Source organism: Phaseolus vulgaris, chromosome 9 (assembly GCF_000499845.2).
Source record: "Phaseolus vulgaris cultivar G19833 chromosome 9, P. vulgaris v2.0, whole genome shotgun sequence".
NCBI lineage: Eukaryota > Viridiplantae > Streptophyta > Magnoliopsida > Fabales > Fabaceae > Phaseolus > Phaseolus vulgaris.
This window is the reverse complement of record NC_023751.2, coordinates 11506678-11560508: the sequence shown is the minus strand read 5'-3', so window position 1 is coordinate 11560508 and position 53831 is coordinate 11506678. Positions and strand designations below refer to the sequence as shown.

The following is a 53831-nucleotide window of genomic DNA, read 5'->3' as shown; positions in this document are numbered from 1 at the left end:
TTCGTTAACAAATCCAGCACATGAAGCAGGTTCCATCAGAGCCTGATCCATCTCGAAAAGCGCACCACTTTAAATGAGAGAGAGCTTAGGTCTTTTAGGCTACGGCTGCGGAACATGAGGGATAATAGACCACACTCAATCATTATCATCAAATGAACGGTGCACTAGAATTTCCCATCGATGGCAATCACGTGTTGAATTCATTTTCATCCAACGGCAGGAAAGCGATCCCCACCTGAAACCGGGAAGTTATCTAGTAACATTTCTGACCCCTGGCACGTGCGTGGGGCTTAAGGGTTCTTTAAAGAAAGTAATTTTAGGGCAAAGCTAGCACTTTGATACTTCCACTCAATGTATTCTAACCTAAAAAAGTTGGAATGGAGAATTATTCATGCATCAGAGAAAGGCATTTAAAGCATCTTTATTCCTATAATTGAAGAGTTAATATGTAAGGTATGTGAATAATTATATCATTGCAAAGGATATCAAGTTACTGAAAAATAATTATATTTTTACTTCCAATATTTTAATCTAGTTATATTAGATGAATTACTTTTTACCGCTATTAAATTAAAAGAAATTAAATAATTAGATTGATGAATGGCTCTTTTAATATTAATATTTAATAATTTTATACATCCTCCTTCTCACAATAGTCTTTGAATTACAATCGAAAAAAAATGTAGCCAAAATTAAAATATACCCTTTTAAATAAGTCAAGTGGACCACAAAAACAACATGGTAGTGAGATAAGAATTAGAATACAAATATGATGATGATAATATCGAGAATGAAGAGGGTAGCGAAACTAAAACCCCAAAACCAACACCCACAACATTCACAAAACTAGAAGGAAGAATCTTCCATACCCACAAAACTAGAAAACAAAACAACAGAAGCACAGCGGAAAATTAGCGAGAGACGATAGAGGCAAACATGCAACAGCATAGGAATAGGAAGTTGAAGATATTGAGATAGGGTGCAGTTAATTGCGTAGATTTTGTCTAATTTTAAATATAACTTGCTCCATTCAATTTCATTGGAGTTGGGCTGAATTCCAGTTTTTGTAACAGACTAACCATGGATTATTATAACTGGAATTATAATACTTACACCTTATACATAAAAAGTAATTGAAAAAATACTGAAAAATGCAAAATATTAATAACAAATTAAATTAATTTCGTAAAGGAAGTCAAACACTTGTACTTAAATATTTACATTTACTTCTAATAGTACGTTGGATATGAAATATTTATTCATAGTATCTATAAAAAAAAATTCGTATGATAAAAGTTAAGACTATTTTTTACAATTAAAAAAATCAGTATAAATGTGTGAAAACATATTGGAATTAAGATTGGATTGAATCCTAGAAAAAAATAGATAAACATAAAATTATAGAAAAAAAGGATGAACATAAAATTATAGAAAAAAAAATAGATAAACAGAAAATTGAATATGGTTGACACAAAATTATTTATGGTTGACCTCCCACGAGCACTCAGAATGTATATTTAGCAAGTCTAAATTGGAATGAAGATTTTGAAACAATGAAGGTGATAAAGCTTCGCTAAAAATGGTAAAAATGTTTACGACCTCGTGAGAAGAAGTTACTAGAAGAAGTTTAAGTAAACCAAAATTAACATTCTCACAAAACAGAAAGTGCGACTCAAACGACCTACGGAACTCAAAGTGAAATCCCTATTTTTCAAGAAACTTTAATTATTAATTATTACAAGTCAAGTTTTTATGATTATTATATAATTATTAGTATGATTATCAATATTAATATAATTAATAATATAAATATTATATATATATATATTTAATATAATTTATATTATTAATTTTATTAATATTATATTTCAAATTAATATTATTATTAATTATTATAATAATGTTATTAATATTATTATTATTATTATTATTTATAAATATTAGTTATGATTTTATAATTATTTATATTATAATAATATTTTAATATTATGTATATAATTACTATGATAATAGTTGGTAGGTAATAGAGATATGTGGATAATAATTAGTTTGTAATAAAGATTTGTGAGTAATAGTTAGTAGGTAATAGATAGTAGATAATAGTTACTGGTGAGTAATTGTTGGTAGGTAATAGAGATATGTAGATAATAGTTGGTAAATAATAGAGATTTGTGAGTAATAGTTGGTAGGTAATAGAGATTTGTGAATAATAGTTGATAGGTATTAGAGATTTGTGGATAATAATTAGTAGGTAATGTTGAATTTACCTACGAATGTAAATCTGTGAATAATATCCATAAGTAATATTTGTAGGTAATATTGAATTTACTTACAGATTTAGATTTATGGGTAAAAATCCGTAGATAATATTTTTTTTTAATAGTATACTTTATCTATTGTCTTTAAATTATATAATTTTTAGAATACTTTAATTTTATTTATATATATTTTCAAAGTTTAAAGTATATTAACTATTCTTGTATTTACTATACTTGTTATTTTTTTCTTAACATTTAGATAATTTACGCGCGCGCGCACATATATAATCAATGATATTATTGCTTGATAACTGTTATATTGTTATATAACTTTATAGTGCTAAAATAAGAACTATTTTTTTATAAACATGTGTAAGGTACAATGAACAAGTTTACTTAAATTAGTCCAAAGAATAGCTGAGTCCAACAACATTTAATGTATATAAAATGGCAATCAAAGATGACAATAATTATTTTGGACACTTATCCATGAAAGATACATGGCCTTCAAATTCAATGGCACTTAGTTGACGTAGCATCTTTGATTTATCATTTGCTACAATAATCCTCCCTTCTTAATTATTAGGTCACTGACTTTAACTGTTTAATATCTCCCAAAACCATAAATTTAAATTTAAATATATGCACCAGATTTATAATATCCACACTATCTGAAAGTAAAATGTTACTATCATCTACTTAAACGTCACACAACTACATTCGAGTGTTAGATTCATTGTACATTTGGCTTTACCAAAATTAGACTTAGGACGGGTTGCTTTATCTTTACAAAACTTAAAACTTGTAGGATTAATAGTTCTTACTTTGGAGGTGGGATATTGTACAATAATGTGTCAGAAACTTACCTCTAGTTATGACTTAAAGACTATCAGAACACTACTTTACTTCATTTTTTTTTAATTTATTAACATGTGTTGAAAGAAACCTTTTATGTAAAATATTTGTAAAAATTATATTTGATTATTTTTATTATCTTTATTTTCATATGATTTGGATTGAAGTTTTTTTTTTATATAAATTAGAATATTTCTAATACTTTTATTTATATTATTTTTATTATTAATAAAAAAATAGTTCTTACTCAATTTATATGAATGACCCTTGTAGGTCAACTTTCAAATAATACTAAAAAAAAAGTATTATCTACAAATTTTTAACCACGAACTTTAGTTCATAAGTAAATTTAGCATTACCTACGAATAACATTATCTACAAATATTATTTACAGATCTGAATCCGTAGGTAAATTCAGCATTACCTACCAACTATTATCCACATATTTTATTACCTACGAACTTTTACCCACAAATCTCTATTACCTACCAACTATTACTCACAAATCTATATTATCTACCAACTATTATCGTATAATTATATACATAATATTAAAAATATTATTATAATATAATTAATTATGAAATCATAAATAATATTCATATATAATAATAATAAAAAATAATAATCATAACTAATAAATATAACATGTTATTAATATTATAAAATTAATAATATTAATATAATAATATAATTAGTATTATATTATTAATAATAATAATATAATTAGTATTATATTATTACTATGAATAATATTAATAATAATAATAAAATTAGTAATATTAATAGTATTAATGATATTAATAATATAATAAAATTAATAATACTAGTAATAATAACATTAATAATATAAATACTATTAATAAAAAATTAATAAAATTAATATTATTTATAATATTAACATTATTTATAATATTTAATAATAATCATAAAGTGACGACAAAATTTAACTAGTATAATTGTTAAAGTTTCTTTCGACATTCATATGAGTTAAGTCTCATTTGTGTTGCAGTTTAGTTCTAACTTTAAATACTTGTATAATTTAAAAATACTAATTATAAGTTATATATTTTTAATAGGAAAGAAGGTTAAAAAACGTTTAATATTCTCTTTGTATATATTTTAAGCTTTATTTATATAGGTAAGAACACTTCAAAATACTTCATTTATTTATATATTTGTATTTATTGATAAAAATAATTATATATATATTTATTTAAATAGGAGTGTTTGTATTAATTATAACAAAAATGGTGTATGAATATCAGCTTCTTTTAAATGATTAAATGACATTTGATTTTTAATAAACATGTGTTCAATTTCCCTGTTTCTTGATTACTTAACTTACTTATTCCTCTATAATTAGGCCAGTGATAAATTGTTCCCTCATACTAATAAAATTTACAAACATTTTTAGTATTTTTATGTTATTTCCTTTTGCTTAAGTAGGGCATTAACAACATGCTCTTAAATATGCTCATTTTCATATATTTTTATCATTTCTTAAAATTTAAATAATCTGAGTTGTTCTGGCAAAGTTCGCAAAACATTTTTTTCGTAATTATTTGTCTTTTAACAATTCACATATAGCTTGAACAGTATATTCAGTAAAAGTTTATAACAACAATAATATTATAACATGCTAATTCTGAAATAGTTGGGAATTGAATTTTTTTTAAGAAAATATTATTTGACAACTGAATGGTAAAAAGACTTTCTTTTTGCCATTTTTGATACGATAGTAAAAGATTTCCGTTTACATTTTGATATGACACAATATAATTTTCAAATTAATTAATTGTAACGTATCTTAAATTCTTTATTTTATTTATTATTTATCTATAAAAAAAAACATGCTAATTATATATATATATGTGGGGAGGCATAAACATGTAGAGAGTCACCGCTTCCCAGGTGTTGATGATTTGCTGTAGTCTGTTCCCAATATCACTATTTTATTGTTTTTTTATTTTCACTATTGCCCCTCCTTTCTCACCACTCTAACAAACCCTTCTCATACTGCAAATTCTGAGAGAAACTCAACTCCCAATTCCACTGCTAAATATATATTCTTCTTTTTCTTCCCCATCCCTCTCTGTACCCGTCTGCTAATTTTCTCAGTTTTTTCAGTTACCCTTTACATACTTGTTCATCCTTTTTCCTTTTCCCCCTCACTCTCACCATTTTCACTTCACTACTCCACCTCCCCTTTTTCCTTCAGCAAGCTGAAACAACCCATTAATGGACACTGTGGAGCAGTTAAAGCCGGAGGAGAAGCAGCACCAGCAGATGGACATCATGACCATGATGATGCAACACATACCTCAATTCTCTGAACCCTATGGTGACACCAACACCATGGAAGATTTTCACCCCCCCGAGGACTTCTACGGTAACAACAACAATATATGCAGTGGTAGCACTGTGCCTCTAGCAGATTTAGTTGATAATAACCCTCCTAGCCCTATACCTTGGTCCTCTTACTCCTTCACGCACTTATTACCATCGTCCACATCTCCCACCACAATCTCTTTCTCCGACAACAACAACAACAACCCTTCCCCAATAATGCTTCAACAAACCCCAACCGAGGGTGCAACTGTAAACCCTTACGGTGAGAAGCGGAACTCCATGGCGGCGATGAGGGATATGATATTCAGGATGGCGGCGATGCAGCCGATACACATAGACCCGGAGTCGGTGAAGCCGCCGAAGCGGAGGAACGTGAAGATTTCGAAGGACCCTCAGAGTGTGGCAGCGCGGCACCGCAGAGAGAGGATCAGCGAGAGGATAAGGATACTGCAGAGACTGGTCCCTGGAGGGACCAAGATGGACACTGCGTCCATGTTGGATGAGGCCATTCACTACGTTAAGTTTCTGAAAACGCAGGTTCAGTCGCTGGAACGCGCTTCCTCTAACAATATTAGGCCACTTGTCGGTGTTAACGCACCAGGGATAGGGTTCCCTGTTGCTATGTCTGGTTCTATTAGGACTGCTACCACCTCCACTTCCAATTCCACCCCTTATTTTCCTCTGCCTAATTCATATCATTAAGGATTCGTTTAGTGCGTAAAACCTAGTTAGTCAATTCATAAATACTCTTATATATATAATTAAGGCTTAGCCTCTCTCGATTATATATAATATATATTGGTGCAAATTATATGTATGCACCTGCCCCGCCCAATTCGGGCATGTCTTTCGAAATCCAGTTGTCTTAAATTGTTATCAACAATAAGAAAAAACTTATGCCAAAAAAATTCAATTCTTCGCCAAAACCAATTCTCATATCTCCCCTTTCCTCTGTATGCAAACTGTATTGTATTTCCTCTATGTATACTCAGAAGCGCACCTTAAGTTTTGCAGCAACAAAAATTTTAAATAATTTTTTTTTGGGACACTCGAACATAGTAAACACTCTATATTAACAATTTTTCTTCTTTTCCCATACTTTTTTTACCAATCCTATCAATAACTCATTCTTCATCTCTTCTCCTATCTCGTTTTGGGTGTCCACATTAAAGGAGTATTCAAAACTATTTCCATGTTTTTAAATGGACAGCAAAAAATAATTAATGATTCATGATTCAATCAATTAACTTGTGTTAATTTGGAACGTTTGCTAGTAGAAATATGTGAGTAAATTAATGGTGTTTTTGTTTTTAAAAAAGTATTGTTTACATTGATGGATATAAGAAGCCAAAATAAATAAATATAAAACGAAATGAAAAACATAAAAAATGACATAACTTTTAGGTTAGAAACTTCCTACAATAAAATAAGAAATTTGCGAAGATATTATGTGTATATATATATATGTAAATATTTAATTTGAATTTATGTTTATAAAATTACATAAATCATAAATGTTAATAATTTAAAAAATAATTGTATTATTAATATAGCAGAGAGAGTGAGGGAGATGTTTAAGATTTGGAAGAAAATTGAATGAGAAAAAGAAGTTGAATTAGGTTGGGAGCAATATGAAAGATGAATGTAGGGAGGGGCATGATGGGAGGGTTTCCGAGGCCTAAAAAAGTTGAAGACGACAAAGGGTGGACACGGTGTAAAAGAGGATGATGCGAGCTGTAAGGTGTAGTGTTAGCTCATGGTATCTATCTATCTATCATGAATAACATATATTTTTTGCATTATTTATATTAAATAGTTTTGAGAGATGAAATTGAGCATGTATGAAGTTTAAATGGGTGGAAAGGAAATTGGGAGAGTAAAGTGCATAGAGTTGTGTGTGAGGGTAGCATAAGCATTAGCATTTAGCAACCAAGTAGGAAGAAAAGAAAAAGAAAAGAAAAGAGCACGGGGATAGAGGAGAAGATGCATGAGAAATCCACGTGATTATCTGACACCAATGCGGTGGTTGCGTTTACTATCAGGCACGGTCATGACGTCCTTCCACCTCATCCCCTCACACGTGATTGCCATCTGCTTCGTCAACCCTTTCATCTTACGTGCTTCTCCACCTCACTATTTCATTATTTCATTACACTCTACTTACATATTCACTATTTTTACTCTATATCTCAAATATAAATTCTCCCACTTTGCTAAGAAATTCATTTAAATTTAAATGAAAAAGTAAAATTTGTTCTCATTTTTATACGTAGAATTTTTAACACATTTTATTTATCAAATATATAAAACTATATATTTATGAACAATTTAATAAAATCAAATTTTTACTGAAATAAGTTTTAAACTATTATGAAGTCATATTAAAAATATAACTTTAAATCTAATTCAACCTTATAAAATTGATTTTAAATTTAATTCAACTTTATAAAATTAACTTAAAATAAAATTATATATTATAATATATTTTTTTTTTTGCTGGATACGATGTAATTATATTAAGTACTAAATTGTTGTTGGGTTGATGCAAGAATCCTGTTATTTGTTGGATGGTGAGAAGTTTTCTTAATAGTTCTGTATAAAGATTTGAATTTCCTTTAAATATTTTTATTATTATTTAATTATTTATAGATAAAAATATTTGTTTTTATGAAATCTCTAACACAAATATTTTTAAAGAAATTAAAATATAAGATCTCCGTCATTATATGGCATCTTGGATAAGTCTTAAATTTATGCATATTTATATACAGATTTTGTATAACTTTTAGAGAATGTCAGATTTTTATATAATTTTTATTCAAAAAAATTAATTTTATTTTTCTAATTTCTTTTATATAGATTAGAATATCATCAAATGTTTTAATATTTTTTATCAATAAAAAAATAAAAGAATGCCTGCTCCGCGTGTTGTAAAAAATAACCGTCTCTAAGCTTTGGATCCAATGTTTCTATAAAAGTTAGTAGAATCTATGGTAAAAAAAAATTATCGTTATTTTGACTCTCAAATTTTTATATTTTTTCAAAAAAATGTGGTATTTATATATTTTGGGTTTGCGGTACCTTAAATTGTTATTATATCTAGACTTATAATAATTCTGAAATATCAATCACTTAATTTAAAGCAACGTAACTCCCCCATATTTGTCAATATATAAATATTCAACCAAATTTTAAGTACATTAATTATCCTACCCTTTCAAATTATAATATATGAGATCATATCTACAAACTAAAAAATTATCCTTTTACCAGTATAAATAACAACTATTTATTTAATGTATTTTTAGAATATAAATAGCAACTATTTATTTAATGTATTTTTAGAGTTAGTCATTGTCATTAAAACGCGGTAGCATTTTTAAATTAACTTTATTTAAAAATGCGGTTATTACAAATAGTCGAATTTGTAAATCAAAGCACATGATTTAATAATACAATTATTATTAATAGTCGCATTCTTAAATTATTTTTTACCTTAATTCTCAAGCGCGTCACTTACGCTTTCATACTTTCTTTCTTCTTGACACTTCATGTTTTGTCTGTTTCTGCTCTGGTGCTAATCTCTTTCTTTTTGACATTTCGATCTGCTTTCTTTCTTTTCACTAATGGTTTATAAATTTTTTTCGTTTCACTTATTTGTTTGTTTTCTTGCATTGGCGAAGGGTTCTCTTGCGCTTCGTTTTCTCTTTTTGTTTTTTCTCTCGTGCTTCCTCTCATCTTCTGCGAGCCTTCATTGTCTTCTTTGTGTCATTGTAAGTTCGTTTCGATTTCGCTTTTCTTCTTCACCATTGGTTTATATATTTTTTTTGTTCTCTTATCTGTTTGTTTTTTTTTTTTTTGTACTGGAGAAGGTCATCACTGCTTCATTGTTTGCTGTTTGATTTTTGATATTCTGTATTTACTTTGTTGTTGTTGCCACCGTCGTTGCTGCCTTAGGATTTAGGGTTTTAATATTGTTATTTTCAAAAGTTTAAATAAGAATGCGGTTATTTACCATAACCACATTTATAAATCGCATTTACGAATGCGACTAAATAGCCATATTCTTATCTCTTCGATATAAAACTAAGTTTACAATAAATACGAATATATAACTGCCGTTATAAACTCTTTCTATACCAGTGGTTAAAGAGAAACACAACAACTATAATTTAGTTTTGAGTTTAATTATTATGTAAACGATACAAAATATAATACCACTCTCATCTAATCACAATTCAGGTTGATATGACTTTTTCGACAATCAATAAGTAAAAAGTTAACATACACATTAATTTATGACTGTATTTTTTGGATAACCATACTATTTATATATAAAAAATACTTATTAACTTTTATGAATGCCCTAATTTTCATCAATAAATCTAAATTTTTTAGGGGAACTTCTTTTTATAATTGTAATCATTTTGTATTCACTAAATTGAAACGTTGTTTAGAGGATTGAGAATTGTCCAGCAACAGTAATTATATGTTTCACACATTACTTGTTAGACACAATATTTCTCGTGATTTTATTATCAATGCATATTTATGTTTTAGGGCAACATCCATTGCCCTTATTTGTCTTCCCTATTTTAATAGTCCTGCTTTAATTGTGTGGTATGTATGTTTTTTTTATTGAACACTGTCTTTTGTAACATTGATTCTTTATTTTGTTCAATGAGTTGTCGGCATGATAAGCATTTTTGAGTTGGAACTATTAATTGTGCTTGCATTTCATAGCTTAAATTAGAGTTACGTGATTAAAATATATGCACTTTGCACATTACATGTAATATTTTTGTTAGTTTTTCTTCTTCTGTCAAAAATTTATACATCGAGTCAAAAAATTAATACATTGAGTCTTTGTTTAATTTTTTTTTTTATAAAAATTTTCATGTTAGACATCACTATACAATTTGACATCTCAACTAGGCTGATCTCAAATAACAACAATCATCTGCCATCACATAAAAACAACAAAAGTTTATACATTAAGTCTTTGTTTAACTTATTTTACATATGAAATAAGTTTTTTAGTTTAAGTTATATATAAAAAAAATAAGTCTTAAATTTAATTCAATCTTATAATATTATTTTATAAAATAATTCATATCTATTTATATATTATTACATATATTATGAAATATTATCTTGGGATATGTAATAATTTGACTTAAAGTAAATTTATATCGGTAAGATGTTCACAGTTTTAAAAAAATATTGTGCATGAATATTTATAGTAGCTAAAAAGTGTGGTATAGAGTATCCCACAGAGCTTGAAGAAATAATGAGAAAGATATTAGAAATGGCTATTTGTTTGTCTTGTCCTGACGCTAACATCTCTCATCTCTAAACTTTAATTGGTTCACTTCGTGGGAGGCCAAGTTGTCTGTAATTCAAGGGTAGTGCTAACCAGTATATATATATATATATATATATATATATTTATATAAATTAAATATCCAAAATATCACGTGAATACATAAAAATATCTCTATATAGTGGTTGCATTGAATTATTATTCCTCAGTTAAAAAAGTTATGTAAACTTTTCCAATATGTATAACATATATGTATTCATTGAACATGTGTTTTGTGTATCTGCGGTTGTTTCTTCAGTCAGTTAAATCTTATAAAAACAGTGAGGATAAAAAAAGTGTATATGGTCTTAAAGAGTAGAGAGGATATGGCCAAACCGAAAGAAAATAATATAGGAACAAAAACAATGTATAAAATAATGTTATTCGTGGATTGAATTGGATTGTGTAGGATATTGGGGGAGAAGAACTTGACATGGTGTAATGTTTTTGGTTCAATGTTCTTTCTTGCTGTGAGATGCGTGTCCCAGAGCCAAAAACATTTATCCAAAGTCTTTCTCTAGATTGACGCAAAAGATGAAGAATTCAATGTTCAGCAGCAACTTTAAGCTCTGAAAGAAAACACCATGTGTAGTGAAAAGAAACAGCACATAACATGTTCAACTCCTTATGTAAGGTCTTGACAAGAGTCCATCAGTCAAACAAAAAGCAGTGTGTGATCAAATAATAATAATAATAAATCTATGAAGTATTTTTCTTCTATTTCTCCACCTTTCTTATTAATAACTTAGATTAAAATTAAAAAAAAAACACCTTTAATTAAGAAGAAATGGAACAAATAAATATATATATATATATAAATAAATAAGTGAACGAAAAATAGAAAATAAAAGAACATATTATCTCGAATGAAGGAAATATAAAAAATATCTTCCGCAATAAGTGAAAGAACAGGCGAAAATAAATAAATAATGTTAAGAAAGTATATATACCACTTAAAAAATAAAGTTTACATGAAATAATTAAAAAATTTACTATATTATTTTTTATTAACAAAAATTATTTATCATTTTCATGTTATCAAATTGAATTTACTGTAAAAAAAAACTCAATAAAAGAAGATTAAACCCACCAAATATTTGTCTCCTATCATGGTACTTAAAAGAAAATGATTTAACAAATTAGACCCGCAAAAGAGATATTTTTATTACTCTTCTCAAATACTAAATTTGATATTTGCGCAAATATACTTAATTTGTATTACAGTGTTTTTAATTTGTTAGTATGACATTATCATCATTTCTTTTACTTATGGTAAGCCTGAGAACTATTTTAATTAGATAAAATAAATAAGGATATGATAAGAAAATAAAATTCATATTATATTAAAATTAACAAAAATGTAAAACAATTTTTAAACAAAGATATGTCAATTCAACATTTGTGAAATTTGTTAAACTAAGTTAATGACTTACTATGAAAGCTGTCATGTTCAATAGAATAAGAATATAATAGGATAAAAATAAAATAAAAATTACTAGTATTAATTGTTTGATGTGACTGTATTAATAATGGTAAATAATATTAATAAAAACAATAATAATATTAATGATAGAGTGTGATTTATCAGATGGAATGTGAATAAAATATTAACATCGGTATAAAACGTCCAATCACCAAAACTTTAATTTATTCAAATGAATTGAATCATGTTTCTTTAAAAATTTATAAGTCATTTTCAAAATTTTAATAAAATACACATTTAGGAAAAAATCGATATACAATTTAATTAAATATTGATTCAATATATTAAACAATTATATGTTTAATAAAAATCAAACTAGTAATACAGCCAATATAAACTGCCATTAGTTCTCTGAAAATTCTTTTAGAATATTACAATTTAAGGCCCACTACCTAACTTCGTGTTCAATCTATTTATGGAAGAGAAATTAAAGTACATATTTTTATCAGTGGAAATTTATATAAAATAAAATAAAAAATTAGTCTCATGTTGTATTTAATTATTTTATTTGTGTTTTTATAATTTTAATAAAGTTTAAGTAATGAAAATTGTGTTAAAAATTTAAACACTTTAAAACAGAAATCCTGAAGTTGGAGGAATCAGCATGGTCTCAGTCCATACAAATAAATGGTTGATCAACAATAAAGGCTGTAGTATTACATTCTGCACCCCATAATTTTCAAGTTGCACCCTATAGAATACATTTATCCTCCTAAATCATAAATTGACTGTAGATATTTGTTCTTGCAGTTTTAATTTTGGATTGTTGAATGTGATGATCTATTAGATTCTATATTTTAGATAAATAAAAGTAATATTTTTGTAATTCAGATTTTATATTATGAATATAAATTTTATATTTCAAAATATACAATAAAAAATACAAATGTATAATTTAGAATATATTTTATATTTTATAACATAATTTATATTTTGGATGTAATTCTAAAATATATATTTTTTATTTTTTATTTATTTTATACGTTTTTAGAAGATATTTTCAAATATGGAAAATACATTTTGGATTAAAGACATTTCTAGATCTGAAAAATATATTGCAGAAGTGCAATCCATGATGATTTTTTTTGAACAATTTTGTCATTTTACCACCATATAGGGCTGCAGCTTGAAAACTATTGGGGTACAAAATACAATACCCTAAAGGTCGTCGGGACCAACGTTGATTTCAAATGGACCTTTTCTTTCTGCACCCAAACAAATTTTCTAAAACAGGATTTATGGAACAAACTTTTCAAAACCTACATTATACTTTATAGAAAGTACTTTTTGAAACACATTTTCAAAATAAGCTTTTTTTAGCTCTTCTTCTTCTCTTTCTTCTTTGGTGGGGTGCGTTCAGGAAACAAACAGATGCAAAGCAATTCCGTCATTTCACCTACCTATGAGATACATGTTTAAAAAATAGAAGGTGCAGAAAGCAAAATCCTTCCAAAGGGTAGGCCATGAAAACATAAAACAGAGACTTCTTAATCCAAATTGTGCGCTTTTCTCTTATTTTTTCATGGAAATAAGTACATATTAATTATATATAGAGAGAATATACAATGTGTTTTCTAACAATCAGTAAATTATTAGTAAAAATTATTTTGTGTAAAGTATTGTGTACAAGACAAAAAAACATGTTAGTTTGATAGCAAATTATTTCTCAATTAAACTTTTTATTATATAATTTTATATTAAAATAATGTATTTTGATTTAATCAAATTATCATTTTTATTTTTTTTACGAAATTAACAAAAATAGTGGAATACGACTTTTACATACAATATTTTTTTACTTCAAAATTATATAGTCCACTTCTACTTTTATTTGGTATGTTACCATTCTATCTCAAGTTTTATAATAAAAGTAAATATAAATTTTCAGGTTTTGGTATTGAATGAGTAGTTGAAGATGTTTAGATGGAGGTGTATCAGCATTGGAAATAGAATTGGGTAGGAGGATAGATTCATCCTTTTAAATCCATATCTGCATAAATTTGTTTTAAGAAAAAGCTGGATAATATAGTTTGCTTTTTCAACTGACTTTAATTTAGAGAACAATTTATGTAATCTATTAAACAATACGGCCATGGAATCTCTTATTCCAGTAATGGTGGGTGGGTGCATGACTCAGGGGAGGAGATCAATCAGATGCGGGTCAGAGGCGAAATCGCAAAGCTTCTTTCTCGATCTACGGCAGCATGTAGTTATGTTAAACATGTAAATTTAACTTCTCAAATTTTAAAATGACATAGATAAATCATTATAGAATATCTATAATTTATATAAATAATAGCATTTAGACTCCATGTAACATAATGATAAATCAATTTAATTACGTAAAATCAAACATGGAAAATAAATCAATCTGCAAATACATATGAAAAGCTTTTCTTTAATCATTTAAATGTTTCAAACAAATATAATAAATCTAAACCCGAGGAGCAATGAACAATGAACACTGATTAAGCAGCAAGGATTGCAGTTTGATTGTATTCCGTCGTAGCCGTCCGCAATTAAGTGGAGGAAGGAAGTAATTGGAGAGAAAGACAAACAGTTGTCTCTGACATTGTCTTGAAAGCGGTAGAAAAAAGGGGTTTAGGTCAAGGTTGTGACAGAGAAGAGAGGAGAATCAATGGAAGACGGTGAGATAGAAGAGGGGTCGATAGGTGGTGTAGAGGAAGAGGAGCGTTCCTCAGAGCCTCACAAGTCGGAGGAATCGCCCTACGAAATGTTGCGCAATAGCAAGGCTTCCGTAGAGAACATTATCGCCGACGTACTCGCCATTAAAAAGGACGGAAAACCTAAACAACATCTTCGGGATCTCGTTACTCAGATGTTCCTACACTTCATCACTCTCCGCCAGGTACTCTACTCTACACTTCTCTTCCATTCTCATTCTCTGATTTAGGGTTTATAACTCTCTTTCTTTTGTTCTTAGGCAAATCGCTCTATCTTGCTCGAGGAAGACCGCGTGAAAACCGAAACGGAGCGTGCCAAGGCACCGGTGGATTTCACAACGCTGCAGCTTCACAACCTCATGTACGAGAAAAACCACTATGTTAAGGCGATAAAGGCCTGCACAGACTTCAAATCGAAATATCCCGACATTGACCTCGTCCCCGAGGAGGAGTTTTTCCGCGACGCTCCTCAAGATATCAAGGACTCCGTTTTGTCGAACGACGCTGCGCACAATCTCATGCTCCGGAGGCTCAATTTCGAGTTATTCCAGGTTACTTTGCGATAAAATTCCTGCGTAGGGAGTCTACTTGACAGTATGAAATTAGGTAGATTGAAAATTTGGAATAGCGAAAGAGGAAGAAGTGGGCAATATAGCCATAGTATGTTTTCATTTTTATTATATTGGCTTCTGGCAAAACTTTTGGCAGTGTCTCTGCCCTGAATGTTTTGCATTGAAAAGCTAGAAGCACGGTTTTTAATTGTCGTGTTTTTTTGTCCTTGATATCTTTGGAAGTTATGGAGTACATTCAATATAATCCTACATCGCTTTAGGAGTTGAGGAGTTGAGGAGTTGAGGCCAAAGGCAGCACCTATCTCTCTTGACCCTAGATGTCTTTTAAGTACAAAATCGTGACAGAGAGTCGAGCTCCAAAGCGAACAATACTTTGGATACAATGATTGTCCCTAGTGATGTCAGTGATGTCATCTCAATTTGAGGTCAAAACATTGACGCTGTCTATGGGGATCGAAAACTGATTCCCTTAACCTTAGCTTGTTCCGGTACGTCTAATATAGTCCCACATCACTTAAGAATCGAGGTCAATGATAGTTTATATATATGCACATTCCTCTCTAAACCCTCAGAGACGTCTTTTAAGAACCAAATCGTGAATGTGGTTTTTTTTAAGAACAAAATCATGACGGAGTATCGAGTTCCAAAGTCGGATGTGATTACTGATCCTCTTGATATCATCTCAAGAGGACTTGAGGTTGGAACAAATGCGAACTCAATTACAGTTGCAAAGACTCCAAAATCTTCGATGTTGTGATTGAAATCATGGTTGCAAACTAATCTTTAGAACCTTGTCTAGAAGTTAATGCTCATATAGTTAAATACAAGGGGGGAAGAAGCCAACATGGTAAATCTTGAAGTTCATATAGATGTTAGTGATTCTTTACTTGGATAAGGCAAAACACTGTTAAAGAACTTCCAAATGAATTTTGAATTTTTTTTAGAAAAAATCCTCATTAGGAGATCACTATTTCAAACAGAAAACCATCACACAAGCACTTACTAATTAGAAATTTAACTCAAATAAACACATGTATACATAATAATTCTTAAAACTCAGAAAATTGCTCGAATATATAATATTTTTCTGAAAAATATGTTAAACTATTAACTAAACTTTTTTGTTCACATCAAGCAAGCTCAAAGTTAAGACAAATAAGATATGAACCAAATCTTAGGTGGGATTTCCGTATCGATCTATGATCAGACATGCACACCTATATACATGCATGCACTTCTTAGGTGGAATTTCCGTATCAATTATGCACATCGATCTTTAATTTTAAATCTATAACTAAAGCAATTAAAAATTAGGCTTGCTCCTAATTTCACTGCAATTTAGCGGCAAAATGTGTTTATACGTGGGACCCACATTTAAAATTGTGTCCTTCCTTTTTTTTTTTTCTGAAGCAAATAATGAAAATGGGTTTTTGTATCCTGTTGCCTTCCTCTCCATTTTCACTCACCTAAACATAGGGTGTGTTGAAAAATTCTTTCATAGGTTCATTTGTCTATTACTATTGCTTTAATAACCGGGTGACTTCGAATTTTTGGTGCAAATAGCAGTAGATATGCTTACAATTGTCATTTCCAATTTTGTTTCAGCGTAAAGAACTCTGCAAACTTCATGAGAAGCTGGAACAACAAAAGAAAATCCTCTTGCAGACTATTGCAAACCGAAAGAAGTTCCTGACAAGTCTCCCTTCACATCTCAAATCTCTTAAGAAGGCCTCCTTGCCTGTACAAAATCAGCTAGGACTTCATCATACTAAGAGATTAAAGCAGCATCATTCGGCAGGGTTACTTCCTCCAGCCCTTTATGTGATCTACTCACAGCTGTTTGCTCAAAAGGAGGCCTTTGCAGAACCCATTGATCTGGAGATTATAGGAAGCCTGAAAGATGCTCAAGCTTTTGCTCGTCAACAGGCTCACAAGGACACTGGTAATTGATAGTTTATTTATGAATTTTAGCATTATTCTGGTTAGAATATATGTTGTCTGTAGTCTTGCAGCTGATAGTGTATCTACTGACACTGGATTGTAGCTATGGACATTATCTTTTTAATGAATCAACTTTAAATCTGAACTTCACATCAATTGTATTGTTTGCTTTATATATATATATATGTAGATTTTGAAAATTGTCATTGGTTTTATTACTAAAATGGGATAAAAATACAGTGAAGGAAATTTATTAATGGTCTTTAGTTCATTTTTTCTCCAGCTTAATTAAATGGATGGTTAAAATTTTGCAATATTTCTGTGTGTGCCTGGCATGGCTTTGGAATATCTGTACCAAGTTTAAATTGATTTCTGTTATTTCCAGCTTATTAAAACGGAACTTAAGGATTCACTATGATGTTGTTTTATTATTCAGACAATTCCACTACAATGGAGAGTTCCAAATTGGAAGATGATGCTCCCGATGAAGAAGAAGATGGTCAGAGACGGAGAAAAAGGCCACGGAGGGTTCAAGCAAAGGAGAGCCTTGACCAGGGGGGAATATTTCAAGTTCACCCACTTAAAATCATTGTCCATGTGTATGAAGATGAGGATTCTGATTCAAAATCTGCCAAACTTATTACTCTAAGGTTTGAGTATCTGGTGAAGTTGAACGTTGTATGTGTCGGAATAGAAGGTTGTAATGAAGGTCCAGAGAATGACATCTTATGCAATTTATTCCCTAATGATACGGGACTTGAGCTTCCTCAGCAGGTTGTACTTCCTTTACACAGCTATTGCATGATTTTTATTTTTTTTTCCATATCTTTTAATCTATTCTCTAACTTTTTATATTCCATTTATTTCTATTTGAATGGCTGTGCAGTCTGCCAAACTCTTTGTTCAAGATGCTACAACATTCAATTCTCAAAGGACTTCACGTCCTTACAAATGGGCTCAGCACCTGGCGGGGATTGATTTCTTGCCTGAGGTGTCTCCCTTGCTTCTTACTGAGGACAGTGGAGCAGCCAAGAATGAAAATGTTATATCTGGTCTTTCACTATATCGCCAGCAGAACCGAGTAATGACAGTTCTGCACAGGATTCGTGATAGAAGAAAAGCTCAATTGGCTCTTCTGTGAGTTGCTGTTTTAGTATGTGTACAGTTTTAGCATGCGAAGGGCCTTTCTTGATATTCAATGAAGATAAATACCATATTTTGATCAAATTAAAGTTTGCTACCAGGCATTGCTTTGGTTATATTGATGCATTTGCATCTCTGTATTGCTTCTTTGTTTGCCTTCCTGTGGTGATTCTGGTTGTGTATCCTGAATTTAGTAAAATTTCATTCTATTTTCGAGCATCTCTGATTATCTTGCTTTACCTATTTGATTGGGCACACTTTAGTTTTAATTTGATGAATTTTTTTACTGGCTTACAGGGAACAGCTAGAATTTCTTGCAAAGCTTGACTGGCCTTGTTTGTCCTGCAAAATTGTTCCTTGGGCCTTTCACACTCCGTTGTGTAATTTGGATAGTTGGTCACCTGTAAGACTTCCGCCTGTACCTAGAGAGTCCTCATCTCCTGCTGTCATCGATGAAGAGGAGCATGTTCATGAACCAATGGATGCTGATGTAAATGAACATTCTGATGTCACAAAAGCAGAACCTGAAAGTATTACAGAAGATGGGGAGCTTCCAACTTTGCTTCCTAACATGTCTAAGCTTGACCATTCCACACAGCTGAACTTAATTTCTAAAAGTATTGTTCCTCCACTCAATAAAATCAGGTCACAGAGTTTCAAAAAATATGATGACAGTTCTGATTTCTTGCTGGATACTGAAAGTGATCTAGATGAACCAGCACAGACTGAACTAGAACATGAAAATATATTATCCAATTACCATGACAGAAACTCTGTGTCATGGATGCATCATGGGCTCAAGGAATTTTGTTTAGTTCTTTGCCGAAAAATCAGTGCAGATGAGAGCAATGTGAAATTAGAAGCTAAGGTAAACAAATACTCTCCTTAATCTACTCAGTTTAATTCAGTGATATTGGCAATTACATATATACTTTTTTACATTTGACAGATAAAAATCAGTATGGAATATCCTCTAAGGCCTCCTCTTTTTGCATTGAGTATTCGCTGTATATCTTCTGGGGAAAAGCGTGATAAACTAGGATTAGAGTGGTATAATGAACTCCGTGCAATGGAAGCAGAGGTGAGTAACGGATCACTCAATACGTTACTGGAGTAAAATTATTAGCATCTTGTGGATATGATTCTGGGAATGGGAATTATGGGATGGGACGGTTACTCCTTAAAACCACAGATCACTTGTATGTTCTTGATAGAAAATTGTGGCCCATCTCCTCCCCACTTCCCCTCCCTCCCTCGCCCCCAGGGGTTCCCCAATAAAGTATAAAGTACTATAGAACACCTAATATCTCTGCATCTTGCAAGTTTAACTTATTTTCTTCATTTTGTCCTGCTCATGGTCCTTGTTTGTGCTACCCTTTATAAATTGTAGGTCAATCTACACATACTGAAGATGCTACCTATCAATCAACAAAATTATGTACTGGCTCACCAAGTTAGTTGTCTTGCTATGTTGTTCGACTATTATTTGGATGAGGCATTCCCATCGTCTGAAAGGACAAATTGTACTTCTGTGGTTGATGTTGGCTTATGCAAGCCTGTTACTGGTAGATTCCTGGGTAGATGTTTTAGAGGAAGGGATCGCAGGAAGATGATCTCCTGGAAAGATATGAAATTCAATTCCAGATGTCCCCAATAGTGGTAGGTTCTTGTCTGATAATTATTATAGGAAAGAATCACTATAATGATCTCGTCAGTAGACTTCCCTCCAAACTCTCCCAAATAGTAATGCTCAGCTGTGGAGATGACAAATTGATGCAATAGAGTATGGTGTGCAATTTTACTTTTGCGAGGATCTGGACATCGTACCTCCGTAATATATGCGTTCATCTAAGCGTGTGACAACATTGTTCTTGACTCGTACCATCAGATAAATGGCTGAGATACTGTGATAGATTTTGACGGGTTCATTTCAGCTGTTGATTTTTTATTATTATGTGATTTAATTTCGGGCGAATGCCGCTACTTCGGTTTCAGTATATAGGAGCAGGAATCATGGGTGGAAATTGTGTTAGTTTTACATTACTGAGGTCTCCTTTGTAGTGGTTGTAGTATTTTCTTTGATTGATTATTGATTATTGTGATAGGAACCCAGTTCCAGAGGAAACAGAAGATTGTATTGTTGATTGAAAAACAGAAGCAATTACAGAAGAGAACCCCTGTTATCCCAGAGCTAATGCTTCTCAGGGAAGAAGTGACTCTGTCCAACCTCTGTTAAGTTTCCAACTGATAGGTCAAAATGCCCCCCAACCCTTCATTTCCATTTTCTCTCCCTGTATTGTGTATTATGTACTCTGTATTCTATCCCCAACTAACTGTCACACAAGCTATTCCCCATACAGTGAGATGCAGGATGTTGGAACCTTCCACGTAACGCCTTTGTTCAGACCCTTTATTGGGCTTAAGGTCCAAATCCGTAAATAGCCTGCTATATAATCCAATCATTAACGATCTGTCTGTTTCCAACGTTAGAAAAGTACATATATACTGTTTGTTTCCTACGATAGAAAAGCACAGTAATTAGCACAAAAATCAAGATAAAATGTACATGCTGACATTCCTTTTTAACTTTGGGCATATATAATCCATTATACGTTTTCATTTTTATTAATAATTATGTTTTATAAATAAATAATTAAATGAAATATTAATTATCTAACTTTAATATTAAATTATTTTTAAAATTTTATTTCATAAGTTAATTTTAAAATATATTAATATATGATCAAATTTACCAGCTTTTTAATTAAATTCATCCACTTTCTCAATTGAAATAATCTTACTTTTAATTCTCTTTCTCCTTCTATCTTTCTTTTCCACCCGTCTCAATCCAAAGCCTAAACACTTTTGAAAGTGGAACTAATAAATAGAATGATAAGATGCTCGTACAAACTAAGCTGGGATATAATTTGCATCTTAGATTCTTAATGGAACTCAATGAGAAATGGATTGACTTTAGATCTTGGTTTTTAAATCACGATTAGTATGTCAAATTAGTACTTAAAAATTATAACTCTCTTAACATTATAAAAAAAAAATTCTTAATTTATAGTTACTAATTTACTCCGTATAATTAGTGAGGTTCAAAATTTGGAAATTATTTTAGATTTAAAATTTGATAATCACTAGTCTGATTTGATTCTGGATGATACGGACTAAATTGAGGGATGCATACTGAAGTAAGAACCGAGCTGACTAATAGTTTTTGTAGTCAGGAACTTAAATGACATCACTATCTTAATAGATGAAAATTAATAAATCCTTGACTTTAGCGATTAAAATGACATAACAGTTGTATATCTCTACAATTAAAATTGTTTTTCATTTTTTTCGGATTAAAATTTTAAGGTTAATTTTTTTATTTACTCGTTAAGCTTCCGATCCCGAGGATACTAACCAATCGGTAAAGTGATAGTGATCACTGAACATGAATTCCAGAAACAATACGCAATCTTTACGATAAATTTTCTTGATCCCTGAAGCTGAAGAAAATACACATTAGTATGGTTTACTTAATTATTCAACCCAGTCAGAGAACATTTTAGATACGCTGTCCTCTAGAATTGGCAAAAGTTGTCTGACTTTTCACTCCCAAATAGATATGCAAATGATAAAATGGAAGGTCTCGTAACTAAACCATGGTGAATGAAGAGATGTGTGGACACGCAATTTCACCAAATCAAATCCAGGAAAAGTGCTACTTCACAAGATTGTCTAACCAATGGTGACAAGAAATTGGGTGTGTGCTGAAACATATCCTCATGATACTATGCATACCCTCCCTAACGTGTTCAAAAGAGATGTAAGACGTGAAAGTTTCCAAGTGCTAATCTAAAACTACCAGAGCCTCAATCTACAACAGAATACGTTTTTATAATTATGTACATATATTTTAATGGTAGAGTCATAGTACAATCTTCATTCTACCACGGACCAGTTTGTGTTCGTCTGAGGCGTCTTCTCTTGACTTCTCGTTGCAAATTCATCATTTCCTTAACCTGCAATATTATCGAATGAAAGGAAATTCAGTACTAAGGATGCATAAATTTGTAATCCCTTACAAGATTTACTTTGAATCAGGAAGTCCTTGCATATTACGGTAACACATTTTAAGAAAGAAACACAAAGACAAAAGAATATTCATTAATAGACAAATGGAAGTATTTTGAGTTTGAAAATCCTATGTTTTAGCTTCGTACGATTTTGGAACAAGTGCAGATAGTCCTAAACATATATTAACACAACGAAGCAGGTGAGAAAACATTTATCAAAAAATAATTTGTCAGTAGAACATACTAGTTCTTAATCACTGTTATTGTACTCTTCAAAAGAGCTCCAAATTTGGGGCATGACAAGCTAATATGATGAAACTTTTGAACGCGATAGTTGTACATACTAACCCAGGAATATAAAACTCAAGCACATGCACCACACGAGACTTAGCATTTGTTTATACGAAAAATCCTAGACTTCTATGTTGAAATTCAAAACCACTCCTCTACAAACGTAACAAAAAATTACCACCCATCCCAAAAAAAGAAAAAACAACCCATCCAGTAAGAGATTATTCCAAAAGACCTTTTGGACATAAGCCATATGAACTGATCAATAAACTGGTTTATATGGCTGAAATCTGAGTTTAAAAAAACATGTACTAACAGTGGATTGCCGATGTCTCTCAGACTTTCATGTGATTCTAATGTAAGATTGATAATTACAAGGTGAACAGGGTTTTCAGTTCATTTAAATGGTTTTACATTAAAACATATTTCTTACTAGCTTTACGTAATGATTTCAAATTAATTCAACAACCATAAACCAAAGAAAAAATGTCTGAGACAAAGACTCAACTAGAGAATTAAAAGTGACGCTTAAAGATATACATTGACAAATATTTAATCAAATAAAAATGGGCAGAAACACTTGTTTTAGTAACTAATTGCATGACATAATTAACAGAAGAACCTAAACTAGGTGGTAGTTCAAATCAGGTGTATCATTGTAGCACCGTTTTGCACCAAACCTACCACCTCATTCATCACAAGTTTAACATGACTAGCACACCAATTTGTGCTGCTGATTGACATAGCTTGTGACCAAATATTGTCTTCAGAATGATCCATTGATCGGAGTATAATTTTTATAGGAAAAAATGGCCTTAACTAAGGACTGACAAAATAATATGTACTTATTTATAGAAAAGTAAACCATGATTCATGGTATATTAACCAATTAGTCATGCAACAGGACATAAGGTTACGGCTCTCGCAATAATTAAGGCCTACAAAATACTTTACAATGATTGATGAAAAATAAAAAGGAGCAAAAGGAATGTTGTATAAAAAGAAACAAAAACAAAAGCCCACTTACTTGATTTTTCTGAATTTCCATAATTTCAGCCTGCAATACCAAAATAAATGTCGATTAGGGAAAATTTTAATGCGAACATGACACAAATTCGTATACATGTGTGCTTGCACCTGTATATTAAGTGACATGAAGCATAACCAAAACTTACCTGTTTTTTCTGAAGTTCCTGGTTCTCCTCTTTTAACTTTGCAACTTCTGCTTCCAATTCCATGGTATAAGCCTGAAACAAATAAAATAAAAATGTGAGACCGAACACCAGAAAACTAAATACATTTTACAAAATTTCAACCTGCACTTCCTCCCACGTTATGTCTTACAAGTTAATAAATATTTACTTATTATATGCTTCTTTGGATTTTATGATGATCCAACTGTTAGTGATGTCCCCAACCAGTTGTTCAATTACCTTGTAATAACCTGGATCTTTACAACTTCTCATGATTGTAACTTCTCAAAATCTTTCACCTTTCATCAGATCAGATCGCTATCATATTACCATTCTGCTGCATAATCTTTCATGGTATACAGCATGTTCACAGAGGATAAAAGCAGAACGTCAATGGCCGAGCAGTATTACTATTAGTAAAGAAATAACATGACGCATATCGTCATCATATTCTTTTTTATTTTAGAACTGAATATATCACTAACCCTATTACAGAAACTTATGAGGTATATTTTCATGAAAAATGTTACAGCTACTCCTCCCTCCTTACTGATATTGAAAGAAAAATCTACAGTCTGCAACGGCAGACATTTGATTATCTCATACTAGTAGATGGAGGTTGCAAGACCAAAGATGAGTTATAAACAAACACAAGTTTTATTATAGGCTCGTCTTATATTTAGGCATTTAAACTGAAAGTTAAATGTGTTTGATTAAAGCTTGAGAAAGTAGCTTACAACCCTCCTAAAGCTCTTTTTAGCTGCTTTTAATAAGCTTCATGCGAGCTTGATCTCATCAAAATTATAGATTAAGCTCTAATTACATAAGCTCTTTTTAATTAAACTGTTTACTCAAACACGCCTTTGTACAAGATAAAAGTAATTGCATCAACCCATTGATATCCTTATGTTGTAACTAGAGAAAATCAACCTGTTTTTTTTGCATTCAAGTAATTGTTCAAAGAGAACTATGATTGCTAAATTTAGGATAGTAGAACAAATATTCACCTGCTTGCGTGCCCGTGACCTGGCAGCTGACTCTCTGTTCTTTATCATCCTTCTCTGTCTCCTCTCAATCACCTTCTCCACAGCTCCTCCACTCTTCCTCCCTCGCATACCTCCGTTAAATACATAAGGAACCGGTGACACAGACGAGGTATCACCGTTGCTCTTGGCCATCTTATCACCGGATAATTGGTTAGCAGCAGGAGACCCAGTAGCAACATGAACTGACCCGGGTGCCAAACCAACCATACCAATCCCTCCACCTTGCACGCTCAAACCCTGATCACCACCGAGTCCCACAATCCCACCCCTCACCATTCCCTGGGGCATCTGAGCAACTGCATAAGACATAGCACTCTGCTTAGGAAATATCTGCTGCTGATGATGCTGTTGCTGAGACTGTGGACTCTGCATCTGTGGCTGCTGACTGGATGATCTCACCCCATTAACATTCAAAGGCAAGTTGGCAGAAGACTGAAGACCCACCAGTGGATCATTGTTCAACCGGTTACCCATCAAACCGGTAGCAGCAGCAACCTTGTTCATCTGCTGGAACTCAAACCCCAAACCGTTGTTATTCCCTGCACGAGCCAGATCCATGAAAACGCCATCGTTTGGCTTCGCATCTTCTCTAACAACACCAGCTCTGACCAGAAACTCCTCCAAAGTCATCTCTCTCAGAGTGGGCTGTCTCGGCGTCTGTGCAAGATTGGGCTCGCCGTGACCACCGTAATCTTTCGAAATGTCCTTCCAAACCTCATCCACTGTCTTCTGGCTCAGAGTCCGGGGCAGCGTCAGCGACCCCTGCCGTTGCAAATGGCTGATGCCGGCGCCTCCGTCGTCGGCGGCGACGCCCGCCGAAGCCATTGTCTGAACCTCCTCCGCCGTCCAAATGTTCTTCAGCAACTCGTCCATGTTCATGGACCCAAAGTCCTTCCCCGAACCTCCCATGGTGTTCATGAACTCGTCGAACGTTAGCGAGTACACCGACGACTGCCGCGTCAGGGAGAAGTTCCCCGGCGGCCTCCCTCCTCCGTCGCCGCCGGCTTCATTCCCGAAGCTCTTGAAATTCATATCGAAATTCTGAACAACCAAACACGATCCCAACCTGATCCAAATCCAAATCACCGTTTTCCCCTCCTCCTCCGCACCAGAGCCAACACTAGTCTGATTTTTAATTTTCCACCAAGAAATTCAGAGAATTTTTAATCACGAATTACCTACCAAGTAAAACTATTTACATCCAAATAAAAACCTCAAAAAAAAAAAACAGATAGTGTATGTGAGCTTGCAAGAATCACGAAAGTAAAAGGAGGCGCTAATCTATTGTGAGTGAGTGAGGTAGAATTGGATTGTGTTACACTTGGATTTAATTTTGGTAAGTAAGTATTTTATGTATAGATATTGTAGAGGCAGAGATGTAATGATTTGGAAATACTCCGAATTTGAACCCTACTATTGATGGTAAGATGAAAGGAAAGAGAGAAAAGATAGAAAAGATAGAAATAAGAAAGTGGAGGAATAAAAGCATATAAAAAGAATGGCAATGCCAATACCTTTGCTATTTATTTTACGATATTTAGGTATTCCCGATTTGGTATGATTTTGGTGTCTCATGAGACTTCACACTTCTTTGCCTGCGCTCCTCCTTCCTCGCTCTTCAACCCTCTTCTGCAACCGCCAACTGTCCTTCTCCCTCAAACCTACCTTTTATTTTATTATCACATTCAACACCCTATTCAATTCTTTTTTATTAACTTTTATTTACTAACATGTTAGGTCTATATTTTAACTGCAAGCTAAACTCATTATCATATGCTACACAAATTTAAACGTTATATTTTATTTCTAAATTAAATACAAAAATATGATAATCATAATAATAATATATCAAATACACACCTTCGAATATATTTATATCAGATCAGATTTCTCTGATTTATCATTACCAAATATTTGAACTCGGGAATATTTTCTTAAAAATATATTCCACGAACAATTATAAAATTTTAGAAAAACTCTATTTGATTAGTTTCGTTACAATTAATTTTTCAATTGCATCATTTTTTTTTTCCAAAAAATGTAACCTGACTATGAAAAGAGCTTCACGCATGCTGTGTGATGATTATTTAATAAAGAACTTTAATTTTATTATAATAGGTTAGAACACATGGAAGTAAAGCCACTACTTATTAATAAATATTTTTTAAAATCATAAAATGAGTAATTTCAATAAAAAAACTTAAATAATAATAATAATATTTGTTAGAATGGATCTAAATTTGAATGAATATTTGTATGTGTAATAATAAAGAAAAAATAAAATATTATGAGAAAGACATAATAATGGAGGTTGCAGAGTGCCGACTTGGAGAGGTGTACCAATGAAAAAGGATTGTGTGCGATGTGATAGCCAACCAATAGTATTGCGCTTTCTGGGAGAATCTCAGCCGTACACGTTTCGGTTAAAGGTATGGTCACCAATTCCTACTTTCTTCCTTGCACTGAACACTGTCCTTCCACCCAATTTCTTAAAAAATTAAATAAAGTGAACCATAACACTTTTTTTCCTGTGTTATTAAAAAAAGAGTGTGTATCATAAAAGTGGTGAAAGAAACTAGAGATGGTAAAGTATACCATAATTAATTATTCAAATTTTTAATTTAATTCATTTCATTATGAATAAATATTACTACAAGTTGTAGCCAGGGTAAAAAAACTGGTATAAGTTATCCAATTTTCGTAACCTCAAACAAGAAAAATATATTTTTTATCGATTTATCTAATTTTTTTTATTATCAATAACAAATATATAAAGATGAACTACTTCATTGATCAACTCTTATATAATAAATCGATTTATCTGTTAATTTTGTATTTGTAAATAACAATTTTGCTATTATTATTACAAATTAAATATAATTTTAGGTTGTTGACGGTTAAAATAGTTTAACTTAGTTTGTTAAGTGTGAGTTGTTATAAATTCTTTGACACTTGTTTAATTTTTACAAATAAAAAGTAATATAACTCACTTGTATGAAATATTCACCATTATGAGTAAGATTTTTTTTTATCTTTCTTACGTTATTTTTTTTCATTTCTCGTAATTTCTTTTATATATATAAAGTTTACTACGATATATATATTAGTTAAGCTGATATCTCAAATAACAACAATTATTTGTCATTACATGAAAAAAATTATTATTAAAAAAAATAAAAAATTATGAGAGATCAGACAAAAACTCATATGTTAATAAAAACGATACATAGGTAGACTATACCTATTAATAAATTTTTTTAATAATAGACTAAATGAAAGTCATTTCCATGGTAAATAGTTTTTTATTTTCAAATTTGAGAAGTTGAAAAAAAGGAAAGTAAAATAACAAAGTTTTCAAACATTGATTATTTCTAATTATCTTTTCTCTTTCTTGATAAAGTATTGAAAAAAGATGATTTTTCTCATAAAATTCTTGATGATAAATGATTGTAAATTTTAGAAACAACATAATCAAAATTTTCCATTAAAATATAAACATTACTATATCATTTGTTAAGAGTCAACTCCTAACTAATAAATTTTAAAAAATTAACCATTTGTTTGTCTATACCAAACTTTATGGATGCAATTATTTTCTAATTCTTTCATTTTCCTTTTACCCTTCAAAGTTCAAAGCACTTATAACAAGGAAGGATGGCATAAAAAAGTCAAATGCATGTACATTTCATATATTAACTAAAGGAATTGCGAGTCTTTGATATAAGTTTTTTTATATTCAATTTTATTTCTATGTATCTACTTCTAGAATATTAATTCCTATGCGCTATTTTTCTTATATGATCATTTTGTAAATTACCTATTGTTATTTAACCTTTGTTATGTTTTTAATTTATTTTATATATGCAAAAAAAAAAACATCTCTTCTCTCATTATACATATAAAATAATTTCAAATAATTTAATTTACACCTCATCATTTAAATTAATTATTATTATATCAAATTATATGATTCAGAGTTTTTCAGATTGAGTTATGTCTTTTTAAATTTAACTTTAGATTGAAACTTTTTTTCACATTAACCAAATGTACAAGATTTTATGTTAACAAAATTTACTCACATTATAACATTTGATTAAATTATATATATAAAGTTGAGAAAAATAAATAATATCGGGAGTAGAGACATTAAACAACCATCCAAGAAAACAAACTGTTTAATTCCAAACAATAAGAAAATTTTAAATGAATTTTTTATAATTAAAATATGCTTGGATCTTTTATAAGTTTTATAAAAAAATTATATTCTATAAATTAACTTATAAAAAATTATTTATTTTTTCTTATTAAATGTTGATGAAAAACTTATATAGAGCTAGATTGGTTTCTTTGTAAACCATGGAGACAAATGAGATCCTACGAGTTACATTAGATCTTTATAAGGTAACACACACATTGGTCCATGTGTCCACATCTCTCCATTTGATTTTGCACGAGAAACATTTTTTTTTTCAGAAAAGAAGATGCAAACAAACAAACACAAAGTCTGTTGAGGACCACCATATTTTTCTTTTTTTAATACAACACTAAAGTTTCAAATTTTATTATTTTATTACTATGCTCATTTCCACTAATATAATTTAACAAAGACAAATCGTATTATTTAATAATTAATATACTACTGGTTTTTTCCATTTATGTAAATTTAAACAAGATTTCTAAAACATTTCTAAAACGTTATTTAATTAATGTTAAATCAATTTATCTGAAAAAAATACATACTTGGATTATGTTTGAACTTTAAGAACGAATTTCCAATGAAAAAATATAAATAAAAGAGACAATCAAACTTACATAAAAATTTTCAATTCTCACACTTTTACATTTTATTCGAATTAACTTGAATGTGAAAATATTTTTGTAGATTTTTCTAATCATTAAATTAAAAATTGAAGTGAAATGATAAAAGATTGAAAAACTGTTGAAGCGGTCATATAAAAACAAATAATAATAATAATAATAATAATAATAATAATTATTATTATTATATGACTATTGCTGTTATTCGTACATATACGGTTGTTTCTATGAAGGATGATTTATGAAGTTTGAAATTGAATAATGATTTTATTCAGTTGAAATAAAATTTGTATTGGAGTTATAAATCTGAAAATGATATATGAATTTGTTTTGGTATTACGTGTCAAACGAGCGTTGTCCATAATCTCTTGTTAAACCATGATCCAATCCAAAGTTGAGAGCGAAATAGAAAATGATTAGGAATGGCTTAAGTGTGAAATTAAGTGCAACGGTATTTTTTTTTTTTGCTTTTGCTCTCTGCAAAATATCTGCTCCACTCAACACTGCACCCACTCCTCCCACATCCTCATCCTCAATTTTCACTTAAAAATGGAATTTAATCAGTTATTAATTTACAGAATACTTTTAATAGTTTATCAGTGTACAATATTATATATATTATGTTTCCTCTTATAAAAAAATATGTTTCTATTTTTGGTTCGATTTATTAAACAAATAGATTTGTTTAATATTCCTGATTCCAAAGTCATGTTGGGTTTCTAATTATGTACAACTGTTCCAAAATTTATTCAATTTTAATATTACCGTGAAGTGATAAAACATGATATTTAATATAGGTATGGAGACAATTGACTTTGAAATGTTTGGTTCCGAGTTAGCAGGTTGTTGTGATGCACACGCATTATTATGAAGTGGCCATAAAATTTTTATAGTAACTAATGATTGAATAATAACTGGTCACATCAAAAATCACGCAAGATTGAATTATTATTTTGATATTCTAGTTAAAACAAAATATTAATGTCCTGTTTATGTGAATACAAGAGAAACATAATAACGATGAAACATAATAAATTAATTTAAGAATTTAAATAATTATGAACAGAGTACGAAGAAACCTACTTCTTACCTAGAATTAGCAAGGAGATAAGGATGTAGTCAAAGAATTAAGCTAAAGTAGTAGTCAAGAATCTCATCCGCACAAATTTTACATCTATCTTTAGTCCACTCACAAATTAAAAACAAAAAAGGTTTTCAGGTGTTTTTGCTCCTCACGTCTCAAATTTCCAAACACTTTTCTTATACATAAAAGAGATCAAAATTGTTTATCTTCAAAGTCTTTCTTTTAAACTTCTTTCACACCATCATCCAAACCATAGTCAGTCAAATTTTCCAGGAAAAAAATTAAAATCAGTTTATATATATAAATATAGCTAATTCTAATTAACAATAAAATTTGTTTGTTTTTTTTCACCTTAGTTTTTCATTCTACATACACATTCGGATAAACTTGTTTGAAAACATCTCTAAAATACACTAATAATTTATCTTAAATATGTTAACTAAAAGTTGTTCACTAAGTGTATAGACTTAAGAATTTTATTATCAGAGTAATTTACGTGAAATTTTTTATAAAATCATTACTTATATAAGCAATGGTATTTAATAATTGTAAAACTCGTTTTTAAAATTTTAAGTATTACATCACTGAAATGAAAACTTGTTAAACTTCTTAAATCTCGTATATTATAAGCTCACGAAACGCGAGGTAAACAATTTTATGATCATGGTGTTCAAAATGCTCTAAATAAAATTTATTTATTGATTATATATGGAAAACGATATCAATAAGAAATGTCATATATTAATTTTAAATTAATTGAATTCCAGGTCCAGATGGGTAGAAAGTAATAAACTAATCAAACGTGCTTGCAATCAATCAAATTTTAATTAGGCTACATTAAGAACGTAAACATTGTATTGAAAATATTCAGTTTCATAATAAATTTTTCAAAATCATATTATAACTTTTTATACCCTATTGAAATTGCTCATTCAATAAGTTTTATTTGTATTGATTTATTTGAAATAAAAATAAATAAAAGTAATGGAAGATGAGATTTCCAAAATAAATTATTATAACAACATATATTATAAACTGGTTCTAAAACACATTGTTGGTTTGCTAAGTTATCAAATATATATGAAGATTGGTAGTAATTTTACATCTAAGTTTTTGCTCTTCTTATGTGGGATGGTTATTTTTATGTGGTGGTTATAATGTTTGTTTATGATTCTTGGTAAATAGTAGTATTATTTTAGAAAAGGATATGCTACTTTTTCTTTATTGATTTGAAAAGTGTGGGTACGATGATGAAATTGTCAATCAAAATAAACAACGTTTTCGATGAAAAATATAATTATGTGTATAATAGAAAGGTTTGATTAGAAGTTAGAATAAAAGAATATAAAGATTTAAGTTGGGTAGGGAAATAATGAGTGGAGAATAGAATAGGGTGAAGGAAAAGTGAAAAAGGGTAAGGTAAATTTCTCTTGGGTTTCGGGGATCACTACCCCACAAACTTCAGATGTTCAATCTTGCTTCAACTCATGCACGACCCAATCATGACACTCATGACACTGGTCAAACCTAAGATTGACTTGGTAGAAAAATTTATCAAAGATAACATAAAAGACATTTTTGAAACAAAAATAAACTTACTAGGTTTCAACATTATAAACAAAGGATATAGATTATGTTAAAAGTCACATAATTCCTGGTGGGCCAAATAACAATCCTCCACGCCAAACTAGTTCGAACTGTATAATCATGTAGTGATAAATTTTATAATTAAGTTTAAGGTTGAGTTTGTGATTTATAATATTTTTTATCGACTCAAATTAGTTAGAATATTTGATAAGTATTTCAACTTGTATATCAAACAAGATAATCATATTTTTTAGTATTAAAGGATACGGATACCAGAGTTACATAAGGATCCTTAATATTAATTGGGAGTCTTTTATAATGATAAGTTGTTTCTCTTTATAAAGAAGAATAATTGGGTGTCTTTTCTAATTATCAGTTGCTTCTCTCTTTATAGAAGATAATAATTGTTATGATTCTAGTATTTAGTTATTGATTATTTCTTTCTTTAGTTAAACCCTAGAATGAGTGTACTACTTGTATATATTCAGACCATTTGTTTTGATTTGAATAATAAGAAAGAAGAGAGATATCCATTGTCATATCTTTTGTCTTCAGTTTACTCTTTTGTTTATCTCTGTTCCCTTTTGTTCATCTCTGTTCCCTTTTGTTCATCTCTGTTCTATTTTGTAATATGGTATCAGAACTCTGCTACATTTATTCATGGATGAAGTTGATGATCCCTCACAAGATCTTAGTTCACCTTACCATGTTAGTTCACAGATAATCCTTCCTTTCTTATTGTCCCTATTATTCTTGAGGGACCAAATTATCATCATTGGTCTCGTTCGTTTCAAATAAGCCTAATTTCAAAGAACAGAATATGTTTCATTGATGGAACTATAGAAGCTCCCAATCGTACCAAATCATTGTTTCCAACATGGCAGAGAGCCAATATGTTGGTTGTTTCGTGGATTCTCAAGGTGGTTTCTCAATCCATCGCGCAGAGCATCATTTGTATGGACAATGCCTTTGACATATGGAATGATTTAAAGGAAAGGTTCTCACAAGGAGACATGATTCGTATTTCTGATATCTAGAAGATGATTTCTTCTTTTAAACAAGGTGAGTTGACTGTTACAAACTATTTCACTCAGTTGAAAATTCTTTGGGATGAACTTAATCTTTTCCGCCCGCTATCCGCTTCTTCATGTGCCTCTAAATGCAGTACTCTTGTGAATGCTTCTAAATATAAAACACAAGACCAGATTATCAAATTTCTAAGGGGGCTAAATGATAATTATTCGACTGTGAGAACTCAAATTTATTGATGGACCCTTTGCCATCCTTGAATAAAGTTTGCTCTCTTGTTACACAACAAGATAGGCAAATATTTGGTGATCAATCCAAGGCAATGATTGCTACTAGCAAAGGAGGTTATAAAAACAATGCTACAACCTATGGCATAGGTGCTGGATACGGAAGAGGAAGCAATGGAAGAGGATATACTTCCAAGATTTGTAGTCATTGTGGAAGGACAACACATACCATTGATACATGCTATAAAAAGCATGGCTTTCCACCTCCCTTCAAGTTAAAAAATCAGAATCATGATCAGAGTCATACTAATGCAGTTTTTCATAATACAAATTTCAATAATAATGAGCAGAATCATGAAGGTTCAAAGTTAGAAGTGGAGTCTCAACAAATTGGTTTTACTCTTGAGCAGTATCAAACATTGTTAACTCTTTTACAACAGACCAAATCCAATGGCAATGCTTCTAATCAAGTCTCTATTATTCCCTCCAATCCCTCCAATCAAACAGGTAATAATTTTATTTCTTCTTTTAGTTCTTGGATTATTGATAGTGGTGCTACTAATCACATTTGTTCATCCTTAACTTATTTCACTTCATATCATCAAATTGATCCTATTTATGTCAAATTACCAAATGGAAATCAAGCCATTGCCAATTATTCTGGAAGTGTTTTTCTCAATCAAAATCATGCCATAGACAATGTTTTGTACATTCCTTGCTTCAATTTTAATCTTCTTTCCGTAGCAAAATTGATTGATAAACTATCTTGTGTTCTTACCTTTGACTCTAATGGTTGTCACATTCAGGACAAAATAACTATGAAAATGATTGGAATCGCTAAGACGCAAGATAGACTTTATATACTCAGGATCCCATCTTACCAAAAATTTCAAATTAAACCCTTTGAATGTACACACACCATCAATATTGTTAATGTCAGTGCTAGTGATCTAGAAACCCTTTGGCATTTTCGATTAGGTCATATTTCAAATAAATGTATTGATGTTATCAAGAATAAATTTCCTTTTGTTAAATATAACAAATCTTTTGTTTGTAATGTTTGTCATTTTGCAAAGCAAAAAAGACTTTCTTTTCCTATTAGTACATCTAAATCAAAAAAATGTTTTGATTTGATTCATGTAGATGTTTGGGGACCATACTCAATACCATCAATTCATGGTCATAAATATTTCTTGACCATAGTTGATGACTATTCGAGGTACACATGGATTTTTCTTTTGAAACAAAAATCTGAAGTTGTTAAGGTTTTGGAAAATTTTGTTATTTTTGTTCAAACACAGTTTGAGACAACAATAAAATTAATAAGAAGTGATAATGAAACTGAATTTTTCATGACTAATTTTTTTGTCAGTAAAGGAATAATACATCAAACATCATGTGTCAATACTCCACAACAAAATAGTATAGTTGAAAGGAAACATGATCATTTATTAGATGTAGCAAGAGCTCTTATGATACAATCTCATTTACCCAAAATTTATTGGTCATATTCTGTGATACATGTTGCGCATATTATAAACATGCTTCCCATACCTGTTTTAAACTATTCTTCTCCTCATGAAATGCTTTTCAAAACTGATGCAAATTTTAATGGATTAAAGGTGTTTGGTTCTTTATGTTATGCTAGCACCTTGTCAACAAATAGAAGAAAATTTGATCCAAGAGCATCAAAATGTGTTTTTATTGGTTTTTAACGGGGGACAAAAGGATATATTTTGTTGAATATTCAATCAAGAGAAATTTTTGTGTCTAGGGATGTTGTCTTTTATGAACATGTTTTTCCATACCAAAGGGTTCAAGATACTAGCAATGAAACTAACAGTCCCGACGTTAATGATCAAATTTTGTTTGCTGAAGATCAATTTGTCTTAAGTCAGCCATCAGAAGTCATTCTTGCACCTTGTGATAATACACCTTGTGATAATGTTGAAAATAGCAGTGATAATAATTGTGAGTCACAAATTGAGGTTTTAGAAGAAGATTGTTCCCATATAGACCAAAACCTCAATGAAAATCATGATATAGAACAAAGTTCTGAATCAGATCCATCTGTCCGAGTGAGCACATGAATAAAAAAATCACCTGAGTATTTAAAGGATTATCATTGTAATCTTAATGTTTCCAGTACATCTTCAAGCGTTAAATATCCTTTGAATTCTATTTTGTCTAGCAATTTATCACCTTTTTACAAATCTTTTGTTATGTCTCTTTCTTCACATGTTGAGCCAAACACTTATTCTGAAGCTGTGAAACATGACTGTTGGAGAAAAGCTATACAATGTGAGATATCTGCTTTAGATTCAAATCAAATTTGGGAGACTGCTCTTCTGCCTCAGAACAAAGTTGTCATAGGTTGCAAATGGGTATTCAAAATAAAATATAAGGCTGATGGAACAATTGAAAGGTATAAAGCAAGGTTAGTGGCAAAGGGATATACACAAACAGAAGGCATTGACTACCTCGATACTTTCTCTCCAGTAGCAAAGATGACCACCATAAGGTTGCTTCTTTCTTTAACTTCTATTTATAATTGGGAATTGAAACAATTAGACATAAACAATGCCTTTTTACATGGAGATTTGAAAGAAGATGTATACATGGTTGCTCCTCCTGGATTGACTTCTATTCCACCAAGAAAAGTTTGTAAACTAAAAAAGGCTTTATATGGCCTTAAACAAGCCAACAGAGAATGGTTTGCCAAATTGTCATCATTTTTGCTTTCTTTGGGATATACTCAATCTATGAATGATCATTTCTTGTTCATTAATTCTTCTTCTGAAGGATCTTTTACAACATTATTGGTATATGTGGATGATATAATATTGACAGGAAATGATAAAGAAGAGATTGTTCGAATCAAACAAGCCTTGAATCGGACATTCAAGATTAAAGATATTGGGAATTTAAGATACTTTCTTGGTCTAGAAGCAAGAAGTAAGACAGGAATAATGGTAAATCAAAGGAAATATGCATTGGAATTATTAACCGATGCAGGTCTTTTAGCCTGCAAACCTGCACCCACTCCTATTGATAATCATGATATATTCTCTTCTATTGGAAGTATTCCTTTCACAGATATTCAAGTCTACAGAAGATTGATTGGAAGGCTTATGTATCTCACTAATACCCGACCTGACATAACATTTTTTGTGCAACAACTTTCTCAATTTCTTGCTAAGCCTACAATTGTTCACTATAATGCAGCGATTAGAATTCTCATATATATCAAAGGGGCTCAAAGTCTTGGTCTATTTTTCTCTTCCACTACTTTTGTTCATCTCAAAGCCTTTTGTGATAGTGATTGGGGCACCTGTAGTGATTCAATACAATCAGTGACTGGTTTTAGTGTGTATCTTGGGAATTCTGACATATCTTGGAAATCAAAGAAGCAAGGAACAATATCAAAGAGTTCTTGTGAAGTTGAATACAGGGGCAATGACCACTGTTACATGTGAAATTCAATGGCTAACTTATCTTCTTTAAGATTTCAAAGTTCCTTTTGAGCAACCATCTCTTTTATAATGTAACAATGACTCAGCAAGATACATTGTAGCAAATTCAATATTTCACGAACGTACAAAACATATAGAAATAGATTGTCACGTGGTAAGGGAAAAATTAAAGAAGGGTCTCATCCATTTGCTTCCCATTTCCACCACAGAGCAACTAACTGATATTTATACCAAAGCTTTAAGTCCTCAATCTTTTAAGAATATTTGTTCCAAGTTGGGTCTCATCAATATTTGCTCTCCAGCTTGTGGCGGGGTATTAAAGGATATGTATACCAGAGTTACAAAAGGATACTAATATTAATTGGGAGTATTTTCTAATTATCACGTTGTTTCTCTTTATAGAGAAGAATAATTGGGTGTCTTTTCTAATTATTAGTTATTTCTCTTTATAGAGGGGAATAACCTTTATTTTATCTTTGTGTGTGTTATGATTCTAGTATTTAATTATTGATTATTTCCTTCTTTAGTTAAACCCTAGAACGAATGTACTACTTGTATATATTCAGACCATTTGTTTTGATTTGAATAATAAGAAAGAAGAGATATTCATTCTCATATCATTTGTCTTCAGTTTACTCTTTTGTTCATCTCTTTTCCCTTTTGTTCATCTCTGTTCTATTTTGTAATATTTAGAAATAAAAATCAGAAAAATAGTATCTTGTCAACAAATTTACTCTTACCCCAACTAAAAAAAGCTGGGTAGTGTCTCCAAAACTTACACACACCAAAACTAAAGACATATGTATACTTATAAATGTCACAAAACATCGTAGCTCCTCTAGCGGTTCATCTATATATAACATGCCACAAACCATCAATTACCTTCTAGATCTAGTTTTGCTTTTAATGGAGTTTAAACAAGTTAAGGGACTAAACTTCAGCTAGTGTATCTAAACCCAACAAAACTTACCTTACCAGATAACCATGATCAAACTCTAAGTTTGGCAAGTGCAAAAATTTTAAGTGGGTTTAGTATGGCATTCTTGAACACGATCTGATTTATTTACTTTCAAATTTTTGCTACTATAGCCACACACATAAAGCTCAAGTCTTGTTTTTAGCTTCTTTCAACATGCATATAGAAAATTGATAAAAGTGGTTCTTTGGTTCAAAGTGCATTATTGTGACATCTCCAATCCAATTAATGCATTTATTCCATAGGATAAGAGAAACCGAACAACCTATAAAGAGATTATTAACATATTTTAATTATTTCCCACAAAGACACACATTCCATTACAATCTAAATATAATATGAATGTGTATTTGTTTGACAAGTTTAACTCTGTTTTGTTGACTTTTCACATAAAAATAGAGAAAACTCATTATTAAAAAATGGTATCAATTTATTCATTTTTTTAATTTAAAATTTTTGTTGTTTTATATTAAATTTATGATTCAACTTTAGCTTATCATTTAATGTACCATTAATTACATTAATCTTTTTTCACTTGATCAATAAGTACACATAAATCTTCATGTTCTTTAGGTGGACACTTGAACACTTGATTGTGGATTTAATTTATATGTTTTCATATTATGGACTTTGATATCAACATACTTGTCAACATTTTGTGAAAAATAAGAAATGAGATTTTTTTTAATGGGTATTAATCAAATAAAAAAAAATGTTTTTAGAATAGATAAAGCAACAGACAAAAGTGGAATGCATCATCAAGTTTTACTACAATATTTACAAAATAGATCTAAAAGTTTGATCAATTTAAGTTGCATGAAGAGTAATGTTTTGTTTGGATTAGGAAATGAAAATGAGGGAGTGGATTTGAGATGATTTGAAGGAAAAGTATAAAGAAAGTTAGGATATTTGGATTAAGTAAATAGAGTGAAAAGTGTGGAAAAAAATTATAAAAGTTTGTAAATGATGTGATGAGTGTGATTGAAATTATATATTTTTTAATTGATAAAAATGTAAGTTTATATATTTACCTTTATATTTAAAAATAGTTAAAAAATTAATTTGATATATTTATTTATAAATTATAATTATTTTTAATTAAAATATTATTTAAACATTTATAATTATAAATATTTGATAAAGACTTATTTTTATATTAAATAACGTTATTATTTTATCTTTATTTTTTAATTAATATAATTATTATATAATTTTATTTTTTAATTATTTAAAAATATATTTATTTTTATTATTATTTATATTTATAATTTATTATATATAATATGATTAATTTTTTTATAATATTTTTTTTTTTAATTTTGATTATATTTTCTATATTTAAATTATAATTCTATTTTAAATAAAAATAAAAATAATTTAAGTTTAAAATATAAAAAAAATTAAGTATATATATAACTTTATTTGCACAGTTTTAAATTAAAAAAAAATCGATTTGCACAAAATAAATTTTTCGCTTTTTCTGCCAGAAAATAAACGCATACTAAACATCTTTAGTATTTATGATAGATTCTTGAAGAATTACATCACATAGACATAAACAATAAAGTGATTGGTATATTTCAAAAATATTTCACACTATGGAAGGGAATGTCACTATGGAAAATCGAATAAAAATTATAGTTCCTGATATAGATTCCAGTGAAAAAAGTGTTCCTGAAACAAATGTTCTTATGTATGATAGATGGAAGAGTGATTCAAAAACATTATTATTTTTTTAATTTTTTAATGCATAAAGTTAACATAACTGTCATCTATCTCTCATAAATTTGACTAAACATGCACAATCACCATATATAAAATTAAAAGCAGATAATTTATTTAATTATGTTTATAACCTGACAACTTTATATGAAACTCTAGCTGATGTACTATAATGCAAGTAACTTTAAATTATCTACAAAGAATTTCTCCTATATATCCTATTCACTAATGTCTTGAAAATAAAAATGAATTTCAAAATAATATAATATATATATATATATTATTTATAACAATAAATTATTGTTCATTTATTTTATTTCTTTTAAATGAATTTTTTTTATTTTTTTATTTTTTACCTCCCTCCCTATTTGTGTTTTCTTTCTTTGAGATTGAAGTATAAGTTTTAAACTCTATCCCTTCTTTTTAACATTTTGTTAACACCGACTTCGTAAATTAAGATTCACGAATTATAAACTTTACTGAAAATAAAACACATCTTAGACTTTTGATCTTAAATGATTTACAATAAATTTGCATCCTAGATTAACGGGCTAAGTAAAGCAGATTTACGATAACTAATGTTTTATTTGGATACATAGATGGAAAACGGAGTAAAAAGAAAAAAAAAAACTAGTTTTAGTTTAAGATATAATAGAAACAAAAAAGTAAAGTATATTTATTAATAATATTTTTATTATATTTATTTATATTATTATAATTAAAAATATATATTAATAAAATACTAACAACATAATCAAGATTCACGAATTATAAACTTTACTGAAAATAAAACACATCTTAGACTTTTGATCTTAAATGATTTACAATAAATTTGCATCCTAGATTAACGGGCTAAGTAAAGCAGATTTACGATAACTAATGTTTTATTTGGATACATAGATGGAAAACGGAGTAAAAAGAAAAAAAAAAACTAGTTTTAGTTTAAGATATAATAGAAACAAAAAAGTAAAGTATATTTATTAATAATATTTTTATTATATTTATTTATATTATTATAATTAAAAATATATATTAATAAAATACTAACAACATAATCAATATTAAAATATATTGATTTTATAACGCAAATATATATAGAGATATTAATAAAGTATTTATAATATAATTAATTATATCAAATATTAATAAAATATTTACAATATAATTGATTAAACAAAACATTTTATATTTGTTTGGAAGGTTTTACACATGTGTGAGTCCTTTCATTTTCAGAAGTATTCTGCATTTTTGTTTCTCATTTTTTGTATTTCCTTTTTATTTATTGTTTTCAACTTTCCACGTCTTGAAAATTTGGTGTTTGAATAATGTAGATATAAGGAGGAAAAAGTGTAGGTATAGGAAATAAGTGGATAGGTATGCATAGTGACAGTGAAGCCGTCTTTGGATTGCAAAAGGACAAGCAAACACCATTGTCAATTCCGCGTGAAAAACAGCACTACCTTTATTCATACTATCAATTGCTAAACAAATCTACTTCACATTTTTCTATTTCTAAGAAGAATCCGATATATTAACACTATCGGATAGTAAAAAACATTTGACTTTATAGAGTTGACAATGATAGAGTAAAATTGTATTTGATGATGTGACGATTTAAAATAGAGTAGTAATACATAGGGTAAAAGAAATATATTATACTGGTTCTTAATAATAACAGTGTAATATTTTTTTTTTTACTCAGAATAGTTCATATTACACTAGTTAAGTCATTTAACCGGTGTAATATATAGTTTATATTAAAAAATAAATATTTCTTTTGAATGAATAGTGGGTGGCCATAAGCGTTATAGAAGTGACCACTTAAAGGCACATAGGTAACCCAGTTTTACGTATGGCAGTACATGTCGAGGAACCTGTGGTTGGGTAACCATTTCTAGTAGGGTGGGTGTCCAGTTCTGTCATTGGTGTAATATATGGTCCATATTACACCGGTTGGCTCGAGTAACCAGTGTAATATAGAGTAAGTTTTAATTGATGAGTGAAGCCAATGACGTTGAACACTTGAACAAGAAACAAAGAAGTAGCGGCGATCGCACACAAGAAGACGTTTATAGTTTGTGTTTCGCTTGTTCTACTGCTTGATCTGTGCTTCCCGCGGTTTCTTTCTCTCCTCCTTCCGTCGAGGCTGCTGCTTCTTTCTCCCTTCCATTCAACCTTTCCTTTTGTTCGAAACTCTCCCACTTCTGCACCCACACTCAAACGTTAAACCCTTACAAAACTGCCCTCATTACCACATCACACTCATCAGAATTACAAAAAACTCAACTTCCACATCCTCACCCAATACCACGTCTACTATGTTAGTGGACAAAAAAGAATGTTAACAAAACATTTTCGTTCTAAGAAACCACTTTCTAATCTTTCAACAACATACTATAATTGGTCACATCAAATATTTTCCCCATAAAATAAAGTTTATTTCACAAGGAGTAAATTTTAAATTTGCTTTATAAGACATACTATTTCACACATCAAGATTAACAACTCACTTAAATAAACTTTAAATTATTCTAATATTATATTAAAAAATTAATTTTAAATTGAATTTAATCTTATAAAATCGATTAATCTATATATATTATAAAATGTTTTAATTTATAAGTGGATCTCCATCATTAATAATAAAAAAAGTTAATCAGTAATTATTTTTAAAATAAAATATTATATTATAATAAAATAATAATTCTTTTATATCAAATGAACGTAACTCATATCAAGTTATAATTATCTTTATATTTATCATTATAGTTATCACTGTCTTTATACTTATAATAGTACCAATCAAGCTATAATACGACACAATATCTTAATATTAAATCTATAATACAATCGGTACATAATGAATTGATGAGTATGTGATAATACACAATTTTCAATCTCAAATATATAATAAAAAATAAAAAAATAAAAATGAAATATATTCTCTTATTCTTAAATATCTATACCTATTATATATATATATACGGGAGATTTCTCATTATAACTATTTTTTTTTACACAAATTTATTTCTATTTTATCCTTATATCAATATTTCATTAATTTTATTTTAATTATTTCATCATTTTATAATTACTTAAATTTAAAATTAAAAAAAAATATTAAATTTGAAAGAAACCGTTTGAGAGTCGTGAACTATATTTATTTGAAAATAATGAATCAAATAAAACTTTGAGTTGTAACATGGTTTGATGGGCACTTACTTTAACTGATATAGTACAAAAGAAAACTTTAAGAGAAATGTGAAAAAAATGACTAAAAAAAAAAAAAAATCAAAAAATGAATGTAAACTACAAAAGTTTAGTTTTTTTTTTATTCTCGCTAATCTAAAGGTATTTTATTCTGATCAATCAATATAGGTTAAATAAATTCTGATTGTTTAGTTGTTAATGCTCCTCAATTTTCTAATTTTCTTTCTTTTACTTTGTTTTTTATTTTCGTACAACAAGTGGATGCGAAAGAAGATATACAAACGGTTACTTGAATACAGAACATTCAGGTTTTTGCACAGGTGCAAAATCATCTTGATGTCATCGTTGATGTGAGCGTCGACGGAGGATGGATGCGTACATTGTTGCGAAGTAGAGGAAAAAGATTAGAAAATAGATATTTTTTTTAAGGTTTGTTACTGAAGTTTCTCATCTTATTCTTCTTTTTCTTTTCATTTTTTTTTAATTTTATATTAATAATTTTTAGTCTTAATATATTTTTTACTATAACTTAATTATTAAAATTATATGTTGAAATTAATAGCTGATGAGAAAAAATGTTTCTATCTTAATGATATTTGATATTTAAAAAATATAAATACACATATAATAATATACCTATAATAATAATAATAATAAAATTAAAAAATGCGAATACACAAACGAAAAGAATGCATGTATTTTCGTTAGTATAATATAAAGAGATTTAAGAGATTACAATAAAATATCAATATTTTTTTTTATCTCCACTCTTAATGTTAGTGTAATAGCTAATAACGATTTTCTTAAATTGTTTTTTTATTAAAGTAGTGTGATTTTTTATGGAGATCCCACATCGACTAGAGAATATAGTCTTTCATTGTATATAAGTGGGTGCAAACCTCAACCTCATGAGCCGGTTTTATGGGGTTGGGTTAAAGTCCACTTTGTAATAATTTTGTGTTTAATTAATCAAAATGAGTAAAGTTTTAAAACAATTACAAAAATAATACTTTAAAGCATGATTCCTTTATAGATCATCTTATATATTCTCGTTTCTTTTCATTTTTGTTTGCATGCATAAGATTAGACTCTTTTTTTATTTGTTAGGGTCGTGCATGTATGCATAATTTCCTTTTAATTTTATTTTGTTAGGTTTGTACTCTTATGTTGAGACTCTTCAATTCATACGTGAGACTATATATTTATGAACGGATAATCTAATAAGTTTAATAAATTCATGCTATGACAAATTTAGACGAATCTAATATCATATTAAGTAGTGAACCTTAAACACAACTTAACCTTACAAAGCTGACTCAAAATATGTTTATACTCATTTATTTATTTATATATGTTTATATTCTTATCTCTTCGAACAAGTTAGTCTGATCTCCAATAACAATCAAATCTAATTATTTGAATATACGAAGAACGTTAGTATTCCGTTTGCTTTTTAAAAGGGAATGCAATGAGAATTACACCATTCTTCAATGATGGGTACAATAAAATTCTCAAATTTTTACCGTGAATTTGAAGGGAATGTGAGACTCAGACACGTTCAAGTCCAAGGCGACCACTGAATTATTTATTCATTTGCGTTAATAAAGTGAGAGAGCAATAAAAAAGAAAATATAAATTCAACGCGCAATGTTAGATTTTATTTTTATCAGTTGTTTTACATAGTAAATATTTAGAAAAAATATATGAAAAAATGTTGTAGTTTTGAGTTATGGAACACATATGGATACCGGACACTAACATAACATGGATACGAACATAAAAATATATATAATTTTTAAAATGTAGGATACGGAGACACAAATCTATATATTATATAATTTTGAATTATATAAATTGAAAATAAATATTGATGTGCAAAAGTATGTTCCAGATTCTTTTGAGAGCAGGAAGATATTTTTCATGACTGGTTCAAAAGAATTTGTTCATTATTTTTATAATCATAATAAAAATTTATACAATAAAATTAAGTTTTTAGAAAATTATTGGATTTATACCTTTTAAAATTGTGTTAGAATCGTGCTAGAATTTTCAAAAATTCAACAAATATATTTTTGAATTGAATACTTCACCGATAAATATCATATAAGTGTCGACACCGATACATGTGTTCGACACGGATACGTTATTTAAAAGAAGTGTGTCCGAGGCTCGTAAGTTTTGAGAAAGAAGAGTGTTGAGGTTATTGAATGCATTTTTTTGTAGCAAAGGGAGACACAGGATCTGATCTGAGAAAAAAAGAAAAAAAAAAGATATTATTGTGTTGCTTGAAGAGTATATTACGCAGGAAGTCTGGAAAGGTCGAAAGTTGTTAGAACAGCTCATCAGTTTTTGAAGCAATGGAGTAAAAGACAGTGACATGAAGGGTACAGGTGTTGCAAAGAGAAGAGAGAAAGGGAAATTTAGTTGATTCTCAATTCTCCATTACCTTGTAATATTATGTTGGGACCAACAAAATGGGAACACAAACACGTGTCCAACCAACACTCTTTGCTACCTCAACCCATGAGTGCACGCCACATGCACAACCAACAAAACAAAGAATCTCAAATACTCAAATCTGTTACTTTTTATACCATTCTCCTCTCACTCCTTTTTTATATTTTCATCATTTAAAAACACACTTCTCACACTTTACAAGCTATTATTAACAAATTTAATATCTTTATTTATTTTATATAAAGTGGTTATTAAAATAGTGGTGAATAATTTGATCTTCACCATTTCTCTTAAATGTCAACATATGCACGTCATGAGTTGAGTAAGTCACATTCTGTATTTAATTGCATAGATGCTGAGTGGGTGTTCAAACTTGGGAACCAATCACAAGTGGACACTCAAGTCTTGCAGATTATAAAATCTGTTGCATAGTTTATCTCAAACACCAAAACACATTAAAAAAAGTAAACACTAAGTCAAGGATGCCAAAAGTGCTAAGCACATGAATGTTGAGATTATGAGATCATTTCTTACAAAAACATCATGGGTTTAATGTTTATTAGGTCCAAGTTACTATCTCAAAAAAGTCTTTTTAATAAACTTTATTGTAATTTTAATTCAATCAATATAAGGTGACACACTTTATTTAAAAAAATGTATGAAAAATATAAAATAAAAATCAATTTAAAAAAAAAAAATTAGTTGTTTTAGTAACTAAATTAGAGACTATTTTAGAAATTAAAAAAATTAATTTCTAAATTAGTTTCTATTATTGTTAAATAATTTTTAAATTATTATCTAATTAGCAACCAAAGTTTTAACTACCAATTATTTAATTTTTAAATGCGAGATTATTTGAATAAGTTTATAAAACATCTTACATTTAATTTCTTATATATCACAGTTATTTAAGAATTTTTTTCCAACTAATTGTATTCTTAAATATTAACCTACTTTAATTAACGAAATATTTGTGGTATTTTTTTAAAGTAAAATAAGATTTAAGACTTCACTCAAATTCAAAAGTTTAAATTATTTTTAAACATTATCAATCAATAATGTAATATTTGTTATCAACCAAACAATTTTATGAATAGAAACCTAACATATGAAGAGACATTGTAAACATTTTACCATTAACTCTCTCTTAAATACTGTAATAAACTCTAACGTAACATTTATAAACTATCTGAAAAGAATTGTAGATAAAACTCCTCCATATGAAATATGAAAATGCTTGAAATATATGAATTTGAATAGTTATTTTTTTAAAGTTATGAAATTCTAACTAAAATACTTTTGTATGAATATTTTTAGAAATATAAAAGGAAACCATATGTTATATGTTTTTTATAACTAGTTTTTAATTATGAGTTATTTATCATTTTTTTTTATAATTACGTCAAGATTTAATTTTAATTAATTATTCATAAATTAAAAAATTGAAAATAATAATAATAATTTTTAAATATGTGTGTTTTTTATAGTTATAATTCTATTAAGTTATATATTATTTTTGTAGTGTCCCAAAATTATTAATCAATATTCGTCCTTGTAAGTATCATTATACAACATTGTTATACCAAGTTGAATATAGACTAAGAGAAGAAAAAACACAAATAAGTTAATCAGTTGTGTTTGATTAGTAGATATGTCCACGTTTAATATTTGATAATTCTTAGAATGAATAAAAAAAATAAAAAAAGTGGATACCAACAAATTTTTAAAAAATATATATACATTTTGCTAAAGATTTTGAAGTTAAAAGAAAAGTGACAAATAAAAGTAAAAAATAATAATTTCAATTTTTTAAAATTTTCTTTCAGTTCAAATTTTAAAGTTGGTACTTTCTATTAATGGTTCCAGACACTCAGTTCATTTAAGAAACATATATTGTATAAACAATTTGTAAATGTTGCCATAAGTCTTCAATGAAACTTATGATTCGTTTTGGAATTAAAACATGATAACAGTAGTTATCGTAATGTTTTGTTTGAATATAAGGTGGAATATAAATGATAAAAATAGGAGGGAGGTTTAGTAAGAATATTTGTTGTTTGGATTGTGAAAAATAGAAAAAAGGGAAGAAAATATTTTCTTCATAGTTATTTAGTTTGATGAAAGGATGAAACAAAAATAAGTTGGATAAATTTTTGGGATTGTATTGTGGAGTGGAGCTGAAGTCAAAATTAAAAAAAATTGGTTCTTTAATTGGTAATAAATTTTATAAATTTGTAGTAAAAGTATCATGAAAAATTGATGAGGATAATAAGGTGGTGGAGGCTTCACGGATACTGAAAGTGAAGTTAGGTAAGTGGACCACTGTGATTCCTATAAGTCAACAAGTGAATGAACTTGTGAAATAAATAGATTAGGAAAATTGGTGGTTTGTGAGTTGGCAAGTAAGAAAAGAAAACAAAAAGTTAAATTGTTATTTTGAATTTTTTTAATAATTATTTACTACTTGAAATCATAAACAAGAAAACTATAAATGATTTCATGTTAAATAGGTTGACATATTAATATTATGTAAAATATAAATAACATGTGGTCTCATCCCATCTTTTACAATGATACTTTGAAGAAATTATTGATAGTGATTTTTTCACATAAGTTCGTGTAATGTGAATAGTGATATAAATATCATCAAATAAACCTATATGCTTTCTCGAAACATAAGCAAATATTTTGTTTTAAATGATATTAAATAAACACTTAATTATATTTTAAATACTTTATGAATTTAAGTATACTTTAAGTTCTTACTAAAAAATCATTCTATGTTCAAAATATTTTTTTAAAAATTTATTCTATTAAGTATTTAAAAAAAATTGTTTTCATTTAAATTAACGAGATATCATGATTGTTACTTCGATCTAAACAATATATCATTGTTACTTCAATCTATCTATATGAAACTCATAAATCAACTCATACCTTGTCTCTCAATCTCAATCTTTCAACTTGCAAGTCAACTTGTTTGTTAAAAGAAAATTTTCAGATAATTGACTGCTTCTTTATCTACCTCCTTACATTCTTGTGGCACCCCATACCAAATGTAAAAATACTTTTTATCCTTTTTGTGTCACCCCATACATAATATGGAAGATGTTTTTGAATTCAGAAATGTTTTTTTTACATTTATGAAATCCGAAAATCCTTTAATCTAAGATAAACCTATGAATTATGTAATCCAGAAGCTAATTACATGTTTGAAAAAACTACATTATCAACTTAGAAAAGACTTTCGGATTATGTAATTCGAAAGCTAATTGCCATCTAAAAAAATGGCTTTTAGATTACATAATTCGGAAGCTAATCTCATGTATAGAAAAGACTTTCAGATTATGTAATCTGAAAGCTAATCACAAAAGGTTTCTAAATTACATAATCTAGAAGCTCATTACAAAAGACTTCCAAATTATATAATTCAAAATATTAAAAAATGATATTTTTAGAATAAAAAACTTATAGAGATGACACAATAAAGTATGAAGGTACATGAAAAAACAGTCAAATCATTATATAAGTTAAAAAAGAATGGATAAGTTAATCGAGTATTAAGAAAAAGTTAAAAAAGATTGGGAAAGAATGGATGAGTTAATCATCTAATTGACGAATTAGAGAAGGAAAGACAAAAGTAATAATCCCATAAAAAAATCATGACAGAATACTAAGACAGCTAAAAAATATTTTAAACATCAATAAAATAACTTCCTGAAAATCTCAATTAAAAATATCGAATTTATAAAATATTTAAAATTTAATTAAATATTAAATAAATTAAACAAGTTAATCTACAAACTCATAATCAAATCTATGCAAAAATCTATGCAAACCCGCATTTAAATGATGGGGGGTAAAATTGAACTCCAAGAGCTCTAATTGAGTCAGTCCATAAACCTAATCAATAAACATAGACATTAGTCCAGTATACTCATATCTTCAAGTCATGGTACACTTCCGCACGAAAAAAAATGTGACCCAACTTTCCCAATCCCATAATTTCTTTGTTCTAACACCTTCTATTCATTTTGAAATCAACATTATAAAATATATTTTTACATTTCAAAAATTCTATTCCAAAATAAATAAAAAGTGCAAAAATATATATGTAAGCTGAAAAGTAATGAACACTGGACCAAATAAGTAAACTACAATTCCCATTCCATTCCTAATTTCACTTCTAAACAAATAATAGAAGATTTATTTTTACCTTTTTTCTCTTTCTCTAAGAATTTATTCTTTATTTTCCTCTAAGCAAACAGGTTGTAAACGGTATAAAATAAACTTCAATTCTACAAAATTGAAAAAATATTTGAGCTGAAAGGTATACTATCATCAAGGTCTACTATATACATAATCTACATTCCCATATTTTTATATCACTACGAATATTGTCAATAATAAAACAGGAATGAAGTCCCTCATTGATGGCAATCTTTTGTATTGAGTCGCTAAATGCCAACCACTCTTCTCATCTCCAAAAATATTTGGACTCATTTTTCTGAGACCTTTAAAATAACATACCAGCAATAAGAGATCACAAAAATCAAAAGGATTTAAAAAAAAGAAGCGAACTCTAATATAAAATGGTCCAACCAGCAGAATACAGTGTTAACTTCACAAATTACGACTCTTCTTCCTGAAATGTCTGAGAATGAAAGTGTCTGCATATAATGGATAGTTCTTTCTGATCAAGCCCTTTATACATTTCCAATATGAAAAATCAACCACCTGTCCATCTTGTCGAACTATGAACAAACACCTAGAGCGCTCAAAATCAGGATGATATCCAATCTGTCATTTTTAAAGAGAAAAATAAACTTTCAGCAACATGAAAGATCACAAACCAAGTGTTATAGTTACCCCAAGAAAAACAGATTGGATGTAATTCAATTCGAGAGACTATGAATGCAATGAATACATATTTTATTGATTTTTATAACTGTTTTTTCAAAAGCTAATATTGGAAAGTGATGGAAGACAGTTAGAGAGCATAGGCCAGTCAAAGCACTATGCACAGGGACAAATATAATGCTTTCATTTTACATGCTTTTCATCACCTAAGACAGGAATAACATTATTACACGTGATGGTAACACCAAGGCCATAGGACCTATTTTGGCTAGCCAGGGAGGGCTTTATATAATGTAAAACCAGTTGAAATCCAACAAATTATATGAATCGGATTTTAAAACTGGTTTGGTTTTGGTCGAACCAGTTTTAAACTAATTTTGAACTGGTTTTGATCCCAATTGAGTTTTTAACGAAAATTAGTTTTCAAACTGGTTTTAAAGTAGTTTTAAAATTTGTCTAGGATCTGCTTTGGCTAAAATATTAGCCATAACCAGTTTTAAAAGCCAACTGTTAGTTAAAATCAACTTTGAAAACCAGTTAACTGAATTATTTTCTAAAAAGTAAAATTTTTTGTTTAAAATCCTATTTACAATATTTGGAATTTTTTAAAATATGATTTAAATTCAGGTTTATTTCGGTAGAATTAATTTTTTACACGCCTCAGATGGCTAGAAGCAAAAGACTTTACAGGGCTAAAAATTTCTAAATGCATTTATTACGTGGATTCATAACTACCATGGAATGAGAAAAAGATTGAACAAAGCAGCCAAATTTGGAGCACTAAATTTATTGGTCTAATGGAAAGGGGGAAATCAATACAACTTTAGTATGAAAATCCTGAAAGAACTTATCTGTACCAGAGGCTGAGAGACAGAAGAGATACTTAAGTTCAGTTATTAACAAATCAGGTGGTGTAAAAACTATCCAATTAGGAAAATAGATTACCAATATTAAGGATGAAGTCCTCTAATCGCAAGGGATCATTTTTTTGCCAAATGAAATGTAGAGTGGATCACCAACGATGAACAAATCAGTGGCATAAATTTTCATAAAACAAAATCAATCAGATAGCACTCCATGAATTAACAAAAGCAAATTACTTCGTTTCCCCATCAATAACTATCAACTTGCACTATTGCACTCTGCATTTCATCCGAGACAGATCCTACTATTAGTGGGGCCCCACTCTTGGAATTTAAGCTTAGGACCAAACTCAATTCCAAATCCAACTTATCAGTTGAAAATTATCCAAAACTTATAATCACAACTTAAGATACATCACTAGATGACATGGGACTAAACACACCGTCTCACATCCAACACAATGAAGGTGATGGACGCTACAAATGCAATGAAAGCATCCCACCTTCTCCCATCAACCAAGGCAGACTAGGGGTAACCACAATTAAGCTGGCTTTCCAACACCCACCATAAACCAGAGCCATTTTAATTATTTTAATGGATGAAGATGAAGGGTGAAATATTTGCAGTAGGTCACAAATGATGTAATGACCATATATCTAATCTAGGAGACTGCTAAACTAAACATACAAAATTTATCACCATTGGACCCAACTGAAAGAAAAGTAATATTGAGAAGGCCTTTTGTCAACAAAAAATAGTGCAAATATTGTGTGTTGAGAGAAGAAGAGTGGATGTGAGAGAGATACCGTGATATAATCAACTCCACAACCGATCTTTTTCTCAGATTCTGGATGAAAGGGAAGCAGCTTCTCGATAATGGTTTTCTCATGCTCTTCACTTAGTCTATCTCCACTTTCATATCTATGAAAGAATTTGCAACAAGGTATTATCAGAATTCCAACAGAAATGAAACCAGGACATGTATGTCCAAATCTGAGGCAAGAATTTGTAACAAGCTATCATCAGAATTTCCAAGATAAATGAAAACAAAGCATGTATGCATATCCATCAGTGTTTTAAATCGCAAATAGCAGCGCATAGCAACTGGCCTCAAAAACTCTATAGAGGAGGGATAACAAATAGTGGGATAGCCACAACTCTGAAAATTGTTGTATAGTTTATATAATGTAAACTATGTACATAAATTATCAAAAATTATAGAAATTACTCAAAATTCGTGCATTTATAAAAAAACAAAAACAATAAAAAGTTGTATGTATCTAAACATACAAGTAACTACCAACAAAAGTCAAATACAAGTTTCCTAGATAAGTTTCATTGATCATCATCTTCTATATCCAAGTCTTCTTCTTTATCATTTTCACTGCTATTACAGCTATAGATTTCGTTTTGGAAATTGAAATCCCCTGAAAGGCCAAATGTGGTTTGGAACTTTGGGTAAAAAAGATTCCCACTTGCCTGGCACTTTTCATATAGCCAAGGTTCTGTGTTTGAAACCCAGACAATATTGAAAATGGCAGAGCGCTAAAAAAACAATCTCAAAATTTAGGCCTGAGACACAAGACAATATCCGTCAGTTACCAACAAAGAGGGCATTTCCAGCACCCATATAAAAGTACCCGCTCCTTGATTTTCTTGTTTGTAGCTATATTGTTATGCACAGAACCCTAGATGCATGCAGTGATGGGATTCGTCAGTTCAAACACCCAGTATCATCAATTGTGGATAGCAGAAAATGGTGGAAAGTCAATAATCTGTTATATCCTGTGGTGGATACCATTGTGTGCAAATAGTGAAAGTCACATAATAGGTTAAATATACTATATATAAATATATATGTGTGTGTGTATGAAAAATTAAGATGTACGTAAATAAAAATTGGCATAATATTAACTTAAAAGTTCAATAGCCCAGAGATAACAACAGGATGCATGCCACAACCATGACACCCTAGCAGCCACAGTAGCAGACGGAGTACAATTGCGAATCCAGGGAGACTCACAAAGCAATATCACAACAATAGTAGCTATTTAAGAACTCTGAACACCCAGATTTAAATACAAGAGGTGACAAGGAATTAAGTTGGAGAATGAAATTGAAGACTCCCATGATACATGAATCTCCCAACTTCCTTAAACACCCTGCCTATATCTTGTTTATGCATTTTTGCAGCTCTTTCTGAACGTATAGTTCTGAATTCATATCACAGGAATCAATATGAAACTTCAGAGCAGGTCTTGAGAGTGCTCGCTG

The 53831-nt window shown here is 29.5% G+C and overlaps 5 protein-coding genes across 7 annotated transcripts in view; 3 read left to right on the top strand and 2 right to left on the bottom strand.

Moving 5' to 3' along the window:
* Positions 1-5006: 5006 nt before the first annotated feature.
* LOC137820993 (transcription factor HEC2-like) lies at positions 5007-6391 on the top strand. The gene has a single exon (XM_068625372.1). The coding sequence runs from the start codon at positions 5355-5357 to the stop codon at positions 6165-6167; it is 813 nt and encodes a 270-aa protein (XP_068481473.1). The 5' UTR covers positions 5007-5354; the 3' UTR covers positions 6168-6391.
* Positions 6392-14298: 7907 nt separating this feature from the next.
* LOC137820643 (THO complex subunit 5A) lies at positions 14299-21042 on the top strand. The gene is made up of 8 exons (XM_068624825.1): positions 14299-15179; positions 15255-15545; positions 17172-17508; positions 17944-18281; positions 18394-18644; positions 18948-19518; positions 19600-19731; positions 20041-21042. Exons 1-8 carry the CDS (start codon positions 14949-14951, stop codon positions 20305-20307), a joined length of 2418 nt encoding a protein of 805 aa, XP_068480926.1. The 5' UTR covers positions 14299-14948; the 3' UTR covers positions 20308-21042.
* Positions 21043-22337: 1295 nt separating this feature from the next.
* Positions 22338-26970, bottom strand: LOC137820274 (ABSCISIC ACID-INSENSITIVE 5-like protein 5). 3 transcript variants are annotated; one of them, XM_068624259.1, is made up of 5 exons: positions 26765-26970; positions 25212-26375; positions 24187-24258; positions 24039-24068; positions 22338-22666 (listed from the first exon to the last, which is right to left on the bottom strand). In XM_068624259.1, exons 2-5 carry the CDS (start codon positions 26280-26282, stop codon positions 22592-22594), a joined length of 1248 nt encoding a protein of 415 aa, XP_068480360.1. In that variant the 5' UTR covers positions 26283-26375; positions 26765-26970; the 3' UTR covers positions 22338-22591. The 3 variants fall into 3 exon arrangements, 2 of the variants coding, with proteins under 2 accessions (XP_068480360.1, XP_068480359.1); XR_011082598.1 differs by lacking the exon at positions 26765-26970 and adding an exon at positions 24445-24550 and having other exon boundaries at positions 22472-22666; positions 25212-26749; XM_068624258.1 differs by lacking the exon at positions 26765-26970 and having other exon boundaries at positions 25212-26749.
* Positions 26971-36217: 9247 nt separating this feature from the next.
* LOC137822218 (secreted RxLR effector protein 161-like) lies at positions 36218-37471 on the top strand. The gene is made up of 2 exons (XM_068627117.1): positions 36218-36432; positions 37078-37471. The coding sequence occupies exons 1-2, from the start codon at positions 36218-36220 to the stop codon at positions 37469-37471; spliced, it is 609 nt and encodes a 202-aa protein (XP_068483218.1).
* A 12718-nt stretch (positions 37472-50189) lies between these two features.
* The window catches only part of LOC137820037 (protein DCL, chloroplastic), a 4369-nt gene continuing 727 nt past the window's right edge, over positions 50190-53831 (bottom strand). The window contains exons 2-4 of the mRNA XM_068623815.1: positions 52364-52478; positions 50436-50633; positions 50190-50347 (exon numbers count right to left, since the gene is read on the bottom strand). Of these exons, the coding sequence (XP_068479916.1) occupies positions 50457-50633; positions 52364-52478 (292 nt within the window). The 3' untranslated portion in view covers positions 50190-50347; positions 50436-50456. The remainder of the gene's footprint in view (positions 50348-50435; positions 50634-52363; positions 52479-53831) is intronic.

Excerpts from the sequence above, each read along its gene's own strand:
- LOC137820643 (XM_068624825.1), top strand. The coding sequence starts at position 14,949 with ATGGAAGACGGTGAGATAGAAGAGGGGTCGATAGGTGGTGTAGAGGAA. Across the intron at positions 17,509-17,943 it reads ACAGGCTCACAAGGACACTG|ACAATTCCACTACAATGGAG; the intron begins GTAATTGATAGT and ends TTTATTATTCAG. Across the intron at positions 19,519-19,599 it reads ATGTGAAATTAGAAGCTAAG|ATAAAAATCAGTATGGAATA; the intron begins GTAAACAAATAC and ends TACATTTGACAG.
- LOC137820274 (XM_068624259.1), bottom strand. The coding sequence starts at position 26,282 with ATGAATTTCAAGAGCTTCGGGAATGAAGCCGGCGGCGACGGAGGAGGG. Across the intron at positions 24,069-24,186 it reads AGGAACTTCAGAAAAAACAG|GCTGAAATTATGGAAATTCA; the intron begins GTAAGTTTTGGT and ends TTGGTATTGCAG. Across the intron at positions 22,667-24,038 it reads TGGAAATTCAGAAAAATCAA|GTTAAGGAAATGATGAATTT; the intron begins GTAAGTGGGCTT and ends ATAATATTGCAG.
- LOC137820993 (XM_068625372.1), top strand. The coding sequence starts at position 5,355 with ATGGACACTGTGGAGCAGTTAAAGCCGGAGGAGAAGCAGCACCAGCAG.
- LOC137822218 (XM_068627117.1), top strand. The coding sequence starts at position 36,218 with ATGTCTCTTTCTTCACATGTTGAGCCAAACACTTATTCTGAAGCTGTG. Across the intron at positions 36,433-37,077 it reads ATTGAAAGGTATAAAGCAAG|TATTCCTTTCACAGATATTC; the intron begins GTTAGTGGCAAA and ends TTCTATTGGAAG.